This window comes from Rhipicephalus sanguineus, chromosome 7 (genome assembly GCF_013339695.2).
Source record: "Rhipicephalus sanguineus isolate Rsan-2018 chromosome 7, BIME_Rsan_1.4, whole genome shotgun sequence".
NCBI lineage: Eukaryota > Metazoa > Arthropoda > Arachnida > Ixodida > Ixodidae > Rhipicephalus > Rhipicephalus sanguineus.
In genome coordinates, this window is record NC_051182.1 from 78,633,327 (window position 1) to 78,705,415 (window position 72,089).

Sequence of the window (72,089 nt, forward strand, 5' to 3'; positions counted from 1 at the left end):
CATGCTATGCGTGTTTAATCATTGCGTGGTTCATTCGTGCGCGCGCACCACATGTGTTCATCAGGAGACCGCCAGTTTATTGTAGCCCATAACATATCGTTTCTCAGAGTGTTTTGATATCAAAGGATCCAGATTCCGTTTTCCATTCTTTGCACATAGCGGTCGATACCACATCAATAAATTATAGCGCATCATCAGACTCAAGCAAAATGTAAGTAAATTACGCGTGTTCACTGTCCATGCCTTGGAATCTATGCATATGTAGGTCCAGAATAATAGATCAGTTCCTACACTCTAAGAAAAAAGGGAGTCAAAAGAGGGTCATGGAACCGTGACTCTCTTCGGGTGTCCATCTGACCCCTTTTGGAAGGTACAGGCAGAGAAAAAGAGTTCGCACTTGGGAAGGAGTCGCTGGACCCTCCTGAAGCGCGTTTCGATTGGCTTCGGTATACGGAAGAGCCGCCGTATACGCCCTACATATCGCACGCTCGCCCTTTGGCGCCGTTGTGGCGCTTTGCTCTGCAACGTAGACGGGGTTGGCGCCGGGGTGGCGCGCCGCTCTCCTCTCAGTCGTCTGGGTCTGTCTCCTGGTCTACTAGAACAGGGTTGCCAGGTTTGGCTACGTTGCGCCAACTTGGCTACTTTTTTAGGCCAGTGGCGGGAGAAAAATTGTCTTGGCTACTTGGCTCCTTTTTGGCTACTTTCTTGTCCCCTTAGTTTGATAAAAATTATCAATATCTGGTGATGTCGCAGCCGCTCGTGTTCGAGTATATGGTGCCAAAACATGGCAGTCAGAGCGTACTTCCAGCTCCGAAAGTTGAATTTTGCCCTTTGATTGCGCAGATAATGAATTTTAATAAAAGGTATGGCGCAGTGGTCTAAGCGGGCAAAGGGTCAGTGGTGGCGATCATAGCATAAATATAACAAACTACACGTTTATAACCTGCCAGTCAAGCAGGCCTCTCGCGCACACACGAAAAAAATGCTTTTGGATACCTGGCTTGGACTCAGCGAGAACTGTTGCATGGAGCCACATTTTAAAGATCACCCATTGCTAAACGCGGCTTTTAACCACACTCGCAAATGAAAAGGAATCGAAAGCGCTCCACATTCAGGGCACTCTGTGGAATCTGATATCTGACATTTCAAGTGAGCACTGAGAAACCAGGACACAAGATTCAAAGGGGGCAACACAAGCGCTCACTAACAACAGTTGTTAGAGAGCGCTTGTGTTGCCGCCTCTGCCTCTTGTGTCTTTTTTTTTTAGTGCTCTCTTTAGAATGTCGTACCATCTCGCCCAAGAAACAATCCTTGTAGGATATCCGACGAACTGCTTGTATCATTTCCTAAGCTTGGGTAAGAACGGTGACTCTGTATTTGTCATCACGTATGAAATTTTTGCAAAAGTGGCTTCAGTTTATGCTTAATGGAGTAACTGAGATTTCGATCGCACTCATCATGCCGTAAACTTATTTTTATTGTCACAACTTCTAGTCACTCCAAGAAGAGTCATGCAAGACACATGGAGAGAGTCATTTTTCTAACAGCGCAAACACTACCTCATCATGCATTAAATGATTGCTGAAGTCAATAATTTACGCTGGAATCTCACAAATTATGATTTTGAATTGTTCATGCAGCACACATTTACATTTTCACTGAAAGGCTCTTGTGTTTAGTCATTTAAATAAAAACGTGGAAGCGGTTTTCACACATGCATGGCTACTTTTGGCTACTTTTACTGCCCTTGGTTCAAATTGGCTACATTTTGGCTAGTTTTTCCAATTTTCTGGCTATTTTTTGTCTTTTTGACCTGGCAACCCTGTACTAGAATGCGTTGCGTGGTTGCGTAGGTTGCGCGTCTTCGGTGGTGTTGACAGTGTTGACGCCGGCTCGAGCCGTGCACGAAGTGACGCTTGGAGGGCGAATATTCATGGAGCTGCGGACACCGACAACGGGCGCCAGTTAACGGCGAGTGTACTGCTTTCGTAGGTACTAATTATACAGCTTTAGCTGGGCGTCTGCAGCAGCTCTGCGGAACCTGCCAGCCATTTCCAACAGTAGCCTGTATCCGCGGGGCTGTTGCGGATGCCCAACTAAAGCTGTGAGTTAACGAGTTGCCACCGTTATGCGCGTTGCTGTACAAGCTCCCATAAAGTGAGCGATGGAAACAATATTCGAGGGTCATTTCTTGCTGATCGCACGTCGTGTCTGCACTACTGAAGGTGCAAGATGTCGTTTTGGGATGCACTTTAGTCTACTTCATAATAACATTTCCATCGACCTTGAGTGTGCAGCGTGCTTCCACGCGTGGGAACGTGAAAAAAAAAGCCTGTGTACAGAACGCTCAGACGCACTATATGTAATGGTTTTTGTTGGCTTAAAGACGGTAGTTTGAGGTGCAGATATAGTACGGTGGCTTCCAGAACGTACGCGGTAGTCATTCAAGTTGGACACGCCTCGCCGGTAAAGTCAAAAAGCTCTAGACTTTCGACGGCGCGCGTTGTTGCGGCCGCCGGCGTGCACTCTTTTCCCTCGTTTCTGTTTGCTGTTTTCGTGGCTTGCATACACTGCGATGACGTTGGGCGCTATAACAGAATCGAGTGAGTGTACGTGATTGTGGGAGTTATGTGCGCTAATTCTAGCATATGACATGTCTGATCTCGACGTAGACGGCGTACGCACGCGCTGGGTGTCGTTCGGGCCCTAGTACTCGCATCTGTTTATCTGAGTATTTAAGGATGGGTTACGTTTGTAAAACATGCGGTCAATAACCGCTCACGGCATGCCCCTGGCTGCCGGAGGATGTGCTTTGTTGTTTTGTTGTTAGCCTTTATCATGTCTGTGTGAACCACCCATTGTGTAGGTTTTGCAAACCTTTACTGCAATTTCATTTTCTCATCATAATATCACGTTCTGCTTTTCAGATACCGTTTTTCATGGTGCTCACGCTGGACAGGAGCGACAACCTAGCAAGCCACAAGTCTGATGCCTCAAGCCGTCACCACTTTTTGAATTATTCTTAATCACAAGGAATAAATATGGAAACATGATGGCGATTTCTGCTGTTCATTTAGCACCATATGACACTGTGTACATCACAGTCACACTTTTTAGTTGGCTATACTCATAGAAGCATGTAAATGAGGAATACCCAAACTTCTTAATTGGAAATCACAGACCATCTTTTCGCGCTTTCTATATATCTTTGCTGTAAAATATGTGTTGTTTTGACGAGTTTTATTAAAATAATGCTAAAACTGAACTATTCTTTTTTTACAGTCGCTGGGCAGAAAGGCAAGTATTATTGGACTTGCTTAAAATGAATACTCCACTATTTTCAAGAGTAGTCGCGCAAAAGTAGAGCAAGAATCAAATGAATAGCTTAAAATACTTGTGGAGTCGCTTGATGCTTCGGTGTGGGTCCCTAGCTTGACCCCCCTAGGAGCGTTACCGGCAAGAGTCGTCTGACTCCCTATAAGTGGTAACGTGATCCTTCGGACGAGAGTCTTTCCACTCTTCCTAGAGGGTCAGGGGACTCTCCTAGAGCGAGCCGACCCTGACCCATCAAGAGAGTCACCGTGACTATTTAAAGAGAGTCCTATACGTGGCAAGTCAGAACTCTCCGAAAAGAGTCACGCATACTCTTTTTTTTTCTTAGAGTATAGTTTGTCAGTGCCAATGCGTTAAGTGTGGTCGGAACGTGTGGTAGTGATGTAATAATATGAGTTTGTGCATTATGTAGATAACTCCCTCAAGGGCTGTAGAAAATGATGTCATTCTTTCCATTTTCTATATTACCGCTACTCTCTTGCGTTCATAGTAATCAGGGGCGGCACCACAGGGAGTCCGGGGGGGGGTAAAAATTTCTACCTGGCCCCCTCCCCCTTTTATCACCCCAAGAGCAAACGTTGTCAAAACACAACGCTAAATTTCTCCGCCTCCCTAAGACATCTTCCGCCCCCTCCCCACCGACTGCAGTGACTCTTGTCTTCCGTGCCCACCCACCCCCAAATAAAAACGTTCCGGTTCCACCCCTGACAGGTATACGCCATAACTATAACAGTGCTGACCGACTTATCCATTCCGTAAATGAATTATGTGTATATATATATATGTATATATATAGTATATTGCTTCAGTGCGGAACCAACAGATGGCACCAGCATCCCGGTGGCCCCTGAGATCGGAAACGTGGCGCTTTTCCGGCTTCGGACATACGCTACCCCGACAGCTCACATCATGAGGGAGGCTGAAGGCAAATATCAGTTTGAGCTAGATTAAAATATTGGGCTAAGCGCTTCACCATTTATGGCGACAACACAGCTATGGTGCATTCGAAAGCGAGAAAAGCACGAAATGGAGAAATTGGAGTGGTGTCCTCTGCCATGTTCCGCGGGTACCTCTATAAAGGACGTAGGACAATCTATTTTCATTACTCAACCGCTTAGAGATGAAAACTTAACTATACGTATTTTGACAAAAAATAAACGTCCACTGAGCCACACTTGTTCCTACATCTTACGGCTGTGGAGCTCTTGGACGCCCGTTGATTCACAGAAACCGGCAGCAGAGGTCCGTGACGCCAAGTCCTCTATTCACCGCGGGTGATTCAAACTCAGCAGTGCCACCAAGGACTTTCGGTGGCTGTTTTGGACGCAATAAAATTCGTTTATTGGCGCGCAGAAAGCGGTGGAATACTCGAACGCAGGTAAAAAATAAATCTAGTCTAACTTAATATTTTCCTTTTAGTGTCTGTTTCAGAGCATACGAGTGGCGAGACACCCACAGGCTTCACAGTCAGCCCATCTGCCAGAGAGTTGGTACAGACACTAGAAAAAAAAAATCCGTCAGATCCCACGCACCGTGGGAATCGATGTATTGCGAACAGTGCCTCCTCTATTTTTCAGTGCCTGGGCGAACGCTCTCCTCGGGCCGTCGAGCGCGCGCTGCGCGACCGCTCGCCGCTGCCGCGTGGCGGCGCTGTGCAAGTAGACTACCGCCTCATTTGTCGTCTTCCCGTGAGCGCCCAACGCCTCGCGTTGGGCGCTCACGGGAAGACGACAAATGAGGCGGTAAAGGGTGATATGGGATGGACAGGCTTTGAAGTGAGGGAAGCGCAGAGCAAAATGAGATTCGAAGAGAGGCTGAGGAAAATGAAGGAGAGTAGATGGGCAGAGAAGGTTTTCAGGTATTTGTATAGAAAAAGCGTTGACACGCAGTGGAGAAAAAGAACTAGGAGGCTCACCAGTAAATATACGGCTGGCAGTGCGGGCGATATGGCAACAAGGAGCATTAAGCGGAAGGTCAGAGAGGCGGAGAGGACTTATTGGATGACAGCGATGGAAAAGAAGCCGGCTCTGAGTAACTACCGAAAAGGAAAAAACGAAATAAGGAGGGAAAGGTTTTATGATAATTCAAGGGGAAGCGCTTTACTGTTTGAAGCAAGGTCGGGCTGCCTTAGAACGCGTAGTTATAAAGCGAGATTTAGTAACGAAGAAGAACAATGTACATGCTGCGGGGGAACTAAGGAAACGATGGAACATGTACTGATTGAATGTGGCGATATTCACCCAGGTATACGTGTGGGCACGAGTCTACATGAAGCCTTGGGTTTTAGGGACAACAATGGAAAGCTGAACACGTCCGCGATAGAAATAAGTAAGAGACGGTTAGAGTATTGGTGGCAGAAAAGTAGAGATAAAGAACAAAAATAAATAATGGGGGAAAAATAAGGTCATTCTGCCTTAAGAGGCAGAGAGATGGACCGTGAATTTATATTTTTTGGTATAATAACATAGATTTAATCAATGTAGATAAGGTATTAGGCCAACATGAAACAAGGAAGCTTTTTTTTTTTTTTTTTCTTCGAGCCTGGTGGCAGACATGTCACCGCCCCGTTTTAAAGGGGACGCTCATAGCATCCATCCATCCATCCACAGGAAGCTGGCGCTGAACGGCCGCGCGTATTACGAAGCTCACGTATTCGTGTTTGCATCCGAGTATAATTGCATTTGTGCTTCTTGCAGGCTTTCACAGGTACAGGAGGTGGAAAGAAACGCGAACATAGCGGCGCGCTGTTTTCATCACGCTCTAACCATGCTGGCACTAAAAAGATGCTTGATGGTCTTTTATTGTGTCAAAGACGACGTCGTGTCCTCATCAATCAACGAGACTATAACCACTTGAAAATAGATGCGAAACAGCAAAGAATGCAGATGCCGCATGTTCGCGTGTCTTTCCATCCCCGCTGTAAGTATTCCGCAGGCAGTCTGTCAGTCCGTGCTGCCGCTTCGATACTTACACTCGAGTTTGATAGTATTCGCGTTTTATTTTCTATTTCATGCTACTGCAACCGCCGCAATGCCTTAGTATGTCATACTGTTGTGTTCCTGTGATGCAGGTTCTTTTTCTGTTTGCGACAGCTCTCTAAGACCGAGCCTAGGAGAGCTTTATTGAGGACAAAGCCGTTGGTTTATCGAACAACACACAAAAAAAACTTTAATAAACCGTTAGAGAGGGGAAAAAATCTACAACACTCAACACTGAACAAAAGGTTCACTGCTCACGGTAGCACACTCCTAACAACAAACAAAACTCAGTTCAAAGACCTAAAGTAGACAGTCTGGTTCGGACGCAGCTGGGTGGCGAAGCGGGGAATAATAAGAGTTCGGTCTCACCACAACGCGGAGACTTGACAGGTGGAGTTGACGGGTCTAGCTGCTGCGACGTGGAAAAGTGACTACTTAGCGACCCCTTGAGATGCCCGGAGGAGCAGGCCCAGGCACTGGGGTGCACAGCTCGGGCCCGTAGCCCACCTGCTGCTGCTTGCCTGTCGGAACCCAACTCCGCAGGCCTTGAGGTAGTGTTCGAGTACCATGGTCAAGGTCTCGTCGCACAGGAGCGAGGCGGCAGGATGCTCCGGCCGGTTGAAGCCCTGGAGGCTCGGGTCCGCAACCCGACTGCCTGTCTTCAGCGCCCGGTCCGGTGACAACCTCCTCTTCGCCACGTATCCTCCAACTCCCCCCGGAACCCTGTGAGCCCAGGCTTTTTCTCGGCCTCGGCTCAACTTGTCCCGTCCAGATTGGCGATGCTGAAGTTTCGTGGTGCCCAATTATTGGCCCCTGAAATCTCCGTGGTGACTTCCTATTGGGCCACTTGTCCGTCGAACCCTTACGCCTCGCGCCCTCGTGAAGGTTTTCATCGCCGTCGTCTTCCTTTCGGCACTGTGCTCATCTACGCGCTCGCACGCCTTGTCGTCTTTCTCTTTATGATGCACACTTTTCAAAGGCGCACAATTCAAACGCGCACTCCACTCATCACAGTTCCACTCTGCAAATGGAACTGAAAGAAATCACAATTGTCTTTTTTTTATTTCCCTTTATTGATAAAGGAAAAAATCTCACAGGGTCCCTTATGCATTCATCTAAGACGACCGAAAGGCGAAAGCCATCTCCTTCTTTATCTCCTAGTCAATGTATTGAACATTCCCTGCCTCCCTCCGATATATTTCTGCGCCATAACGTGGTTTTCTTACAGCCTCTCAAGAATCGGAGGCAGTGCAAGCTTTCTGCACATCAGCGGAGGCATGCACTGCATCCGTGATCGGCCCATTTGACCAAGCGAAGATGTAATATGACGACGTCACGTTATGTGACGTCACGACGATGTCACAAAATTTTATGATCTGTGACGTCATATTATGGCGTCATCACCTAATTATTTTTTGCATCACTCGTGCTGACGCCGCCGACGGTCAATTTTCGCGTTTCATGAGGCATCTAAGGCTTTCGCCTTAATACACTGTTCGGCTGTCGTTCCATGAAATTAAAGCTGCCGCTGGTGTTCGGTAAAGGTGGCTTGCAGTAATTAGGCGGGATAATTGGTCTCCAAATACATCTTCAAACTACACTAGAATATGCAGCCGTCGTTAACGACGCGAAGATTTCATAGAATATAAGAAGCGGCGGCTTGCCAAGGATTCAGTAGCGTCACTCTTTGCAGACCACCCTTCACGTTTGCACGGTAACAACTGAATCAAGCATGGCAAGTATCCCTAAACGTGACCGTGTTGCGTCCGAACAGTCAACGAATGCATGTAGTACCAGTAGCAACGCTGCCTCGCGATCGCCGCCATGCGCATGCAGCGCTGACATTGGGTCCCTAAGCTGAAGAATCAGAACCCATGGACACTACACGCGCTAGCGGCGAAACAACCGACAATCATTATGTACATTGTCACTGGAAGCAGCTTAGTGATATTTCATGCATGAACTCATGGCTTGCGTATAGTGTGCTACACCAGTAGACGGTAGCACGCATCGGGGAACTTTAAGCGCCCAAGCTTTCAGTATTAGCTCTTGGCAAATGCTGCTTTCGAAAATCGACTTTCAGACAGTCAATAACCGACTCTCAGTCAAGCAAACGTAACGGTGACAAAACAATTTTCCGCGCATCACTGACATGCGCTCTCTGGAATCGGGCTCGCAGACGACGCGCGAGCGTCTCGATCAAATAACCGCGAAAGACACATGCCTTCGAAATGGGCTGGTTGCCCAGAACGACCAGTGCTTCATGATTCCAGTTTACAAGTTTTCATTATACTTTAAACAACGCGAATACAGCCGAAAACTGAACCATATAGCAGCTTCCAATTCAGCCACGGCATTCGTTTCCGCGAGCGACGACGCCACGGCTGGTCTACTACGGTGGCGGCGCCCGGTGGCTAAAAGCCGCACTAACACCGACGGTCGGTTCCCATTGCGCTCCGCCCCTTCGCCCAGGCACAGAAAAATAGAGGAGGCGCTGATTGCGAAGCAGCCAGCAGAGAGCTGCATACATCGCCTTGTTTCTCTCTGAGGAAAATGAAGCCATTCACCTTATGCCATCTAGTTCACTATATATCCCATGTGTGTCACGCATTCATGTATGTACAATCTTTTGCATAATGAAACGTATATTCTGGTATATACAATGCATGACCTGTCATTTATGTTCGTCGTACACTTACGCCACGTAATACCAGTTTGGTGTATATCAAGCCAGGGAAACGGCCGCGAGCGCACCATGAGCGTGGCATGTAAATCATGCTGTACATCATGGAGGAAGGAATACTAAGGAGAGGCCCTATCGTATTTCAATGCATTGCGAAAAGTGTGGCGGAAGTGACGTCAGATTTATGGGGCAAACAAACCGGTATGGGGCAAACAAAACAGCAGACGCCCGCGGCGTGCTCTCCGCGATGGTTAGCTTCTGCGCAGATTTGCAGTCCCGGCGTAAACTTAGCGCGTATTGTGCGGTTCGCACGCAGTAAAATGTTGCAAGCAGACGTTTACCAGGCCGTTCGTGCGTGGCAGGCCCGAGCGCTGCGTGCTGAAATTCTTCGTGGAGCGTTTTTGTGCAACACTACAGAATACCGGTAGGTGCCGTGATCAACAACGTTCAGCCCCTGCATCATCGCATTCGAACTCACCTAGCAGTGACTTACGCGTTCTGCTGGGCGTTAGGCATTCGCTTTCTCGTAGCCCAATTTCCCGATCTTTTGCCGAATTAGCGGTTCTTTGTTCGTGCATATGGAGTGAGCGCAGTAGCTATTCGGCGCAACGGACGTAACTTCACGTCGAAAAGAGGACACCGCTGTATTGTATACGCGATCGTGCACGTAAAGTTTGTAATTCCAGTACGCAGACAACAACAAGCACGCAGCGAGCGCACACCGCACAATACATACATCACGTAGTCCGATAACAACACCATAAGTTCATTGCCCTTTCGTTGAACGACACAGCCTCTAAAAACGTACGATGTCTTCGGCGCATGTTATATACGGCGCGTCAGACGCCAAAAACAAAGGTTCACGTGTGTTCTGAGTTGACACAATGAGTAAGAAGCAACAGAGCGCACATCTGAAAGCTTCGCATGCAAATACCATGCATTAGTGATCAGCAATGAAGCGAACGTGTACGTACACATGAAAAGTGACAGCCGGTACTTTCCGCAGTGCACGCGATTTGCACCGGGTATGCGCAACCATACGCAACAGCTGGGCATTGCGTAGCTTTCCTAAAGAACACACACAGGGAGCAGCATGCGTGAATAGACTGCGCCGCGGCCGCGGCGCCTTGCACGGCGGAAAAAAAAGGCTCGAATCGCGCATTCACTTGCAAACGACACGGCGGAAATCGCGAAATGTTTCGAGGCTCCTTCGCTAGGAGGCGATGGGGGTGTTTGCGATGTGGAGGCTTCACGAATGTGACGTCAGGGCCTCTCCTTATTTTTCCTTCCTCCATGCTGTACATGAAGTGCATGTCGTGATTGTCATGTCACCACTTGCCATTAGTGTTCATCATACAGTCGCGTCGCGCAATACCAATATTGGTGTAGCTCAAGCTAGCGAAAGGGCCGCGAGTGGACCATGAGCACGGCATGTAAATCATGCTGTACATGACACGCATGTCATGGTTTTCATATTACCACATGTGATGTCTGTTCTGCATGCAATGACGTCGTGGAATACGAAATTTGGTACATGTCACGCTAGCGCAACGGCCGCTAGCGCGCCATGAGCGTGGCTTGTAAATCAGGCTCTACATGAGATTCATGTCATGATTGTCATGTTACCACCTGTCATTTATGCTCATCATACAGTCAAGTCACGAAATACCAATTTTGGAGTATACCAAGCTAGCGAACCGGCCGCAAGGGCACCATGAGCGTGGCTTGTAGATCATGCTCTACATGGCATTCACGTCATGATTGTCATGTTACTATCTGTCATTTATGTTCGTAATACAGCCATGTCACGCAGTACCAACTTTTGTGTAGATCAAGCTAGCGAAACGGCTTCGAGTGGACCATGAGCATGGCATGTAAATCATGCTGTACATGACATGAATGTCATGGTTTTCATGTCCGCCTGTGATTTCTGTTCTTCATACAGTCACGTCATGGAAGACCAAATTTGGTACATGTCAAGATAGCGAAACCGCCGCAAGCGCACCACAAGCGGGGCAAGTATGTCATGAAGTAAATTACATACGTCATGATGTTCATGTTACCACATGTCATTTATGTTCGTCATACAGAAATGTCTCGTCGTATCAATTTTAGTATATATCCGTCTTATTAAACGGCCGCGAGCGCCCGGAGACCATGTCAAGTAAATCACGCTGTACATGACATGCGTGTCATGATTTTCATAATACGACCTGTCACTTATGTTTGTCATGCACTCTTGTCACGTCATACCAGTTTTCATATATCAAATTAACGAAACGACCGCAAGAGCACCAACACCGTGGCATGTAAATCACGCCACTCATGACATGCATGTAATTACTTTCATATTATGACCTGTCATTTATGTTCGCCATACAGTCATGTTATGACATACCAATTTTGGTTTAAATACCATTAACGAGACGGCCAGGAGGCCACAAAGTCGTAGGCGGATGGATAGATAGATAGATAGATAGATAGATAGATAGATAGATAGATAGATAGATAGATAGATAGATAGATAGATAGATAGATAGATAGATAGATAGATAGATAGATAGATAGCAGACAGTTTTCGCAACTGTCCGCCGAAAAGTGGGGACACTTTTCGCAACTGTATAGATAGATAGATAGATAGATAGATAGATAGATAGATAGATAGATAGATAGATAGATAGATAGATAGATAGATAGATAGATAGATAGATAGATAGATAGATAGATAGATAGATAGATAGATAGATAGATAGATAGATAGATAGATAGATACGCTCAAATTCGCAGAATTTTGCTGAGAAATGCTTCGCATTTAAAAGCTGGGCCGAAGGAGTGCCGACCACGCGGACACCGTCACTGCCCAACCATTGTGATCGTGTCCCGTGCAATTATTCACAGAACGGCTAAGATTCGCGCCATGCAAAGCTACTAATACTGATTGAAGGAAGGGTGTTTTCGAGGGCTCGTGTCTTTGTTTGACACAACCTTAATGAAAACCAGCAGATAAGAGAGAGAGAAAAATGTAATGCGGAAAGGCAGGGAGGTTAACCAGAAAACATATCTGGTTTGCTACCCTGCACTGGGGAAGGGGTAAGGGGAGACAGAAAAGTTAGAAAGAGAGGGATGGGATAGGGAGGGAGGGAAGCACAAACGCACACACACACACACACAGGAGTGTCACAATCGTTCAACGAGGCGGGTCGCTCGCAGAAACTTCATCAGCGCCTTCGTTGCTTTCTGGCGTGAAGCTCGATCGTTCCGACATTCCAAGATTGACTGCTCAGAGAGCGGCTGGTCGTCGAGGCGAGCAAACACTGCTGCGAGGGATTGTCTCTCAGAGCTGTATTGAGGGCACTGACATAAAATGTGTTCAATGGTTTCGTCATTGCCACAATATTCACATGCAGCGCTGTCTCTCATTCCGATGCGGCACGCAAAGGCGTTCGTAAAAGACACCCCAAGCCACATGCGGCAGAGAAGGGTCGTCTCGGATCGGGGCAGGCCAGATGGAATGCTGAGTCGTAGGCATGGATCCAGGCGGTGAAGACGGGTGTGGAGAAAACCGGGCGTGTTCCACATAGACCTTGCGACATCATGCGCAAGCGTATTAATCTTTGCTGCTGCGTCGCTTCTTGACAGTGGGATAGGTTCTATCACGCCATTTTCGTGAGCATCCTTAGCTGCATCGTCGGCATGCTCGTTACCGATGATGCCGCAGTGGCCTGGCAACCACTGAAAAGTTATAGCATGTCCTTCGTCTATTAGTTGATGGTACAGTTGTCGTATTTCCAGCACCAATAGGTCTTGAGCCCCACGACGTAGAGCAGTTCGAAGACATTGCAGAGCTGGTTTCGAATCAGTAAAAATGCCCCATTTTTGTGGCGCTTCTCGATAAATCCTGCGGAGTGCGCTGCGGAGTGCCGCAAGCTCCACGGCTGTCGATGTTGTCTTGTGTGACGTTCGAAACTGTATGTTTTCGGCTCTTGCTGGGAAGATCACAGCTCCTGCAGATCCTCCAACAGTTGTCGAGCCATCCGTGTAAAGTTTAACATGATCTTTGTAATCTTCGTGCAACATGAGTAGAGTCATCTGCTTCAAAGCTGGCGATGAGAGCTCCGCCTTCTTGCGAATCCCCGGCACTGTCAAGAGCAGTTTTGGTCGGTCCAAGCACCAAGGGGGTGTTAGAATCCGTTCCGGAGGCGTGTAGGCTGTTGGAAGGCACTCTCGGTAAGTCAATATTCTCTTACAGAAGGAGGTACTCGGTCGATCTTCTGGAAGCGAAGCAAGATGGTGGGCAGGGGCGCGAGCAAGGTGCCTAATGTGAGCTCTAAGCACCTCCAATGTAATGTGCACCGTGGCCGGATGATCTTTGGCAATTGCGATGGTTGCGGCTGTTGATGTGCAGCGTGGTAATCCAAGACAAACTCTGAGTGCCTGGCCTTGGGCGTTTTCGATCGTGCGTATACTGCTTTTGCAAGCGTTCGTCAGAACCGGCAAGCTATACCGCAGGTATCCCAGAAACAGCGTTTTGTATAGCTGCAGCATCGCGTGCACTGATGTGCCCCACGTTTTTCCTCCGAGGAACTTGAAAAGTTGTGCGATGGCCGTTAGGCGCTTCTTTAGAGTGGCCACATGGGGACTCCAGCAGAGGTTTCGATCGATCGTGACCCCCAAAAACCTGTGCGTCCTGGCGTAGCAAACATTGCGTCCATCGATGGCGATGGGATATGACGTCATTGCCTTCCGCGTGAACGCAACCAGCGCCGATTTCTCAGGAGAAATCTCGAGGCCTTGTTCTCTAAGGTACGCCGATACTGAATTCGCTGCTTTTTGGAGCCTCGCACGTACCTGAGGGCGTGTTACACCTGACGTCCAAGCACAAATATCATCTGCATAGAGAGATATCTGCACGGAATCTGGTATGCGTTCCACGAGACCGATCAGAACCAGGCTGAATAGTGTGGGGCTCAATACACCACCTTGAGGAACGCCACGGTGTGTGTAATGCTCAGAAGTCGGCCCATCATCAGTTTCCACAAACAGTGATCTCATATGTAGGTAGCAACAGATCCAGCGGTACACTCGTCCACCCAAACCAACCGACTCGAGGGCGTCAAGTATGCCTTCGTGAGAAACATTATCATATGCTCCTTTGACATCTAAAAATAGTGCGACAGATAGCCGTCTACTCATTTTCTGGTGTTGTACGTAGGTCACCAGGTCAATGACATTGTCAATGGAGCTACGAAGACGACGAGAACCGGCCATGGCGTCTGGATATACTCTGTAGCGTTCTAGGAACCACACGAGTCTGGCAAGGATCATTTTCTCCATCAGCTTCCCTACGCAGCTAGCCAGCGCTATTGGGCGGTATGACGTAAGCTCTAGAGGTGATTTTCCAGGTTTGAGAAGTGGAACCAAACGGCTTGTTTTCCATTCTCTGGGGACCGTTCCGTCTCTCCAGGACTCATTGAACACGTCCAGCAAAGCGCTTCGTGCTCGATCACCGAGATTGCGTAATAGGCGGTATGATATGCCATCCGGTCCAGGCGACGACGATCGATTGCATAAAGCAAGAGCCGCATCCAGCTCTTCCATGGAAAAAGGCAGGTCCATGTGCGGGTCAAGGGAATGTGGCGTGTCATCAGCAGTAAGGGCTCCTGTGCAAGTTGACGGGCCTGCAATCTTCCTACAAAAATCTTCCGCTACCTCGATATCCCTTCTACGTTGGAAAAGGGCCAAGGCTTTAAACGGAAAACGTTGTTCGGGAAAAATGCGTAGGCCTCGCACGGTTCGCCATATTTGAGAAAGTGGTTTGCGAGGGTCTAGAGACTCGCAAAACTTCGCCCACCGCTGAAACTCCAGTTTGTCCATACGACGCTGGATCTTCTTTTGCATGCGCCTAGCTATCCGCAGATCTTGAATGGATTTTGTGCGTCGATATCTGCGCTCCGCACGCCGACGAATCGCACGGAGTCGCTCTAACTCCACATCCGTTTCTGAGGGCCTTGTAGAACATGTCAGCGTACGCATCGCACTCTGCGCTGCTTCTTTAATCGCTTGCTCAATGCGAGAGGATAAGCCCTTTTCACAAGCGTGTTCAACGTTAGTTGTGAATGCTGACAGATCGATCCTCCGGACGGTTTTCGGCGGGTGGCCACTAGCAAAGCCTTTGATGGTGAGATAACTGGGGATGTGGCCGCTACCATGTGTCTCGATGTCTAAAAACCACCTAACGCTTGTGGCGAAGCGACGTGACACAAACGTCAAGTCCAAGCAGCTGCTGTACGTTGATCCTCGTAGAAATGTAGGACTCCCATCATTAAGTAGAGACAGTTCATGAGCCGACACAAATGATGCCAGTCTCCGGCCCGTGGCGTTGACTTTTGAACTTCCCCAGATTGGGTGGTGGGCGTTGAAGTCCCCTGTAATTATCCACGGATCCGGGATGTTCGCAAGTATGTCATCCAGTCTTTTTCGATCAAAACGGGCTGAGGGAGATAAGTAGACACCTACTAAAGTGAAGGTGAGGGTTTTCTGCTTCACAGTCAGGCAAACATATTGGTTCTCATCATGAGGCGACACAGGTTGAATGATGTATGTAAGCTCCCTACGAATATACACAATGACCTTGCTGCTTTCGTTGCTGGTTTGGGACGGGATTGACTCGTAGCCGGATAGCCTGATCGGGTTTGATAATTTCGGTTCACATATTACGATGATGGGGAAACGGTTGGAAAACACGTACTGACGAAAATCAGAAATCCGTGATCTAAGTCCTCTTGCGTTCCACTGGATGACTGATGCTTCTCTGACCTCTTTGCGGAACGATTGTTGATCTCCTGCCATGGCTCTACGCGAGGGAGGCGAGGACTGGGCTCAGCGCGTCCAACACCTGTAGCCCGCTTCGAGCGGTTGGAGTTCCCAGGCTTCTTAGTAGGTCTGCCATGACAGCAACGAGGGATCGCAGCATCGGGATGATCTGTCGATCGACCCTTGACACATCCTCAACAGGAGTAGACTCGGTGGAAGGTGTAGGGCGGGGAGGCCTCGGAGGAGGCTCCTTCGCAGGCTGCGTACGCGGAAGCGTAGGCCATTCATCCGCAGCTGCGAGCTTCTCCACCTCATTTCGCTTCGTGCTTACTCCTTTATTCGTGCTCGAAGGAAAAGGGTTATGCGCAACACCCTGTCTTACATGCCTCCGTCGGCGACTACGCCGACGCCGTACCCTTTCAGCAGCCTCTCTGTGGGTTGAATTGTCCCTAACCATTTGTTTGATAATTGCGATTTCCTTCTTAATCCGCGGGCATTCCTTAAAGGCAGCATCATGTGAACCATCACAGTTTCCTCACTTCAGACTTGTTGCCCGACATGCGTCTGCAGTGTGCGGCTCAGCGCATCGGGGGCATACTGTGGTGTTTGTACATACACCCTTGACGTGCCCAATTTTCATGCAGTTATGGCACTGAAGTGGTTTAGGGACAAATGGCCGAACAGGATGTCGGAAGTGTCCAACCTTGACATGCGACGGAATAGATTCTCCTTTGAACATTATCTTTACACCGCGGGTGTTTCCGAGGCGAAGTACATTCGCGATGACAAATCCCTCGTTCGCCGGCTTGATAAGAATTGGGAGGTCCGAGTTTGCTATGGCCAAATCAATGTCGTAGATTACTCCCGCCACGCAGGCACCGTCCATTGGAATGACAGGTCGAACTTTGATGTCTCCCAAATCAGATATTTTGCGAAGCTTGTCTAAGGCGCTGGCAGTCGTCGTGTCCACAGCTAGGATATTCTTCCGCGTGTTCACCCGGATATCCTTAATTTCGTTCGGTGCAACCCCCTCAAAGTACATAGAGAGAGCTTGCCTGTTTACTGCTCGAAGGCTGACGGTGGAGTCCTCGGGAATGAATAGGATGGTGTGCGGCCAGCGTTCTTCACTCGACTTAGACGTTACCGTCCTCGCTGGTGAAGACGGCTTGATGTTTCTTCTTTTTGCCTTCCTGCTTCTCACGGTCTCGAAGCTGTCATCCGACGAGTCGTCGCCATTGGCCGAGTACAGTTCCGTGTCCTCGCTGGTGCTCGAACAGGTGCTTCGTTTTCGCGACGAGCTTGCCAAAGGTGATCTCTGGCCGGACAGCGCCGCAGAAGGCTCCGCGTCTACAGCCATTAGGCAGTGACTCTCACCGTTGGCCTCATCGGTTCTGGGACAGGCCAAGTAACTGAGCGCCAAGTAACTGAGGATCAACCAACCAACCAACGGTTCTGGGCGCCAAGTAACTGAGGATCAACCAACCAACCAACCCAGGATCGGGTGCTGTGTCCGTCTCTGTACCTTACAATGGCGCAGCCTACGACGCGAATCGAACCTTGAAGCTGAAGGCACGTGTCCTCGAGAGTCATCGGCGGCGCGGGTCTATCCATCCAAGGAACGCCGTCCACGCTTCCTCGATCATGGACTCCACGACTCGACCTCTGCTGCCGCTACTTATCGAATCATGCGCGGACGGCGTCCATGCCTCTTCGGTGGTTCCAGCGTACGACCTTCCAGGAACCGTGCTACTATCTTCGTCTGAGAATGTGCACCGGCTCTGTCGTCTGGGAACGTCGCGTACGCGCCCCGTGACACGTATCCGGTGCCCAAGACTCTTTCAACGTGTGAGCATCCAAGGGACGCTGTTCAGGCTTCCTTGGACGTGCATGCTGCCGTCGGGAGTACTGCTACCACCGCATACTCCGTCGACGTTAATCCTCGCTCTTTGTGCGCCTCATCTGACAGCGCCGCGGAGCTGTTGCGTACCATCGCACACCTCCGCGTTGAGATAAACGCCTGGATATCGCGGTGCTCCGAGCTGTATCCCGACGCTATACCATCACTGTGCGCAATGAATGCCCTGTTTGCTGCAGCTGCCTCACAAGGCCTTGAGTCCAGTTCAGTCTAGAGCCGTAGAGAGCTCCGGTGTGCCCTGACGCAGCTCGCATCTCAACTGGGCTCCTTGTCGTCGGCATACTCCAGATTTTCGGCTGCCGCTCCACCATCGCCGGCTCTCCACGAATTACCGGAGTTCCACGGTTTCCAGAACGAAGCTGACGACTGGGTGGCGACCGCGAACGCAATCGGAGCTCGCGAGTGCTGGACGGATCAGCAGAAGTGGTGCGTGGCCATCGACCGCCTTCGAAACGGTGCCGCGGCGTGGCACGGGTACGAAGGCGTGAGGCAGCAATCCTGGGCCGAGTGGAGCACCAAGCTCAAAGCTGCCTTTGGACCGATGGACTACCACCTCGCTACCGCCACCCAGTCCAACCTCACTGCTACCGAGGATGGAGCTCTGAAGGGGCATCACCTCGAGGCGGGTACTGTGCAGTGCAGCTTACCACCACGACAAGTTGAGCCAACATTCTCTCCACAGCACTTGGTGACGCGTGCCCCAAACTCATCTTCCCTTGGTGACCTGGACGTGACGGCTACTCTCGGACTCGGCACGCTGTCAATCCAGAAGCCGGACGAATCCAAGACCATTACTAATGTGTCCGGAGAGCCATCTGAGCTAACTCATCCGCGACTTCAAGCGCATTCATTGCCTGAATGCGCAGATGGCCACCTTGCTTTGAATGAGACCAAGGATGTAGTGTCGACCATGTTTACCCGATGCACCGATCTGAAAGATTCCAGTACATGCCTGTGCGAAATGGTGAGAGCAGCCGCTCTGAAAGGAAAAGGCTCGCAGTACCTGACTACAGACCATCAACTGTTGGACGGGATGGAGTACAATGTGTCGAACACACAGGTGTTCAGCGAGAAGGTTTCCCGGGACGACTGTATGAAAGTTCCCCCGATAGGAGCCGAAGAGGGCCACCCACTAGAAGGTGCTGGAGAAGCCGACCAACTGCCCATTTCCAAGGCTTCGCTACAATTACCCCGGCCTCTGGCCACACGGCGAGTACTCAGGCGGCGCATTCTCTTGCGCTTAAGCAAATGAACACGACACGACGATGCAAGCAAGCAAATGGGTCACGACCATGCACGCGGCGACAGCAGACGATGATGCAATGCCGACAAACCGAGACCCCAAGGTGTTTCGCCCCTAAAACTTGGGCATGATCGGTGTGTAATTGCAGCTTCATTATCGTTATAATAAAAAAACAGGTGACCTTTCGAGAGAAATATTGTTATAAAGCGCATGAGCATTTTAGTTGTGATAGGCTTCTGTCATGCGCAGCGCTGTCATCCGTACTGTGTCACGCATGGCACATGCGCGCTCTTGGTTTTCTTTTCGAGTAGCTGTTTCATTATACTGTTGCTAGTCCAAGCGTGCGTGTTCGTAATGTTTTCTCCTCTTGTGTGCACGTACTTCAAGGCGGTGTTCGTCAATTTTTCAAGATTTAGTGGCGCGTTAGAAATCCCCAGGTGGTCAACATTTGCGGAGTTTGTCGCTATATTATGAACGTCAACCTTACTTTTGTGTTTCTTGAAAATGTGTGTTTCTTGCTGATGTTTATCACTTTGCCTTGTGTATTTCTATGTTAATGTAGCAAAAAGTGCAAATACTTGTCATGTTGCTGCTGTTATTGTACGGGGAAGTGGGACCAGTCAAGCTGCCTATATGCAGCTTTTATCCCACCATCATTGCTGTTTATACATGTACTGTAACCATGTGGCAATAAACTTCAACTTCAACTTCAACTATGGCGTGTGTCATAAAGATATCCTGGTTTTGCCACAAAAACTCCTGCATCAATGATTATTATTATTATTATTATTATTATTATTATTATTATTATTATTATTATTATTATTATTATTATTATATTATTATTATTATTATTATTATTATTATTATTATTATTATTAGTTATTATTATTATTATTATTAGTCCCGCACCATGGCTCCCAGTCGGGATGCATGCTTGCTATGCTCCTGCCCGTTTTTCGGTAAGCAGCAGTTTTTCCGCTGTGAAAGTTGCTCTAAACGCGTTCATGCGAAATGTGTAACCTGACCTGATGAAGAGCTGCAACTCCTGAAGTCTGGATCGCGCTCATTTTGCTGCAATTTATGTGATCTGAGCCGTGCTTCTGGTAAGCCTAGCGAAAGCAACTCGTCGGGGTGCAGCGGTGAGCATTGCAGTTCTCAAACCGGTTCCCTCTCCACGTGTACCCCTCCGGGTGACGAACTCGCCGGGCTGCGCCGCCTCCTCCTCGACGCATTGGAGGGAATCTCGTTCCTCAGCGACGAGGTATCCCAACTACGCGAAGACAACGAGCGGCTCCGTAAGGATCATTCCCGCGGTGTTGAACAACAAGCTCGCGTGGTCGCCTCCCTTCGTGCAGAGGTCCGCTTCCTGCGTGAGGAGCTGACGCGCCGCACGGCCGCCGTGGCAGTGAAGGCACCTGTGAAACCCCCAGCGCATGTGACCGTTGACCCGTCTGTGACCTCCAAGCAACCTGCGTTCTCCGAACAACCCCTCTCCAAAATTCTTTCATCTTCGACTTCGCCGCCAGCTGACGTAGACACGTCGGAGCGTGTCAGTGTGATGCCTGTGACAGCCTCTTCTGCAGCGGTGACTGAGGGTGAAAGAAAGAAGAAACCCGCCTCGTTTGGAGTTATGAAAACATCCACTATATCTGTAGCTCAACGGCCACAAAGGCCACAATGGCCAAAGGCCATTTTTGTTACGAAGCTGAGCCCGGACACCACTACTGCTGACATTAAGAAACATATTGCTTCATTGGATCTGTCTCCCATCTCCTGCCGGCGACTTCAAACAAAGTTCCAGTTATATTCTTCATTCTATATTGAAGTTGACGAGGAAACACTACAACGCCTGAATGACCCTTCGATGTGGCCCCTCGGATGCCTCTTCAAGCCATTTCGTGGGGAGCTGCGCGATGACATGCTTCATCCCTCTGAGATAGTGACTGGAATCCAAAGTGCCGTGTGACGTAGACATATTCTACCAAAATGCTCGGGGTCTGCGTACCAAGACACTCGAGTTTTTCTCTAATGTTCTTTCGTCTGCTTTTCCTATTATTGCTATCTCTGAAACCTGGCTCGGCACTGAAACTCCCTCATCGGACTTTTTTCCCCCGACCTACACCACCTTCCGCCGTGACCGAGATTTCAGTGAAACCAAACAGAAAGGCGGTGGCGTGCTGATTGCCATTGACAATTCACTGAAATCCGTTAGACGGAAAGACCTAGAAACTATCGAAGAATCGATCTGGCTAGAAATCAACCTTGAGCGCCGTGAAAAATTGTTGATTGGATGCTTCTATTTACCGCCCAGCATTTCCCCTGCCTCGTTTCACGATGTCATGTCTTCTATTGAACTTGTGATATCTTCTCATAGTGGGCACAGAATTATTGTTCTTGGGGATTTCAATGCACCTGGAATTGACTGGAGCACGCTTACCTTTTCTCATTACAATCATTTCACAGAGAAAAAGTGCAGCCTGCTCTTGGACTTTCTGGCGTTTAATTCCTAGTGCAACATAATTCAGTCGTCAATTCCAGTGGCAACGTCTTAGACCTGTGTGTGTCAAACGATCAACCCCTTGAAGTTTCCCGCTCCAACATCTCTCTTGTACGTCCGGACAAATTCCACCCACCACTTAACGTAAGATTATCTGCATCAGCCGAAACAACGAGCTACAGCAGTTACGTAAACAAATCTCCAAGATTTGCGTTCAAGCGAGGTGATTACACGGGCCTCTATCATCACTTGTCCACCGTTGACTGGTCACAGGTTACTGACAAACCGAATGTTGATGACCAGGTTGATCAGTTTGCGGAGCTTGTACTGAGCAGCATGCGTAATTTTATTCCCCAATACACACATAAACAACGTAAATATCCCCACTGGTTCTCATCTGAACTTATCAGTGCACTGAAGCATAAAGATCGCGCACACAGGAAATCTAAATGTTCTCCATCGAGCGAGTGGAAGGAAGAGTTCAGCTTTTTTCGAACTCTCGCTAAACGCCTATATAAACGGGATCATAGTTCGTATATTGAATTCTTAGAAAAAAGCGCTTCTGACAGGCCAGCTGAGTTTTGGAAGTATGTACGTAAACGGTCCAGCAAAAGCGGAGAGTCTTTCAGACTACTAGACTCAAATGGGGTAGAAGTGCATGCCGTCGCTGACTGTTTTGCCGCACATTTCTCATCCGTTTATAAGGCCTCAGACTCTAGCACTGATATCAGACAGCCTAAGGCAGTTCGCTCACCCAGTGCTTTGTCGCTGGATGAAAATCTTATCTGCGAATGCATTAAGTGCTTAAAACCATCCTTATCATGTGGCCCAGATGGCATCCCCTCCGCCATACTAAAAGCTTATAGTAGTATATTTGTCCCAGTACTGACTACGATATTTAATAACTGCCTGGACACTTCCACATTTCCTAGCATGTGGAAAACTGCTCGTGTTTTCCCAGTATTTAAGTCGGGCTCTAAAACAGATGTTTCTAATTATCGCCCGATTTCTCTACTATGTGCCACATCAAAGATCTTCGAGCTGGCTCTTCACAAAATATTGTCTTTTAGTGTTAAAAGCTCATTGATTCCTAATCAACATGGTTTTCTCGCTGGCCGCTCAACTACCACAAATCTTGCTAGTTTCATGACGCAGATCTCCACACCTATTTCTCAGAGAGGACAGGTTGACGTACTCTACTGTGACCTGAGCAAGGCTTTTGACGTAGTCAGCCACACACTGATTATGGTTAAACTTGCGCAATTTGATGTTGACTTGTCGGTTGTGAATCTCCTGCAGAGCTATCTGCTCAATAGATATTGTTATGTAGCGGTAAATGGCCAAACGTCTTCTTTGTATAAAATGACTAGTGGGGTCCCTCAAGGGTCAGTATTAGGCCCACTCCTATTTTTAATTTACGTTAATGATGTTTCTTTTGCCATTCGTAATTCTTCTTTCCTCTTGTATGCCGATGACATCAAGATTTTTAAGGAAATTCATTCAGTTAACGACTGTCGCTTTCTGCAGTCAGATTTGCGCTCTTTTTCCGAATGGTGCAACGCTAATAACCTTTCTCTGAATGCCTCGAAGACAAAATTCATGTCTATCACTCGCAAAACATCTAGCGTGTCATTTCAATACTCTGTCAATTCTGTGTCCTTATGCAAGGTTTATGAAATCAGTGATCTTGGTGTTGTTGTTGATAGCACGTTAAACTTTTCTGCTCACGCTAAGCGTGTTGCTTTGCGGGGTCTTCGCACCCTAGGCTGTGTTTGCAGATTGTCTAGAGAATTCCGTTCTCCTATGCCCTTCCGAAAATTGTACACCGCGCTATGTCTTCCTCAACTGGAGTATGCGTCCGTGATATGGAATGGCATTGCTCAATCCAGCGGTAACACCATTGAACGAGTCCAGAAAAAATTCCTTAGCATATATAACCATCGCTTTGCTAAAAAATCTCGTTCAAATACTGCTGAATTATTATCATTGCCATCACTTCACTGCCGACGAAATCGTTCTGATCTCTTGTTTCTTTACAAGCTAGTCCACGGTATCATATCCTGCCCTGTACTTCTCAATTGTGTTAATTTTCGAATTCCGCGTAAGTTAACCAGAGAGAACAGACCGTTTCATGTACCCGCCTGCTTCTTCCAACACTCTACCGTTCACAGAATACAAAGTCTCTATAATGTTAATTTTCTTGATCTTGACATTTTTCATAGTCCACAATCATTGTTTTTATCCGAGCTTTGTACTGTTTTGACATAGTATGGCACAATGTACAAAGTCTTCCCTTCTCCGCCTTTCCGCATAGTTGTATATATGCAATCTAATTTTTCATTCCCCTTCAATATTTCTCGTGTTGTCTTATTTTACTCCTCCCCTTTTGTGTTCATTTCTCTTTGTCTACGTGTATTTGCTCTTTTTATTTCTGAAGACTGTCTGTATTGTATAGTTTATTTTTATTGTTTTTTTTGCGTGCGCCTGCACAAAGACCTTACGGTTGTTCCTGGGCACGTTAAATAAATGATTGATTGATTGATTGATTGATTGATTGATTGATTGATTGATTGATTGATTGATTATTATTATTATTATTATTATTATTCATAGTGGGCACAGAATTATTGTTCTTGGGGATTTCAATGCACCTGGAATTGACTGGAGCACGCTTACTTTTTCTCATTACAGTCATTTCATAGAGAAAAAGTGCAGCCTGCTCTTGGACTTTCTGGCGTTTAATTCCCTACTGCAACATAACTCCGTCGTCAATTCCAGTGGCAACGTCTTAGACCTGTGTGTGACAAACGATCAACCCCTTGAAGTTTCCCGCTCCGACATCTCTCTTGTACGTCCGGACAAATTCCACCCACCACTTAACGTAAGATTATCCGCATCAGCCGAAACAACGAGCTTCAGCAGTTACGTAAACAAATCTCCGAGATTTGCCTTCAAGCGAGGTGATTACACGGGCCTCTATCATCACTTGTCTACCGTTGAGTGGTCACAGGTTACTGACAAACCAAATGTTGATGAACAGGTTGATCGGTTTACGGAGCTTGTACTGAGCAGCATGCGTAATTTTATTCCCCAATATACACCTAAACAACGTAAATATCCCCACTGGTTCTCATCTGAACTTATCAGTGCACTGAAGCACAAAGATCACGCACACAGGAAATCTAAATGTTCTCCATCCAGCGAGTGGAAGGAAGAGTTCAGCTTCCTTCGAACTCTCTCTAAACGCCTATATAAACGGGATCATAGTTCGTATATTGAATTCTTAGAAAAAAGCGCCTCTGACAGGCCGGCTGAGTTTTGGAAGTATGTACGTAAACGGTCCAGCAAAAGCGGAGAGTCCTTCAGACTACTGGACTCAAATGGGGTAGAAGTGCATGCCGTCGCTGACTGTTTTGCCACGCATTTCTCATCCGTTTATAAGGCCTCAGACTCTAGCACTGATATCAGACAACAGCCAAGGCGGTTAGCTCATCCAGTGCTTTGTCGCTGGATGAAAATCTTATCTGCTAATGCATTGAGCGCTTAAAACCATCCTTATCATGTGGGCCAGATGGCATCCCCTCCGCCATACTAAAAGCTTATGGTAGTATATTTGTCCCAGTACTAACTACGATATTTAATAACTGCCTGGACACTTCCACATTTTCAAGCATGTGGAAAACTGCTCGTGTTTTTCCAGTATTTAAGTCGGGCTCTAAAACAGATTATTTTTATTTATTTACAGCATACTGCGGTCGAAAGACCAAGCAGGGGGGCATAACAAAAAGTGATTCACAATGTAACTTCAATAAAAAGAAAGTTCAAGTAATAAAAAACATGTTAACGCAGTAGAACACAGGACAAAAATGGAACAAAGCAAAATGGGAGCAAAAAAATGCAAAACGCAACTAGAGAATGCAAATCAAATACAACGTCAGACAGTGAGTTTCACGGTTAAGAACAGAAAGATACATAGTTATCAAAGTCAGGATTTTGATTATCACAGAATGCTACAAAAGGTAACGCGTTCCAATCATTGATGGTCCGAGGAAAGAACGAGTTCATGAAAAGATTAGTACGTGCGAAGTAAGGTTCAAGAGTGTAACTATTTGTTTGTCGAGTTTGTCTTGAAATTCGATTTCTTACATAAGTTTCTGGACTAATGTTAAATTTACGAAAATAAAGTGAGTGTAGAAATTTCAGCCGGGCAACTGCTCTTCGGTGTTGTAAAGTAGGGATGTTGTTAATGGCCATGATCATTGTTGGCGAGTCATTTCTGTGGTAGGCATTAAAGATAAAACGAACCACCTTTCGCTGCACCATCTCAAGCTTCTTAATATCTTTCTTTAGATGTGGGTCCCAAACGACACTAGCATAGTCTAACTTTGGTCTTATAAAAGCATTGTAGGCCAACAGTTTGATTTCTGATGGTGCTGTTTTTAATTTATGCCTCAAAAAACCGAGCTTTCTAGAAGCAAATGAGCATGTTTTATTAACGTGACTTGACCATGTTAGGCGGCTGGTAATTGTGACGCCTAAATATTTATATTCGTCAACCTCAGTCAAAGGAGAATTGTTAAGATAATACATATAATTAAAACGGTGTTTCTTATTTGTTATATGCATGACAACTGATTTATCACTATTTAATTTCATTGACCAATCTTCACACCACTTAGAAATGGCACACAGGTTGGATTGCAGGCATTTCTGATCATTCGGAGCAGTAATTGTTTTAAAATTATGCAGTCATCTGCAAAAAGCTTTATGTGTACTTGTGACGTGTCTATTGATTTAACAATGTCATTTATATACACTAAAAAGAGAATAGGTTCCCAGAACACTGCCTTGAGGAACTCCGGAGGATACTGGTAGAATACCAGACATGCAGTCATTTACTTTACCATATTGCTTGCGATTTTGAAGGTAAGAACGGATCCAATCAATGAGGTTAACAGGTAGGCCTAGAATATGTAATTTAGAAATGAGTTTGCTGTGCGTGACAAGATCGAAGGCTTTACTGAAATCTAGAAAAATAGCATAAACTTGATTTCCCGTATCAAGCGACGACGCGAACTCATGGATTGTTGCCACTAGTTGCGTTGTGGTCGATAATTTTTTTCTAAATCCGTGCTGTGATGGCGATAGCAGGCCGTTTTATAATTATCGATGCTAAGATGCTTCTAATTATCGCCCGATTTCTCTACTATGTGCCACATCAAAGATCTTCGAGCTGGCTCTTCACGACATATTGTCTTTTAGTGTGAAAATCTCATTGATTCCTAATCAACATGGTTTTCTCGCTGGCCGCTCAACTACCACAAATCTTGCTAGTTTCATGACGCAGATCTCCACACCTATTTCTCAGAGAGGACAGGTTGACGTAATTTACTGTGACCTGAGCAAGGCTTTTGACGTAGTCAGCCACACGCTGATTATGGTTAAACTTGCGCACTTTGATGTTGACTTGTCAGTTGTGAATCTCCTGCAGAGCTATCTGCTCAATAGATATTGTTATGTTGCCGTAAATGGCCAAACGTCTTCTTTGTATAAAGTGACTAGTGGGGTCACTCAAGGGTCGGTATTAGGCCCACTCCTATTTTTAATTTATGTTAATGATGTTTCGTTTGCCATTCGTAATTCTTCTTTCCTCTTGTATGCCGATGACATCAAGATTTTTAAGGAAATTCATTCAGTTAACGACTGTCGCTTGCTGCAGTCAGACTTGCGCTATTTCCGAATGGTGCGACGGTAATAACCTTTCTCTGAATACCTCGAAGACAAAATTCATGTCTATCACTCGCAAAACATCTAGCGTGTCATTTCAATACTCTGTCAATTCTGTGCCGTTATGCAAGGTTTATGAAATCAGTGATCTTGGTGTTGTTGTTGACAGCGCGTTAAACTTTTCTTCTCACGTTAAGCGTGCTGCTATACGGGGCCTTCGTTCTCTCGGATGTGTTTGTAGAATATCTCGAAAATTCAGGTCTTCCATGGCCCTCCACAAATTGTACACGGCAATATGTCTTCCACAACTTGAGTATGCGTCCGTGATATGGAATGCCATTGCTCAATCCAGCGCTGACACCATTGAACGAGTCCAGGAAAAATTCCTCAACATATATAACCATCGCTTTGCTAAAAATGACTCTGGATGTCGTTCAAATACTGCTGAATTGTTATCACTGCCATCACTTCACTGCCGACGAAATCGTTCTGATCTCTTATTTCTTTACAAGCTAGTCCACGGTATCATAACCTGCCCTGTACTTCTCAATCGTGTTAACTTTCGAATTCCGCGTAAGTTAACCAGAGAGAACAGACCGTTTCATGTACCCGCCTGCTTCTTCCCACACTCTACCGTTCACAGAATACAAAGTCTCTATAATGTTAATTTTCTTGATCTTGATGTTTTTCATAGTCCACAATCATTGTTTTTATCCGAGCTTTGTACTGTTTTGACATAGTGTGGCACAATGTACAGTCTTCCCTTCTCAGTATTTCCGCATAGTTGTATATATGCAATTTAATTTTTTATTCCCCGTCAATATTTCTCGTGTTGTCTTATTTTACTCCTCTCCTTTTGTGTCCATTTCTCTTTGTCTACGTGGTTTTGCTCTTTTTACTTCTGAAAACTGTCTGTATTGTATTGTTTATTTTTATTGTTTTTTTTTGCGTGCGCCTGCACAGAGACCTTACGGTAGTTCCTGGGCACGTTAAATAAATGATTGATTGATTGATTGATTGATTGATTGATTGATTGATTGATTGATTGATTGATTGATTGATTGATTGATTGATTGATTGATTGATTGATTGATTGATTGATTGATTGATTGATTGATTATTTGTAGCATTGGACATATTAGCCGAAGGGCAATCACTACCTCTGAGCATCAAAAGGCTTGCCTCTGCTTTTCGTTTTCTTCCACGTAGCACGATTTGCTGCATTGCATAGATGAAGGTAGAGTGCCTTGAAACCTCTGTTTGCACCTTTGAAACACAGGCTTTTTAAGTGAGAATTTCCGCATCAAGGCATCAGTTGCCACAGCTGGATGGATGTTTACGCGACAAACTTAGGAAGGGCGCCTTTGTGTTCTACGGCGTAGAAGCGCACAAGCGAGACTGCATCACGGTGAACGCATCAGTTGACCCGGCTACGGAATCCACCTCTCTATACGTGATAATGACAATGAATACTAACTGCTCACATATGCATCTGGCTATTGTGTCGTTATGAGTAACTTACATGGTGTCATCGTGCTCATTTCTCTAGGTCCAAGGAAGCATTATCGCTTATCCCTGTTTCCTGTATTTATCGGTCATCACGCAAAATTGAAGCGTTTTGTGGGCGGCAGTCCGAGTGACCTTGAGGGAAAAAACCAGCGCCCTTGCCTGCGCACGTTATCCGGGTTCATACGATTGTTATCAGAATAAAACACGTTGGATATCGTACAAAATGTGCCCTTTAACTTTAGCGAATAGTGCACAAAAGCGCGATAGATGTGCAAGAATTTCTTTGGATCTATGGCACGCACACGCGGCACTATGATTAATTAATAAAATTAAACCGCCAGGATGGCTGCAGGAACAAGATTGCATGGCTTTAATACGGTGTCGTTGAAGGCGTTTGAACATTGCTAGCATAAAGAGATATAATTCGTACGTGTGGTAGTAGTGCTACAAAAACTTGGAGGACGCTAGAGTTTAGCAGAAGAACTTAGTAGAAGAACAAGAGTTTTACGCGATAGCTTGATAGGGCCCCGTGCGCATCCCCTTCTCAATAGCTAGCCTTGCTTCGGTTCTCGGTGCATGCCTCAACCGCACCGTAGGGAAACGAAGGACTGTGGCGTAAGATTGGCCGTTTCAGACAATCCTAGAATACCTACTGCAAGTACAGTTGTTAAGTGCCCGCTACGCCATAATTCTTCTTTAAGTGCCCACTACGGGTCCCTAAGGCAACACGGGAACATATACGCAGCTACTCGCTTTCTTGATGGTTTTGCAGCTAGTGATGACTAAATATGTCTCAGCGCATTGTAGCAGTTGTGCCTTTAAAACAACCTCTATTGGCGCAATTCCCATTTTTTGACGCCTCGTGTAATTCTATGGTTTTGCCAAGCAATATTACATGCGTCAAGGAGACTCCTCCCACTACGTGATTTTCATATAGTGTTTTTTTTTTCGAAGCAATTTCACGCAACAGCCTGTCGCTGTGGTAGGACACCTGCTTGCCTCGCAGACGGCCTGGTTTAGATTCTCACTCGGACCTAATATATTTATATTTGTGTTATTTGCATCTTTCTCGATTTTTCGGTGACTGACAAAATGATGGTTTTTCGCTCACGACAAGCGACACCGACACCTAAACTTCTACGAAGCGAGCTCTTCAGCGCCGTCACGTTAAAGGGGTCATGAACCACTTTTCCAAGTAATGATCTAATGGCCTCAGTATCGGAATGTACTGCCTCCCGAATCGATTGCCGCAAAAATTTCTCGAATCCGTCAAGAATCAGCGGAGTTACGGGGGTTTGGCGCACGCTCCCAGCGCTTTCTCTCTTTTCTCGTGCCGACGAGCGCACTGGAAGCTAGACAGGGAGGGATGGCATGGGGGAAAGAAGTTACGCCAGCGCGCGGCATGAAACGCGATCGCTCTCCCGCTGTGATTCGCTTGCGCGAGTGCGGCTACCGTGTACTGAGGAGTGCGGCGCCGGCAAGTGGCGGCGCCCCGCGGCAAGAAGCGCATCTGATCCGAACGCCGCTCTCGATTTACGTCGGCTATCGGCCAATAAGCATGCTATGTCTCTTGCGACGTACAGCGGACAGACGCCCCGCCCACCGACGAGAGTGAGAACCGGCCTCTGTTTGAAAAGAGGGTGCCTGGGGAAACGGCAACTTCGCGCTCCGCTTGTGGCCATTACGCGGCGCGCACGACTGTAATATTTGGCAGAGCAGTTCATAGCCGTGTCAGCTTTCCGCAGGATGTGTTTTTTCAATCAGCCCAAGGCGTGCTTCATGACCCCTTTAAAAGTAATGAGAAAAATCAGCGGTGGCCATGGCTATTTGCTGCTGCTACTTCTGTAACGCGTCGTGTGACCTAATGAGAAGTCTTCCGTCATAATGCCGAGACGGCTAGCGTCCGAACCATCAGATTCGACTACTGTATTGCCTTGAGTATATCTGCCCCATCTTTTCGCCAGTCTTTGTTCGCGTTTCAAGCTTGGGTTTCTTAGCATGAATCACTCGAGCGCTCTTATCAAGGGCTATATCAGTTTATGGGCACAATGAAAATGAACGAATTGCCTGTTCTCCAAAAAGTACCGCCGAACAGGATAAAATGCGGTTTGCGAATAATATATCACCGAGTTTTTATAACTTAATGTATATGGTGATACTTTTCTTGCTTGCAAACTAGAAACAAGAAATATGTGAGTTATGGGCACTGAAACGGCACACTAAAAATATTGTGACAGACACTGACAAGGCCATTTTCCCGCGCTTTGGTAAATTCCCAATAGTTGCAATTTGAATGCCAGTCGGCAATAAAATTCCTTTTCGAAGAGAGACGTTATGGGCGCTGTTTATTTGGAAGCTAAGACTTTCACGCTGATCTCTCACGAAATCTTAGCGACTTCACCAAAACTAGTTTTATGGATTAGCAAAAATACAGATATTCGATCACGGAATTATAAAATTTGAAAAATACGCTTTCGGCCAACAGGCAATTGTTTTGCTAAAGCCGTTTACAACCGTTCCTAAATTATTGTTGACTATGTGACGTAGAGTAGATTTGATTACCATTGGTGTGCAGTCCTCCTTGATACGTACACAAAAAGCTGTAAGTCTAGGGAACGGACGAGGAAGCAAACAGGACCTGGCTGTGTGGCTATATACAAGGAGTGGAACCAACTGAACGAGCCAACGCCCGTAGCAGTTGCTCCTGCCCCAAGCCCCTTCGTTCTCTTTTATTTGCAACACACTCCCGCCGCCGGCAAAGTTGCGTATGCTCCGAGAAAGGAAGCTATCTTGATGCAGAGCTCTTATGCTGTTTGGCCCTTCTCTAGCCAGCGGTGACAACATCAGAGAGAAGACGTTGTCGTGCACCACGACGTCGTCGCCGACTTGAAGTCGTGGCGGTCTCTTGCGTGCCTTTTGGGGGTCAAACGCAGAAGTTACAAGTAGAACTTGCGCCAGTGCTTCCACGGATGATCTGTTAGCGCTTGTTGATGTAGCACTCGACGTCGCATATAGACGCCTGTTGAATGAGGAACTCCGGCACACAAATCGTCTTGCAAGCACGTTGCGCATTTGCCAAGCAGGAAGTGTGAATACATAGGTGGGCTTGGATTCTCGTAGTCGGCAGATAGATAATTCAACGGGCCGCTGTCGGAGCTGTTGATGGGACTGCTGCTGGATCAGGCTTTCCTGATGTATCTGCTGCTGCTGCTGTTGAAGTTGCTGGAGACGCTGCATCGTTATTTTCTGTTAATGTTGCTGGTTCCGAACTTGCTGGCAGTAGTTTTCGTATATTCGTATGGTTTCCTGATAATTGCCGTACTCCTTTGGGGTGATGTTTATCAGCTGCTGCTGGTGTTACATCTGAAGCTTCTGTAGGTGCTGCGCGATGATTTCCCGCTTGACCACTTCGGGTGTCAGGTGGTCCTTGGCGTGTGCTTGGTTCGCAGGGCATCAAAGCAGGATGAAGACTCTGAGGTCGACGATGATTATTCTTCTTCCTCACTCGATGAGGACGACGAAGATGCCAAACCATCTTGGTTGCGTAGCGCAACGACCTCGCCAAGGACGTGCAATTCCACCGATTTCGCAGGCATAGGACACTAGCGTTGACAGTCCCTTGGTAATGACTTTTCGGACGAAGCGTCGCTCTGTGTGGAGTTGATCCATTGTTGAAAGTCGCGGACTAGGCTCCAGGGTGGGTTTCAGAAGTACACGAAGAGCTGTAAGCTAATTACGTGTGTAAAAGCGTCCGAAATCAGCAATATGAATTTGCAGTAAGCAGGAAGCTCGCTGAAAAATGCAAGACCTGTATTGTAGAAATAATTGCGTGGGTAAGTGGGTAATATTAGCCATCGCATGCCTGTCCGAATTGTTTTGCGTAGCCTAGCCACTGTAAGGGTCATTCAATAAAACAAGATGTGGAAGTTTTCGGCCAGATTGCTCGAAGGTATCTTACTTCGTCATAGAAGCGCTGGTTCACAATTTGGCGACGGCAAAAAGAGTGTGCGTGCGACAACATGGAGCCGTGGCCGTCTTACGTGCTTCCATGGATTCTTGCTTTTTAATGTAGCACTGTATGCAAAGGTTCCACATTCAGGAACACTCCTGGATGCATGCGCGAGCAGAGAAATACATATAGGACAGAAACAAGCACATCCACAAACACTCATAACCGGGGCCAATTGGCTAAGTTCGAAACAATGCCTTGCAAGGCAGGACGGGACCTCACGCAACACTCCCAGGCATTTCTACCCCTGTGACAACCGGGCGTCGGGTCGGGGGATACCTGTACCCATGTTTCTGAAACCGCTGGGTGTCGGCGGTGGGTTTCGAACCAGCCACCTCCCGTAGCCGAGGCGGACGCCCAATCCACTAGGCCACGGCTACGGTGGAAGCAAGCGCGGTTATCACAGCTATCTGTGGTGATACATCGGGGTAGTCTGTCTTCGCCCCTGCCTGCTATCTATCGCTACTTGATGAAGAAATACAGCTAGTTGGAAATATCTCGTATTAAAAAACTGGTTACGTGAAATCGTATCCGATATTCACTATGGCGGTAGGTTTCGTGATTCTCTAGTGTCTCTGTTGTCGTCTCGCGCCGTTTAATCTTGTGGATTGTTGGTAATATAAATAATTGCTTTAAACAGCAAAAAAAAAGTGTTTTCAAGGGTTGTTTAGGTGTAAAATGATAGGTTAGTAAAAGAGCAATTAAGGCAGATGCATTGAACTCACACGCAATAAATGTACTTGCATGCCCTATTTTTTTTTGATGACCGTACAATAATTTGCAATAATTGACCAAAGCTACTGAAGCCAGTCACAAAGATTTTATATCTCCTATGAATATATCAGTTTTTCATTGCGCTGCGGTAACTTCAGCGGCCTCAGGCCATTTTCTTAACGATTTCCGCGAACCTCAATTATGAAACTGTTGCTTTTCTCTCTCTACTATATCTATTACAGGTTTCGAAATGTTCTAATACAATATTTCTCTCACATTTTGTGAAGCAACTTGTGAAATGTTATGCCCTAAAAGTAATGTGAATTAGCCTTTAAGTTATCCATCAGATCGGTTCCGCCGAATAAAGAGTTTCAAAATATGCTCCCCCTGGTCGATAGATGACTTTCGGATGGATTTCCAGGTATTGATGACATCCTACAATATATTAATATCTGGAATTTAACACCCCGAAACCACGATATGATTATGAGAGACGCCGTTGTGGAGGGCTCCGGCAATTTCGACCACCTGTAGTTCCTAACGTGCACCTAAATGTAAGTACAGGAGCCTCCAACATTTCGCCTCCACCGAAAATGCAGCCGCCGCGGCCGGCATTCAATCCCGAGACCTTCGGGTCAGCAGTCGAGCGCCATAACCACTAGACCACCGTCGTGGGGCGGAGGCATCCTACAAGGCCTCCTGCGGAATTTCTTTGAGAGCATTTGTGGAAGCCTCCTTCGCTTTTTGAACCCTCTCGAAATGATTTCCTTTCGTGGGAGGCTTGAAGATTCGACAAACAGTTATCAAGAAAAGGTGCGATTATGGTAAGAAAAGCTTGCAATGGGGATTTGCCGAGATTCACCCAAAATTTGGTGGCAGTCTCGTGCTTAAATTCCAACAATCGCTGAATTAGCACTTGCACTGCAAATGAAACAGTTCTTAAAGGGGTCATGAAGCACCCTTCGGGTGTGTTGAAAAACCACATCCTGTAGAAAACTGACACGGCTATGAACCGCTCAGCCAAATATTGCAGTCGTGCGCGCCGCGTAAAGCCTGCAAGCGGAGCGTGAAGTTGCTGTTTTCTGAGGCGCCCTCTTTTCAAACAAAGGTCGGTTCTCACTCCCGTCGGTGGGCGGTGCGTCTGTCAGTTGACGTCGCGTATCTGCTTCTCCGCGTCGCAAAAGACGTAGCCAGTGATGGAAGCGACATTTTGCTTTTTGGAGCAGATTCTGAAACAGAAAAAATGCTCATTTGGAGCAGCTATTGGTGTTTTCGGAGCAGGTGGCAAAATATTCTAAACTACTCCTAGAGTATAAAGTACCATTAATGCGTTCCATAAATATCAATTATTTGGTATTAAACTCAGAAGAACAGACTGTTGGGCGAGTCGCTTGTGCGCTTGTGTCGTTCGTTTCTCCCTTTGTCCACGTTTTCCCGCAGTTTTTACAGAATGGTAATAAACATTGCAAATACAATAATCATTGCATATTGCAAGGAACAAATAATTACGCAGATGGATGGCCATTGAAGACCAAGTAAGATGAGCTATGTAGTTAAAATACCAGCGTTTGCGGCATAAGTGATATAAAAGCGATAAATTTGAGCACCAAATTATAAACGTAACCACATTCACATATAACTGCCGCCAAAGCAGCAGTTTACAATCAGTACAAGGTCAAAGCAATCTATCATTTTCAGATTTCACCAAAATAGCCTGCATTGAAATTAAGAAAAAAAAGCGGAATGAGCTATACACTTCGAATGCCAGTTCTTATGGCATAAATGAGGCTTATCTGATACTTAAAGCGATAAATGCAAACAGTCACACATGACAGTTGTCACAGCAGCAGTTCGTAATCAGTATGATATCGAACTAACCTGACACACTTGTCAGGTACAAACATAAAGCTAAATCAGATATATATCGTGCCAGAGTACTTGTGGCATTGTCAATATGATAGTATGCAGCTAGTGTACAACCAGCGCATTATCATACTAGAATGATAGTATACAGCTTGTTTTTGCTTTCGTTTAGGCTCGCTGGATGGTCACGTGGTTAAAGTTCATTGTTTCCAGTTTCCCAGCACCATTTCAGAGCAGGTTCGGAGCAGCTCCTAACAAAAATTACAGTTTGGAGCAGCATGGAGCAGCATTTCTCTTTTGGAGCAGTTTGGAGCAATTGGAGCAGCACTTCCATCACTGCGTAGCATCCTCACTGGCCGATAGCCGACATAAATCAAGAGCGGTGTTCGGATCAGATGCGCTTCTAGCCACGGGGTGCTGCCACTTGCCGGCGTTGAACTCTTCAGTCTGCTGACTTTACACTGAACCCACACTTGAGCATGCGAATGACAGTGGGAGAGCGATCGCGTTTCATGACGCGCGCTGACGTAACTTGTTTGCGCTGTGCCATACCTCCCTGTGTAGCTTCCAGTGCGCTCGTCGGGACGAGAAAAGAGACAAAGCGCTTAGCGCGTGCGCCACACCCCCATAACTTCCCTCGTTCTTGATGGATTCGAGAAATTTTTGCGCCAATCCATTCGGGAGGCAGTAAACTCCAATACGAAGGCCATTAGATCGTTACTTGGAAAAGTGGTTCATGACCCTTTTAACTGTGCCTCTAACGAGTGCGTACACGAAGAAAAGCCAGCCACCAGCCACCGCTTCGAGCCAGCCACCGTCCATTGCCGACGCGTACGCCCAACCTCTAGGTCACTTCTTCGGCGAAAAACACGCAGTCATCATAGTTATCTCAACTGATACATCGGTACAGTCTGGCTTCTCGCTTGCCGTCATAATTATGCTGCTTGAGAACAAAAAGGTGTCTTTCAACGTCGCATCTATGTTAGAAATTAGCAGTTCTGAATCTGGCTTATGTATAGCACGTGTTCTCTATGGAGACACGGTTGTTGTCCTTATATATTGGTATCTCTATATCGTGTCACGCTGTTTCATTGTGCCCGTTTTTCGGTATTCAGGAATGTTTAAACAGACAATAAAAGCAAACATTGGATGTGTGATTCATACCAAAAATGATGTCTCAGTACCACGATAATTAATTAATGTTTCGTGAATGTATTGCAGTCCTCTCCTACGCGATATCTGTGCTCATATGTCAATTTTTTTCTTGGTGGCTGTACAATACTTAGTAATAATTGACAATACTTTATAATAATAGTAATAATTGCCCCCTTGCTGGTGGTATAGCTGCCACCTTGCAGGAGGAAGCTTTACCAGCGGCTAGGGGGAAGAATATCTGAGTGAATGAACCAATTTTTTACCAGGAAGCATACAAAGCTGCATCCACTTCGTCGCGTTTTAGATGCGAAGTATCTCTTGCTCGGGGGTATGTAACGCGGCGTGGTAATCCGCACGCGGCGTAGTAGTCCGCACTCACACTATGCATGCGCGACTCTCCTGCTTCTCTCTCTCCAACAGCTGCGCGTTACTCTCTCCGCATATCTACCAGCGCCTGCTTGCGCTTCTCCTGCGTTCTCGCTTCTGCTCTCACGGCGCATACGCTACTCTCCTTCTCTAGTGTCCTCTTCTTCAAGTGGTAGAGCGCTGCGGGCGTTCAGTCCAGCGGTTGCCTCGGTTGGCTCCTCTGAAATGCGGTTCGACACGCCGAAATTGCCTCCTGCGCAGCGCCGCGATGAGGGCCAGCGCATGCGCGTCCCCTCCCCCTCTCTCTCCTCTCCTACGCTGCATCTCTCTCGCGCGCTTGTCGACAACGTTCTCCGCACGCCCTGTGAGAATTAACGGCCAGGCTAGAGGGAAGACACGACGCGCGTAGTGTTCCTCTTCGCGTTCCACGAAGCGAGGTCGGTAGCATGTCCAACGAACGCCAACGGAACGTGATCGTGCAAGTGCTCCGGCTTCGCATCGCCTCATGGTCCCCTTTAGCGGGAGATAGTGTAATTTTTCCCTGCTTTCCCAAATCCTCTATGATTATTTTCTCTTTGCAGCAGCCTTTGCTGGCTAGCGTAAGTGTGCTACGGGTCCGTCATACAATGAGGTGGCCATCAGAATTAATTCTGCCGACACCAAATAGCAGTTGGCAGTCACAATACTCGCTGCATTGTTAGCCTGTGCATCTTGCAGAAGCAGCAGCTGAAAATCATGACGAGCGCGAAATTATGGGTCGTTCGGTAATATTGAATGGAAGGGCAGTTGAGGTAGGGACCACCGAAATAGATGGCGGATCCTGTGCTAAATTGCCCACATCTGTGAATGCCTTGTGAATGGCTCGTTAACTCTCGCGAACTGTCGTGCTATGAGCAGAAAAAGAAAACCTGCATGCGCGCAGATATTTCGGGTGCAGTTGGAGGAGCAACACTGAATCTATCAACTGGCATGTTGAAGCGCTGAAGCACATTCACAGAAAAGGAAAAAAAAAATGTCCTTCAGCGCTGGATAAGTCAGTAAACACTTACTTGCCCTGCCACGCGTTGTTGTTGTGAAAAGTTCGGCTCAAAGAATAGATCACTGAGTCGAAAGCCTCAGATGCCTCATGAAACGCGGGAACTTACCGGCGTTCCGCGTGAGCGTCTCCCGTCAGCGTCCACACGAGCGATGCAGAAAATGCACGTGATGACATCAGCATATGACGTCACCATTACGTCAGAGCTCCCCAAAATTGGGGCCGTCATTATGACGTCATAGTGACGTGACGTCATATGATGACGCCATCACATGCATCTCAGCTTGGTCAACGGTGGGCCCATCGTGAAGGCAGTGCGAGAGCAGGTTGGATGCCTCCGATCCTGGAAGCAATGCAAATCCTTTTTAGGTGCAGAAAGCTTTCGGAGGGTGGCGGGGCAGGAACAATGCATTGACTGAGAAGCAGAAGAAAATGGCTTTCGTCTCCCAGTCATCTCAGGTGTGTGCATAAGGGGCACTGTGAGTTTTTTTGAAGGTCTTCACTCCTAGTACAATTCCTGTGTCAGTAAGTGATGTTTTCTTTCTGCGTTACGCGTAAATTACTTCCCGGCGTAAATTATGAATTCTGTAGTATCAAAAAACGGACAGTCCAAACCACGTGACACAAATGCAAAGACAGGATCAGAAAAGGCATACAACACCGTTGCGAGCGAAACTATATCTTGAAAATGGAATCATTCTAAAAAGACAGGGCGTGCAAACACGGACACAAGAAAGAAGTCAGGACAGCACAAACGCCGACTAACAACTGAAGAGACGCAACTGAATGGAACTACCCAAGCCAAATTTCGATACGGCACGTGCGTTAGCATGATTACACTGAAAGGCGCCATTTTTTTTCGAGGAGTGTCATCCAGTTGGGAAGGGTGAAGGCAGATTACTCCGATGTATCACAGCAGAGCTGCGATAAATAACGTGGCTTTCACCGTAGCCGTGGCCAAGTGGATTGGGGGTCGGCCTCGGCCGCGGGAGGTGGCTGGTTCAAAACCCACCGCCGACGCCCAGCGGTTTAAGCACGGGTACAGGCATCCCCTTACCCGACGCCCGGTTGTCACAAGGGTAGTAGTGCCTGGGAGTGTTGCGTTGCGACCCGTCGTGCCTATTACGGCATTGTTTCGAACACACAGTATGGGCGAATTGACGACGGTGAAGTGGTTGGGCATAAAATTAAGGAAATGTATATAGGGGTTGATTAATATATACCATTAACATAGTTATATATTTCATCTATAGTCTATAAATGTAGTGTATACGTGCATATATCTCCACATGTTTCATACTGTGGCATGTTCATGAGCACAGGATCAGTGGCAGCATGTCGGTTGGGTACTGCGCCATGTCGTTCAACGCACACTCTTTTTCACTTCACGGTGCCGAAACCGAGAGGACATCACTACTTCAAGTAACATTGCTGCAATTGTGCCGAAGAATACTACCTTTTCATTTATCTGAGCAGTTGTTACTAAGTTAAGCTCCAGTGGGAACTGAAGGAAAAGGTGCGGTATACTTTGTAATTTTACCGTCATTTGGACGTGACCGACCTTACGCCGTGCTTCCTGTACAAAACGTTGCTCTCCGAGACATTGGTAAATTTCATATGCCATCTTTAGGAGCATTACTTATGTAATTTCCATACAGGTTTGAACGTGTAAATGAGTGCTATCCACTCAGTCATGATAACCATTTTTACTATCACAGTTAGCGAGTTAGGATTGAGGCATGTTACACAGGTAAATAACAAATAGTTCCCAGCTGGCCCGAGTTGGAATGATTTTGAGCGATTTTAACACGAAAGTGTTTTATGCCGGGGTCCACGAAGACTTCAGTGACGTATTTCCGTCGCGGAAATGACGCCGAAAAATTTACACGATCACGTTGCAAAGAAAAAAGTTCTGTCAACGGGCATCGAACCGACGACCGCTCGGTCCAGAACATCAGATGCCGGGCACGCTATCCATTGCGCCACGCTCACAGACTCTAGAGGCTTTACAAACGCGCCTTTGATATCTTGCGCTCTCCCGGTCGGAGGGGCGGTGTTGCCCTCTGGGAGCGGCAAAGTAAAGTAATTCGTCATTACTGTGGCCTCCGCGATTAGCACCTGCAACGCGTTACACGTCCGACCTATTTGGCGCGTTTTCAATAGAAGTTCAATTTTGTCAATGCCTTAACACACCGCGAGGTGGCGATCTCAGCCCAAGCGTCGTAAAAGCGCCGGCCTCGCTAATGCCATCACGCTAATCCAGACGAAAAATAGCTCTGCGATGCGCGCCTTCCTCACCTGGCTGTTACACCGCGTTCCCCGCTCACGCGCTCGCCCCGAGAAAAATCGCGGCCTGGGGGCGGCATGACGCGACTTGTTTTTGCCTCTAGTCCGGCCGTGGTGCTCAATCACATTTTAACATGCCGCTGGATGGCGACCAAGTTCTGCGTCGAATATGCGACGCTCTTCTGTCTATCACACTTCATTCTCTGATTAGGCTTTCACCGTTAACTACTACAGCTATCACAAGGTTTTCCGTAATCATTTAACATGGACGTTAGTCGTCGGGATGGAGATGTACCACCAATCATCAATGTGGGTGCATCCACGTTAAACGATGATATAGCTACAAAACATCAATATACATTCTGCAGTCTCTCTTGTATCAATGTACAGTAAACCTTCAGTTACTTCTGTAAGGGCACGCTTTACTTTCGTGTTATTCCAATTCCTATCACGGAAGGATCAACCATATTCTTTTTCTGCTGCATGATGGAATATATACACGTTCGCTTTTGCTTACGGCCTTTCATCTTGTTCTAGTGGCCGAAGTGGTGTGTATGAGTTCTGCCACTCCTCGCGTGGGGCGGGAACGCCAAGGCCGTCAGTTTAAGAATGGAATGACTTTTTCATGGTTTTCTAAAAATTGAGTTTGCCCAGTTGAAGTTCAACTTTTGTGCGGCTTTCTGCAACCATCCACCGGACATGCCAGGAGGATATGTGCCATATTGACCGCGGAATCATGGCGTCAAGTGAGATTTTACCAGGAATGCCTCAAAGTCCGTTACTCGACTTCGCGTGATGATCGCCGCCAGAAGCAGATGTATGCCGACTGGATGAGGGTAGCTAACCAGCATGCGGAATTCGTATGGAGGGTAAAATTTCGAGAACTTCAACCATGTAAGAGGAAGATTATTTCTACTGTTTTACCGCAAAATAACTTGCTAGTCCTTGGAGGAGCTGCCTTAGATGATAGTCACTGCAAAACCCTAGCCTTAGGTCCTTAATACTGTTTTAAGCCGAACCTGAAACCAATAGACGTTTTAGGTTTGCCGCGTACAATCACTAGACTTGTTCCTGAAGAAGAGCGTTCCCACTGCATTTCAGACAGCGTTGCTAGCATCAAGGGTTCTAATATGCATCTCAAGTGTTCTGATCCTATCCGGCCTTTGCTTAATTACTGCGTCGAGAAGAAACTCAGGCCAGTAGTTTCAGATAAGGAAGGGTATTTTGTAATTATGCCGGACAGTTTGTTCTTAGAAAAAGCATTAACAGCCATAGAAAAGAATTTTAGGACGGTAAAACTTAAGCCATCCGTAGTTAGGCGACGTGCTGTCGACCTTTTGTTAAGACATAATCTTAAGAGAATAGCTTGTAATGTCAAGAAGGCCAAATCACTTACATTAGAATTGTTTTTTTCAGCCAAAACACATAAGAACGAGATTCCGTTTCGAGCAATCGTTTCAGAGCAAGGCACCTGGCAAGTCGCTGTATCTAGTTATTTGCAGAACTGCTTAACCTCTTTGAGTTTTTCAGACCCTTTTCGTATGCGTAATTCTCAGGCGCTAGTTCAGTTCCTCTCAGAGGAGAACCCCGGCTGTTGTAAGGCCTTTAGTATGGATATTGAAGACCTGTATTATTCTTTGCCGGATGATTACTTGTTAAAATGTGTTAAAGAATGTATTAACGAACAAGAGCACCAGACGGTTTTCACCGAAAAATGTGGTGTTTCTACCGGTGCATTTCTAGAAATCCTTTCCATGTATTTAAAGTCGACGCTGGTAGGTTGGAAGGGAGGCGTTAATGTGCAGAAATCAGGGATATGTATTGGTTGTAAAGTTGCTCCGATTCTTAGTGATTTATACCTTAGCAAGATTGACAATCTTTTGGAAGGCGCCTTAGGCAATTCGGTTATTAAGGTTTTTCGTTATGTGGACGATTACTTGATTTTTTGTAGTGGTGAGGACTTTGAAAAGGTGGTAACTTCCGTGAGAAAAAAATTTGAAATAAATGGAGGAGGGCTAAGCTTTACTAAAGAGGTGCCTTTCAGAATAATGGAATACCATTTCTAGACATTTTCTTAACGTTCCAGAAGAACCACGTGTGTTGGCAGTATTCTCCTAGATCTTCAAAACCGCTGTTAAATTTTTCGTCAAAGCACTCGAAAGTTGTAAAAAACGGCATCGCCATGTCTTGCCTTAAGTCAGCCCTCACCAAGTCGTGTGAGCACAAAATGAGTGATAGCTTTAACGCACAGGTTACACGTCTTTTAGATGTAGGGTATCCTCGTGATGCAGTGGCCACGGTCGCTGAACGTTTAAAGAAGTCTATTGTGTTAAGTCCAAGCATGGTTGCAGAAAGCGATAGGAAGAAACGTGTCGTAGGTATACCGTACATTCATCGCGTATCTCACAGGCTAAAGAGAGTAGGAACTAGATACGGCGTTAATGTTGTTTTCACGGCTGCCAATAAGCTAGGTAAGATTTCTGCCGCTGTGCAGAGGAAGAATGAGGGAGTAAAAGACAAGAAGCGGACCGATATTTGTTTCGTAAAACACACCAACAAATTCACTGATTGCCGTACGAGTGTGGTGTATAAGATTCCTTTCAGCTGCGGCCGCTTCTACGTAGGACAGACGGGCCGATGCATCGACCAGAGATTGTTGGAACATAAGAGATCGCTATCAGGAGGCTCACCATCTAATATATCTTTACATTGTCGAGATTGTAAGTGCACCCCAAAATTTGATGAATGCGCAGTGTTGTACCGGCATAGAAATGAAGAAACGCGCCTGATGATTGAAGCATGGCATATCGAGAATAGTGGTAGTGCATGCGTGAGCCAACCGTCGATTAACTTGCATAAAGATGAAATCAAATGCCTTAACAGTTATCTTCCACGTAGACCGCCACGCGTGCCGGATTGATAGGTTCGCCTGTTGCATGGGCATGCGCAGATAAGTTTTCGTGCCTTCTTTCTTTTCAGCCGTTGTGCGTCTCTTCAGTTGTTTAGTCGGCGTTTGTGGTGTCCTGACTTCTTTCTTGTGTCCGTGTTTGCACGCCCTGTCTTTTTAGAATGAATACTTACTAACTAGCTCAGCTCTCTGTTATTATACGGTCAATTATAGCAAATTATTGTACGGTCATCAAAAAAAATAGGGCATGCAAGTACAATTATTGCGTGTGAGTTCAATGCATCAGCCTTAATTGCTCTTTTACTAACCCATCATTTTACACCTAACCTACCCTTGAAAACACTCTTTTTTTGCTGTTTAAAGCAATTTTTTATATTCCCAACAATCCACAGGATTAAACGGCGCGAGACGACAACAGAGGCACTAGAGCATCACGAAACTGCAGCCATAGTGAATATCGGATACGATTTCACGTAACAAGTTTTTTAATGCGACATATTTCCAACCGCTGTGTATTTCTTTATCAAGTAGCGATAGATAGCAGGCAGGGGCGAAGACAGACTACGCCGATGTATCACCACAGATAGCTGTGATAAGTGCGCTTGCTTCCACCGTAGCCGTGGCTTAGTGGATTGGACGTCCGCCTCGTGTACGGGAGGTGACTGGTTCGAAACCCACCGCCGACACCTAGCGGTTTCAGAAACATGCGTACAGGTAACCCCAACCCGACGCCCGGTTGTCGCAGAGGTAGTAATGCCTGGGAGTGTTGCGTGAGGTCCCGTCCTGCCTTGTAAGGCATTGTTTCGAACTTAGCCAATTGGCCCCGGTTATGAGTGTTTGTGGATGTCCTTCTGTCGGTCCTATATGTATTTCCCTGCTCGCGAATGCATCCAGGAGTGTTCCTGAATCTGCGCCCTTTGCATACAGTGCTACATTAAAAAGCAAGAATCCATCGAAGCACGTAAGACGGGCACGGCTCCATGTTGTCGCACGCACACTCTTTTTGTCGTAGCCAAATTATGAACCAGTGCTTCTATGACGAAGTAAGGTACCTCCGAGCAATCTGGCCGAAAACTTCCACATTTTGTTTTATTGAATGACCCTTACAATGGCTACGCTACGGCAAAACAATTCCGAAAAGCATGCGATGGCTAATTTTACCCACTTTCTACGCAATTATTTCTACAGTACAGGTCTTCCATATCTCAGCGAGCTTCCTGCTTACTTCATATTCATATTCAAATTCATATTGCCTCTTTCGGAAGCTTTTACACACGTGATTAGCTTACAGCTCTTCGTGTACTTCTGAAACCCACCCTGGAGCCTGGTCCGCGACTTTCAACAATGGATCAACTCCACACAGAGCGACGCTTCGTCCGAAAAGTCATTACCAAGGGACTCTCAACGCTCGTGTCCAATGTCTGCGAAAGCGGTGGAAATGCACGTCCTTGGCGAGGTCGTTGCGCTACGCAACGAGGATGTTTTCGCATCTTCGTCGTCCTCATCGAGTGAGGAAGAAGAATAATCCTCGTCGACTTCAGAGTCTTCATCCTGCTTTGATGCTCTACGAACCAAGCACACGCCAAGGACCACCTGACACCCGAAGAGGTCAAGCGGGAAATCATCGCGCAGCACCTACAGAAGCTTCAGATGTAACACCAGCAGCAGCTGATAAACATCACCCCCAAGGAGTACGCCAATCACCCCAAGGAGTACGTCAGGAAACCATACGAATATACGAAAACTACTGCCAGCAGGTTCGGAACCAGCAACATTAACAGAAAATAACGATGCCGCGTCTCCAGCAACTTCCACAGGAGCAGCAGCAGATACATCAGGAAAGCCTGATCCAGCAGCAGTCCCATCAGCAGCTCCGACAGCCGCCCGTTGAATTAGCTATCTGTCGACTACGAGAATCCAAGCCCACCTATGTATTCGCAGTTCCTGCTTGACAAATGCGCGACATGCTTGCAAGACGATTTCGGTGCCGCAGTTCCTCGTTCAAAAGGCGTCGATCTGCGACATCGAATGCTACATCAACATGTCCTAACAGATCATCCGTGGAAGCGCTGGCGCAAGTTCTACTTGTAACTTCTGTGTTCGATCCACAAAAGGCACGCAAGAGACCGCCACGACTTCAAGTCGGCGACGTCGTCGTGGTGCACGACAACGTCTTCTCCCTAATTCTGTCACCGCTGCCTAGAGAAGGACCAAACTGCATAAGAGCTCTGCATCAAGATAGCTTCCTTTCTCGGTGCATACGCAACTTTGCCGGCGGCGGGAGTGTATTGCAAATAAAAGAGAACGAAGGGGCCTGGGGCACGAGCAACTGCCACGGGCGTTGGCTCGTTCAGTTCGTTCCAATCCTTGTAGATAGCCACACAGCCGGGTACTTTGCTTAGCAATGTAGATGCGCTGAGTGAAACACAAACGAGAAACGTAACAAGGGACAGGTCTAGTGGTGCGCTAACAGATCACGATGTTGTTAGATGTTAGATGTTGTTAGATTAACACTCTGAACGGGTAGAGGGACCCATTCCCGGTGGCTGTTATTTCTCAGCCACTGGGTGATCGCTACTCGCGATTGGACCACAACGTAGAGCCCGATTACAAATGACGTGGGCGCATCGTCGTCGTCTTCTGGTGCACTTGGAAGGCCCTCAGGCCTCCTTGAAGACATCGAATTGTCATGATCTTTAGGTCGTGGCGGCCCAATCCAACATCCATGAGCGCAGCCACAGATTCACTTGCCCAGGTTGCTCGGTATGAAAGCGTCACTGCTGCTACGACAGCAGAGGAGTTCGGGTTGACTTGCTTCAAGAGGTCGGGGATGAGGTACTTGCTCCTCTTCACATGGTACGCTTCTGACAGTGCGACCCGTGTCCCCACCACCTGTTCGTCAAGCACAACACTCTGGTTGTCGTGGTGCATAGCTATATCCGGGATCCTTGTACACAGTGATGTTCTATAATGAGGCTCCTGTTTTACCTGCCACCCTTTTTCTTTAAGCCGGGTTGCAAGGTAACGGACGATGCCGTCATGTCTCTGAATACTTTGGTGAATGGCATTGCTACATTACATGGCCTAGTGACTCCCTAGAGTCACATCCAGCTCTGCATGCCACCGGGACATCCTTGCGCACCACTAGTCCTGTCCCTTGTTACGTTTCTCGTTTGTGCTTCACTCAGCGCATCTACATTGCTATGCCGTACCAACTAGCCCAAATTGAAGCTTTGCTCCTGTTTGCTTCCTCGTCCGTTCCCTAGACTTACAGCTTTTCGTGTACTTATCAAGGAGGGCTGCACACCAATGGTAAACAAATCTACTCTACGTCACAAAGTCAACAATAATTTAGGAACGGTTTTTAACGGCTTTAGAAAAACAGTTGCCTGTGGGCCGAAAGCGTATTTTTCAAATTTTCTAATTCCATGATCGAATATCTGTGTTTTTGCTAATCCATAAAACTGGTTTTGGTGAAGTCGCTAAGATTTCGTGAGAGATCAGCGTGAAAGTCTTATCTTCGAAATAAACAGCCCCCATAGCGTCTCTCATCGAAAAGGAATTTTATTGCCGACTGGCATTCAAATTGCAAGTATTGGGAATTTACCAAAGCGCGGAAAAATGGCCTTGTCAGTGTCTGTCAAAATAATTTTAGTGTGGCGTTTCAGTGCCCACAACTCAAATAATTTTTGTTTCTAGGTTGCAAGAACAAAAAGTTTCATCATATTTTTTGAAGTTATAAAACCTCGCTGATATATTATTCGCAAGCCGCATTTTACCCTGTTCGGCGATACTTTTGGGAGAACAAGGCAATTCGTTGATTTTCAGTGTTCCCATCAGCTGATATAGCCCTTGCTAAGGCTGCTCGAGTGATTCATGCTAAGAAACTCAAGCTTGAAACGTGAACAAAGACTGGCGCAAAGATAGGGCAGATATACTCAAGGCAATGTAGTAGTCGATCTGACCGTTCGGACGCTGGCCGTCTCGGCATTATGACGGAAAACTCATGAGGTCAAACGACGCCTTACAGAAGTAGCAGCAGCAAATAGCCATGGCCACCGTTGATTTTTCTTATTACTTTTAACGTGACGGCGCGGAAGAGCTCGCTTCGTAGAAGTTTAGGTGTCGGTGTCGGTGTCGCTTGTCGTGAGCGAAAAACCATCATTTTGTCAGTCACCGAAAAATCGAGAAAGATGCAAAAACACAAATATAAATATATTAGGTCCGAGTGAGAATCGAAACCAGGCCGGCTGCGAGGCAAGCAGGTGTCCTACCACAGCGACAGGCTGTTGCTTGAAATTACTTCGGAAAAAAACGCTATGTGAAAATCGTGTAGCGGAAGGAGGCTCCTTAATGCATGTAATATTGCTTGGCAAAAGCGTAGAATGACGCCAGGCGTCAAAACATAGGAATTGCGCCAAGAGTAGTTGTTTTAAAGGCACAACTGCAACATTACGCTCAGACATATTTAGTCATCACTAGCTGCAAAACCATCAACAAAGTGAGTAGCTGCGTATATGATCACGTGTTGCCTTAGGGACTCGTAGTGGGCACTTAAAGAAGAATTATGGCGTAGTCGGCACTAAACAACTGTACTTGCAGTAGGTATCCCCTTCAGACACGCATTATGATTCACTGTCTGCAAATGCGTCAAATTCGCATGGCATGATTCGAAGGCACTCAGTATTACATTCCACGAAAGAAAGCGAACAAATGTGTTGCTTTATCTGAGTTGGAGTAATTGATGTTAATTCGCGTGTAACTAATCACCTTGTCAAGACGTTTATTAGCAGGCACTCGGCGACGGCGACAGTCAAAAGCGGGGCCGACTCTCTGCACGAGGAGCGTGCTCTCCGAGAAGAGAACGACCCACTGGAAGGCGCTCGAGAGGACGACCCATTACTCAGTAGGAACGCTTCGCTACAATTACCCCGGCTACGAAAAGGGAGCCGCCTGGCGACCTAGCAACTTGTCACTATGAGCGGGTCATGGTAGGGCTTCAGGCGCGCCACGTTGACAATGTCGCGCCCTCGACGGCGCATGTTCGAAGATGGGTCGATGGGTTCGATCAGGTAGTTCACCGGGGATGTGCGTTCGACGACACGGTAGGGGCCGTGTCGGGCAGTAGTTTGGAAGAGAGGCCAGGTGCAGTGGTAGGGACCGAGAGCCACACGAGCGCTCCAGGAAGGAACGTGGGCGCAGAACTGGTGGTGTCACCGCGAATGCTTTTCTGCCGCTCTTGGCTATGCGTAGTAAAGGTCTTGGAGAGCTCGCGACACTCCTCAGCAAGTCTGGCTGTGGCAGAAATAGGCGCACATTCACATCGGTCCGGCTTGTAGGGAAGGATGGTGTCGATGGTGTGCGACGGGTGCCTGTGATACAATAAGAAAAATGGTGAGAAACCAGTGGTGCTCTGAGGAGCGGTTGTAGGCGTACGTGACGAAGGGCAGAATGACATCCCAATTCGTGTGGTCGGCGGCGACGTACATCGAGAGCATGTCGCCTAGCGTGCGGTTGAAGCGTTCGGTGAGGCCATTTGTCTGCGGGTGGTAAGCAGTAGTTTTGCCGTGAACAACGTTGCACTCTTTGAGAATGGCTTCGACGACTTCCGACAAGAAGACACGGCCTCGATCACTAAGCAGCTCCTGGGGTGGACCGTGACGCAGCATGAATCGGTGGAGCAGGAAGGAGGCCACATCGCTCGCTGTAGCCGCAGGAAGGGCAGCAGTTTCAGCGTATCGCGTGAGGTGGTCTACAGCGACGATGGCCCAGCGGTTACCAGCGGACGTCAGGGGAAGTGGCCCATATAAATCGATGCCAACGCGCCCAAACGGTCGGTCAGGGCAAGGTAGAGGTTGCAGACCTGCTGGCGACAGGTGCGTTGAAGTTTTGCGGCGCTGACAATCGATGCAGGAGCGAACGAACTTCTCCACGTAGCGGTACATCCCTCGCCAAAAGTAACGTTGGCGAATGCGGTGGTAGGTTTTCGATACCCCAGAGTGTGCACACTGCGGATCAGAGTGGAACGACTCGCATATGTCATGACGCAGACTGCGGGGTATTACTAGTAGCCACTGGCGGCCGTCGCTGTTGTAATTGCGTCGGTGGAGCAGGTCGTCGCGAACGGCGAAATGGTGGGCTTGACGACGCAACAAGCGAGTGGATGGTGTGGCCGATGGATCAGTCAGCAAGTCTATCAGTGAGGCAATCCATTTATCCTTGCGCTGCTCGGTAGCGATGGTGTGAATATCGATGGAAGAAACGACAAAGTGAGACGCTGAGTTGTGGGTATTGTCGTCAGGCAAGGGAGAGCGCGACAGGGCGTCGGCGTTAGCATGCTGACGTCCGTTGCGGTACAGCACGCGGATGTCGTAGTCTTGCAGGCGAAGTGCCCAACGGGCAAGACGGCCTGAGGGATCCTTCAATGACGACAACCAGCACAGTGCATGATGGTCGGTGACGACATCAAATGGGCGACCATACCAATAAGGTCGGAACTTTGTAAGTGCCCAAATGATTGCCAGGCATTCTTTCTCGGTGACGGTGTAGTTGGTCTCGGCTTTAGTAAGCGTACGACTTGCATATGCGACGACATATTCCGGGAACCCAGGTTTGCGCTGCGCAAGGACAGCACCGAGGCCAACACCGCCGGCGTCCGTGTCTACCTCTGTAGGGGCCGTAGGGTCGTAGTGGCGTAGAATGGGAGGAGACGTCAACAAACGACGGAGCTTTGCGAAAGCATCGTCGCACTCTGACGACCACGAATTGAGGGGCCCGTTACTTCCAAGGAGCTTCGTCAGCGGTGATATGATAGTCGCGAAGTTTCGGATGAAGCGCCGAAAGTAGGAGCATAGTCCTACGAAACTGCGCAGTTCTTTGACGGACGTGGGTTTGGGGAACTCTGTCACGGCCCGAAGCTTGGCTGGATCTGGGAGGATGCCGTCCTTGGACACCACGTATCGTAGTATCGTCAGCTGCCGTGCTGCAAATCGGCACTTCTTGAGATTCATTTGTAGCCCGGCGTCGCTCAAGCGCGTCAAAACTTGCCGCAGGCGTTGAAGGTGTGTTGAGAAATCCGGGGCGAAAACGACGACGTCGTCGAGGTAGCATAGGCACGTGTGCCATTTCAAGTTGCGCAGAACGGTATCCATCATGCGCTCAAAGGTTGCGGGCGCATTGCACAGCCCAAACGGCATGACGTTGAATTCGTACAAGCCGTCGGGTGTGACAAACGCTGTCTTCGGTCGAGCGTCATCAGCCATGGGGACTTGCCAGTACCCCGAGCGCAAATCGAGCGAGGAAAAGAACTCTGCTCCTTGCAGGCTGTCAATGGCATCGTCTATTCGAGGTAGGGGATAAACGTCCTTACGGGTGATCTTATTGAGTCGTCGGTAGTCCACACAGAACCGCACAGAGCCGTCCTTCTTCGCAACGAGAACGACGGGAGACGCCCACGGGCTGTTTGAGGGTCGAATAACATCGCGGCGAAGCATGTCTTCGGCTTGCTCGGTAATTACACGACGCTCTGTTGGCGACACGCGATATGGACGTTGCCGCAGTGGTGCTTGGGCGCCAGTGTCGATGCGATGTGTGACAGCAGACGTGCGGCCTAGAGAAGTTTGCGCTACATCGAACGAAGAACGAAATTCTTCCAACAGGCATAGAAGCTGGGAACGCTCGACCGACGTAAGGTGTTCAGCAATCGAGGAACCAAATAAATCAGCGGGTGACGAATCAGATGTGGAAACAGCACTGAGCGAATGGGAGCTGGCGCAGTGCGTGTCACCCGGTGCGTCCATAACTTGTGCGTCTTCGAGGGCTTCAGCTCTGGCGAGACATTCCCCTCGCACCAACCTAACAATGTACGGGGACGGGTTCGTAACAAAAATATCGGTGTCGCCCTGAATGACTTGCACGGTCGCAAATGGCACCAACAAGCCTTTTCTAGTGAAGACGCGGTCAGATGGAGAGAGGAGTGCAACGGCGTCGGCGAAACCGGTGCAGCAGACTGACACAGCCGTTGACGAGTTTGCAGGAAGTGTGGTGTCGTCTTTGACGAGTACCTTGGTCGCAGCCGGTGGACTGTCCGCCGGCGTCAAATCTGAGAATGGTGAGAGCTCTATTTCGGCTGGTGCGCAACGAATTACGGCGGCGTGACGGGCGAGAAAATCCCATCCCAGGATGACGTCGTGAGAGCATGAGGAAATTATGATGAATTCGACGGCGTACAGAGCGTCCTGAATCATGACACGGGCTGTGCACACCACTGTCGGGTGAATACTGTGAGCGCTGGCTGTACGGAGGGAGAGCCCGGAAAGTGGCGTCGTCACTTTTCGTAGTAGTCGGCTAAATTTAGCGTCCATAACGGAAACGGCAGCTCCAGTGTCTACAAGGGCCGATGTGCGCACACCATCTACAAACACGTCTACTACGTTTGATGGGCTTTGCTGAGGGCTTTGGCTGTTCGATAGCGTCGCAGCCCTTGCCTCTTGGACTGCGACGACTAGTTTTCCTGGTCTCGTGCGACCGGACGATGCCGCATCGGTGACAGTGAGCGGCGTCGTGGGGATGGTGAACGACAGGTAGACGGACCTGGGCGTGACGTCGGTGACATAGGCGGCAGCGGGTCATAATACGGGCGGCTGGACTGGTTGGTGACGGCTGATCCGACTCGAGGCGGCTGCACGCGGTTGCAATAGCGGGCGACGTGACCGGCGCAACCGCACGCAAAGCAGATCGGGCGGTTGTCGGAAGTGCGCCATCGGTTTGCCGGGCTAGGTCCCATCCACGTGGCAGGACGCGAGGGACGGGGCGGCTGCTGATATGACGACTGCATGGTGGGCTGCAGTCGAGGCGTGTGAATGACGTCGGCGTACGCAGCCGGCACACTCGCTTCGAAGGCCTGAGGCCTGGCGACGGCTGCGGCGTAAGTTAGCGGGGGCACCACAGGGAGCGCTGGGGGCGGCCTGGCTACAACTTGCGCGTAGCTGAGAGGCGCAGGCGCTGGAGGGGGCTGGTGGTATTCCGGCATGACCTCCGCGATTTCCTGCTCGATTGCCCGGCGTAGGGGAGGCAGCAGTGTAGTCGACGGCTGCTCAACATGCTGCGGGTGAGCGAAGGCCAGTAGGGAAAACTGGCGGGCAATTTCCTCGCGCACGAAGGACTTGATCTCGGCGAGTAAGACGGAGTGGTCCGACGTGGCCGACAAGCCAGCGAGATCGGCATCGCGTGATGGAGGTCGACGCGTCATCAGCCGCTGCCGGCGCAGCTCCTCGTAGCTTTGGCACAGTGTGATGACCTCTGCCACAGTGCGAGGGTTTTTTGCGAGCAGCATGGTGAAGGCATCGTCGTCGATGCCTTTCATAACGTTCCGGATCTTGTCGGACTCAGACGTTGTCGCATTGGCTTTCTTGCACAAGTCGAGCACGTCTTCAATGTAGCTCGTGAAAGACTCGCCGGCCTGCTGGGCTCTTTCACGTAAACGCTGTTCGGCTTGCAGCTTGCGAACGGCAGGGCGGCCAAACACGTCGATGATGGCGGTCTTGAAAGCCGACCACGTAGCGAAATCGGATGCGTGGTTGTTGTACCATAGGCCGGCAACACCCGCGAGGTAGAAAACGAGGTTGCTCAGTTTGCCTGCCTCGTCCCATTTATTGGGGACGCTCACACGCTCGTAGATCGCGAGCCAGTCCTCGACGTCGGTGCCATCCGCGCCGGTGAAGACAGGAGGGTCGCGGATGCGGGGGACACCTGGACATGGCGTCGGTGCAAGAGGAGGCGTTTGCTGGGCGGCGTCTTGAGTCATGGTAGCAGGCACGGTACGGGATCGAAGCTCCAAGGGCATCGAATGCGGACCGTGTTGTTGAAAGGGCACAGCACTCTCCTCCAAATTGTCAAGACGTTTATTAGCAGGCACTCGGCGACGGCGACAGTCAAAAGCGGGAGCCGACCCTCTGCACGAGGAGCGTGCTCTCCGAGAAGAGAACAACCCACTGGAAGGCGCTCGAGAGGACGACCCATTACTCAGTAGGAACGCTTCGCTACAACCTAATTATTCTGCCATCAGTAAGCTTCAATACTTGCATAAAAAGAATCAACTATTAGGCCCGAAAAGCGTGCACACCTTCTTTTTTGGTTCTATTCGTTTGGAGCGGAGAACAAATATACTCTTGACATCGGTCCTGGATCGCAGCACGTCGAACGATCTCTAACATGGTAATGTCTCCAGCAAAGTGATCCTCTGCAGCAATACGCAGGACAATGAAGTTAAATGACCGCTAGTTATCTAATCAGGAAGCGTGCACGAATGTGCACACTGAGTTTCAGGACATTTGAAGAAACACGCGGCGTGGGACGCGCCTTTGAAATTCGTGTCCCCAAACGAGGACGCCGTGTCGTATAGGGGTATTCTAGGATTGTATGAAAAGGCCAATGTTAGGCGCACAGTCGTTCGTTTCCTTACGGTGCGGTTGAGGCATCCACCGAGAACCGAAGCGAGGCTAGCACTTGACAAGGCGATGCGCACGGGGCCCGATCACGCTATCGCGTTCTACTCTTGCTCTTCTATTAAGTTGTTCTACTAAGTTCGAGCATCCTACAAGTTTTTTAGCACTACTACCACACGTACGAATTATATCTTTATGACCGATAACTATAGACGGTTTCGCTATTTACAAACACAGACCCTGGACGGCTTCCGCTTTCGTGCACTGACGTAGCATTGGCGGGGAACAAAAGTCTTGGCGGGTAGCCCGCATATTTTCAACACTTCTCACCCTGAGCCTAGCCAAATATTTCAAATAAATATGCTGCTAATCTATACACAACATTATAAGAGTTGGTCCTTAAGTTATGCGCCTTCCTTTTTTCGGAAGGCATAAAAAGCGTCTTTCCTTACCCTGACTTGTCTTAAAAACACGCTTTCCGCTTCGGTGTTGAAATGAAGAACCGGAAGTTTATTGGGGTACAACACGTGCTGCTACTACCGCAGCCTTGAAACCGTCTATAGGACACAGGGACAAGCGAAAATGTTTCCTTGGACCTAGAGAAACGAGCACGATGACGCCATGTAAGTTACTCATCACGACACAATAACCAACTGCATGTGAGTAGTTGGTATTCGTTGTCATTGTCACGGAATGAGAGGTGGATTCCGTAGCAGGGGTCAACTGATGCGCTCACCATGATGCAGTCTCGCTTGTGTGCTTCTACGCCGTAGAACACAAAGGCGCCCCTCCTAAGGTTGTCGTGCAAACATCCACCCAATGGTGGCAAGTGAATCCGTGACGCGGAAATTCTCACTTAACAAGCGTGTGCTTCTAAGGTGCAAACAGTGGTTACAAGGCACTCTACCTTCACCAATGCAATGCAGCAAATCGTGCTACGCTGAAGAAAAAGAAAAGCAGATGCAAGCCTTTTGATGCTCGGAGGTCGTGATTGCTCTTCGGTTAATATGTCCATTGCTACAAATAATAATAATATTTAAATAATAATAATGATAATAATAATAATAATAATAATAATAGTAATAATAATTGATGCAGGAGTTTTACGTGGCAAAACCAGGATATCTTTATGACGCACGCCGTAGCGACGAGCTCCGCAAATGTTGACCACCTGGGGATTTCTAACGCGCAACTAAATCTTGAAAAATCGACGAACGCCGCCTTGAAGTACGTGTACACAAGAGAAGAAAACTTTACGAACACGCACGCTTGGACTAGCAACAGTTTAATGAAACAGCCACTCGAAAAGAAAACCAAGAGCGCGCATGTGCCATGCGCGATACAGTACGGATGACAGCGCTGCGCATGACAGAAACCTATCACAACAAAAATTCTCATGCGCTTTATAACAATATTTCTACGGAAAGGTCACCTTCTTTTTTAATATAACGATAGTGAAACTGAACTTACACACCGATCATACCTATGTTTTAGGGGCGAAACACCTTGGGGTCTCGGCTTGTCGGCATTGCATCATCGTCTGCTGTCGCCGCGTGCATCGTCGTGACCCATTTGCTTGCTTGCATCGTCGTGTCGTGTTCATTTGCTTGAGCGCAAGAGAGGGCGCCGCCTCAGTACTCGCCGAGTGGCGAGAGATAGCGAACCGCCCGTGTTGACTATGGAAACGCTCTTTCTATGATGAGCGCGGAACTATCAACTCGCGAGGAACGAGAACGCGCCCTCGCCCGCGAGAGACAACGCCGACGCAGGCAGCGTCTGCTAGAGAGTTTCTTGAAAAAACGGACGGCTCGCGCTGCACAACCGTTCACCGGCCCCCCCGTATACCGCCGGCTTTAACCGCACGCTCGGCGAAATGTTCTCCATGTACGTCGCCGCCGACCACACAAATTGGGATGATATTCTGCCCTTCGTCACCTACGCCTACAATACCGCCCTCAGAGTACTACTCGCTTTTCCACCTTTTTCTTATTGTGTGGCAGGCTCCCTCGCACACAATCGACACAATCCTTCTATACCACCCGGATCAATCTCAGTGTGCGCCTATTCCTCCCACAGCCAGACTTGCTGAAGAATGTCGCGAACTTGCCAAGACGTTCACTACACATGGCCACGAGCGGCAGAGGAGCATTCGCGGTGACAGAACCACTTCTGAGCCCACATTCCCCCCAGGAGCACTCGCATGGCTATCGATCCCTACCACTGCAACTGGCCTCTCTTCAAAACTACGGCCCAAATACGAAGGCCCCTACCATGTCGTCGAACGCACATCCCCTGTAAACTACCTGATCGAAACCATCGAACCATCTTCGGACATGCGCCGTCGAGGGCGCGACATTGTCAACGTGGAGCGTCTCAAGCCCTACCATGACCCACTCATTGTGACAAGTTGTTAGGTCGCTAGGCTTCTCCGTTTTCGTACCCGGGGAAATTGTAGCGAGGCCTTGTAAATGGGCAGTTGGTCGCCTTCTCCAGCACCTTCTATTGGGTCGCCCTCTTCGGCTCCTTTCGGAGAGAACGCAGCTCGTGCAGTGCGTCGGCCCCCGCCTTGAGTGTCGCTGTCGTGCATCGTCACCTAGTGCCCGCCAATAAACCTCTTTACAGTTTATATATAGTATATATATGGGCAGGGAAGCGATAATAACTTAAACTGTACTCCCCCGAAGATAACAAAAACAAAAGAAACAAGCAGCAACATTAACATAGATACATGATGATGATGATGCAAAGCTTATTTTTAGTTGGCTACAAGGTTTCTGTGCTAGTGGGTGGCGTCCTCAGTCCAGGGCTCCACTGACCGTTGCGGCTCGCTGGGCTTGGTCGAGAAGAGCCAGCTGGCTCTCCCGATCCTTGCTAGAAAGCCAGGTCTCCCAGTGACTTGGTCGAGATGTCCCCAAAAGGGGGCAGTTGATGTTCTGGGACCGCGATTTGCATTCCCACGTAATGTGGGCAAGAGTTGGCCCTTCAGGGGCGTAGCCAAGGGGGGGGTTGGGGGGTTCAACCCCCCCCCGAAATTTTTCAGTTTTGCTTGCGTATATAGGCACGCACACATACAAACGCACGCACGAACATACATAAAGTATGGTTGAACCCCCCCCCGAAAAAAATTTCTGGCTACGCCCCAGTGGCCCTTCGCCACACCACGGACAGCTGCACGCATATACTGTGGGATTTATGTGATGTTTTCTTTCTAAGAGAGGGTACGTGTTTATTTGTACTCGACGCCAATCTCGTGGCTGTTCTCCGGTAAGATACGGATGGGAATAACTATTTTTGCAGTTCTCCTCTTTGGTTTTCGACGATGTCGCGTGGCATGTATGTCAATATTGCTGTGCATGTGTGTGTGTTTTTTTTATTCCAGTGGAATAATACTTCAGTGGAACACCTAAGTACCGCACAGGAGCAGAAGTCCATGAAATACCAGCAAAGAAGTCAGGAGTCACAGGCCATTCACCGTGCCAGTAACCACGCACTTGCTGCAGTTGACCAGACTTCCACTCGTATTGCAACAAAGCTTCACGATTTCAGCGGTTTCAGTGATGCTTTCGTAATCTTTACAAAACACAGCTATATCATCAGCGTAAGCCAGTAATCGTATTTCAGCTTCTTGTACTTTGTACCCTTTTATAGTACTACTTTCCATGACTTTCCGGCAAAACCACTCTATATAAATTGAAAATAGACGAGAAGACAAAGGGCAGCCTTGCCGCACAGAACCTTCAACATTGATTTGTTTGCCGATAACTTTGTTGATGATGAGCCGCGTTTTACATCCATTATACGCCATTCGGGCTCCATTGCGAATCACGCTTCCAATATTAACATAGTCTAACAAGAGAAGTAGAATGCCATGGGGTACTCGGTCAAACGCTTTTTCTAAATCAATCTGGACCATTGCAGTGCGGTCACTGGTGGAATCACACCATTCCAGTACACTTCGTGCCTTATGAATCTTTGTAAATATAGTACGCCCTTTAATTCCGCATGTTTGGTGGTCGCCTTTCTGAAGTCTCCTTGCTAAGACCTTCATCAAAATCTTGTACTCAATATTCGATAGGCGGATTGGCCTGTACGGCTTTACTTCACGTAATTAACTGCGTCTTCATTGTTCAGAATTAATATTGTTACGGGTAGCTCAGTAACTATTTATTAAATCGTTAAAACAGCGCAGGGTGGACAAGATGGCGTCAGTCCAGCAAGAACCAGAGAAGCGACGTCGTCTTCCTCGTCTTTCATGCAGCCACGCTGCGGCGGATGTATGGTATCATAACCCCCCGGCGGTAGAAGCACCGTCTCGGTGCTTAATCTACACAGATGTGGTCGAGGGAGGGTAATAAGGCTTGAGCCTAGACACGTGAACGACGTCGCTCGTAGCTGCTGATGGCGTTGTTGGATCGGCTGGGACGATCTCATACGTAACGTCAGTGATTTGGCGAACGACACGGTATGGTCCAGTGTACCGTGACAGGAGTTTCTCAGAAAGCCCCACACGCCGAGTGGGAGACCAGAGGAGCACAAGAGAACCCGGAGAAAAGTGCACATCTCTATGACGACAATCATAGAGCTGTCTTTGGTGCTCCTGCGAGGCCTCGAGGCGATTACGGGCGAGTTGGCGCGCGTGGTCGGCGCGGGCGATGGCTTCTGCGGCATATTCGGTGGCGGAGGGCAGCAAGGTGTCCAAGGGTAGTGCGGGTTCTCGTCCGTATAGGAGATAGAATGGTGAATAGCCGGCAGTGTCGTGACGCGAGGAATTGTAGGCGAACGTCACATATGGCAAATGAATGTCCCAGTCCTGGTGATCAGCCGCAACGTATTTTGCGAGCATGTCGGTTATGGTCCTGTTGAGGCGCTCCGTGAGGCCGTTCGTCTGTGGATGGTACGAAGTCGTAAACTTGTGTTTGGTATTGCAAGACCGCAGGATTTCGTCAACGACAGCTGAGAGAAAGGTGCGGCCACGATCAGTGAGAAGTTGGCGAGGGGCTCCGTGCACTAAAATTATGTCGTACAACAGAAAGTCCGCAACGTCGGTAGCGCAACTCGTCGGAAGCGCTCGTGTGATAGCGTACCGCGTCGCGTAGTCTGTGGCGACAGCAATCCATTTATTTCCGGAGCTGGAGAGTGGGAAAGGACCAAGCAGGTCAAGACCAACTCGAAAAAAAGGTTCAGCGGGAACGTCGATCGGCTGAAGGCATCCAGCTGGAAGGGCAGACGGCCTTTTGCGGCGCTGGCAGGGCTCACAAGCGGCGACATAGCGTCGAACAGAACGGGCAAGTCCAGGCCAAAAAAAACGACGACGTACACGGTCGTATGTGCGGGAAACGCCCAAGTGGCCCGCCAAGGGAGCGTCATGAAGTTGGTGAAGGACAGTCGAACGCAGGTGGGCTGGTATGACGAGGAGTAAGTCGGAGCCGAGTGGATCGAGGTTGCGGCGGTATAGGATCCCGTCTTTGACGAGATACATTCGTACAGGCGCGTCGCGAGGCGTGGACTCAAGTTGGTCAATAATGGCTCGTAAAGAAGAATCCTTGCGTTGCTCTTCGCCAATATTGAGCAGCTGCGACACAGAAAAAGCGTCTGCGATGGTGTCAGTATCGGTTGCTTCCTCCACAGGGTAGCGGGATAAACAATCCGCATCCTGATGCAATCGCCCTGTTTTATACGTTACAGAGAACGTGTATTCTTGCAGGCGTAGAGCCCAGCGAGCGAGTCGTCCTGTGGGATCCTTGAGTGAGGCTAGCCAGCAGAGCGCGTGATGGTCGGTGACGACACAGAATGGGCGCCCGTATAAGTATGGACGAAACTTGGCGACTGCCCACACAAGAGCGAGGCACTCGCGCTCCGTGATTGAATAGTTGCGCTCGGCGGGAGAGAGCAGTCGGCTTGCATAGGCTATAACACGGGCGTGTCCACGTTGGTGTTGCAATAACATTGCTCCTATGCCATGCCCACTGGCGTCAGTGCGGACCTCTGTTGAAGCTGATGGGTCGAAGTGGGCCAAGACTGGCGGCGTGGTAAGCAGGGTCGTAAGTTGGGAAAAAGATGAGGCTTGATCAGGGCCCCAGTAAAACGGGGCGTCTTTCTTCAAGAGGTCTGTGAGGGGGCGTGCAATGGTCGCAAAGTCCTTAACAAAGCGCCGGAAATAGGAGCACAGCCCCACAAAGCTGCGAACATCCTTTGGGGACTTCGGAACAGGAAAGTTTATAACGGCGCGAATTTTCTCTGGATCTGGGCGCACGCCTGTGGCATCGACGAGGTGGCCAAGCACGGTGATTTGACGACGAGCAAAGTGGCACTTGGAGGAGTTCAGTTGAAGTCCGGCTCTACGGAAAACGTCAAGAATTGCCTCTAAACGACTGAGATGTGAGTCGAATGTGGGCGAAAAAACAATAACGTCGTCGAGATAACACAAGCAGGTGGACCATTTGAACCCTTGGAGCAATGAGTCCATCATTCTTTCGAAGGTGGCCGGCGCATTACAGAGACCGAAGGGCATCACCTTGAACTGATAAAGACCATCAGGAGTGACAAATGCGGTCTTCTCGCGATCCATGTCATCGACGGCTATCTGCCAGTAGCCAGACCGAAGGTCGATAGTTGAAAAATAAGTAGCACCATACAGGCAGTCTAGGGCGTCGTCGATGCGGGGCAAAGGGTAAACATCTTTTTTGGTAATCTTGTTGAGGTGCCGATAATCTACACAAAAGCGCCATGTTCCATCCTTCTTTTTGACAAGGACGACAGGAGAAGCCCAGGGGCTGCACGAGGGTTCGATAATGTCTTTCGCGAGCATCTTCTCGACTTCCTGTTGTATTGCTGTACGCTCCGACGCGGAAACACGATATGGACGCCTGTGAATAGGATTCGCATCGCCAGTATTGATGCGATGCGTAACGACGGTCGTTTGGCTTAAGGATGTACTGGCAAAATCAAAGATATCGCGATAGCGCTCCAGAACTTGGCAAAGAGCTGCAGCTTGATCAGACGTGAGGTCCGATGAAACCATCCGTTCAATGTCGACGCCCGAGGATGGTGATGAAGTTGAACCTTGGGCTGAGCTGCAGCAATCGTCCACTCTGAAGGGCTCGACATGGTGGTCCTGAAGAGCGGTAATTTGGGCGAGGGAGATACCCTGTGGAAGAACTTGTGCAGTCAATGCGAAATTGACAAGAGGAAGGCAGGTGCGGTTTCCAGTAATTGTCAGAATCGTGTGCGGAACAGCGACGCCACGCGTAAGCATCACGGCAGGAATCGGTGCAACCATGTAATCGCCGTCAGGTACAGGTGGCGTGGAGGATAAGTCGACGTGTATAACGGAATTAGGCGGGAGGCGTATGAAATCCATGCAGCTCAGACGACTTTGAGGTGGGTCGGTCGGATCGGAAAGGAGAGGCAAATCAAGGTGAAGAGAGCCGGCTGAACAGTCTATGAGGGCAGAGTGAGTGGCTAGGAAATCCATACCGAGAATGAGTTCATGAGGGCAATGTTCGATAACAGCAAAAAGAACGACAGCGCTTCTATCTTCAATAGTAACTCGGGCAGAGCACATGCCAAGGATAGCGGCAGTTCCCCCGTCGGCGACTCGTACGGCTCGGTTTAGGGCGGGCGTGACAACCTTCTTAAGTCGGCGGCGAAGAGCAGCACTCATAATGGACACATGCGCCCCAGTGTCTATTAACGCGCTCACAGGAACATCGTCCACAGTAACGTCTAAAAGATTCCGGTTGGTCGTTAACGTCAAAAGAGGATTTCTTGCTGAGGTCGTCGATGCAGCTCCACCTCCAGAAGCTGCACTGCCTAGTTTTCCGGTCGGAGGCGCTGCGAATAGGTCGGAGAGGCAGCACGGCGAGATTGTGGGGGCGAGCGAGATTGACGGCGAGCAGGGGATGGTGAGCGGTCGTAGCGAGGTCTGGTCAGAGGTGCGGCTGGAGCAGAGAATGTGGTCGGCATAGAAGATGCAAGTGTTGAGGACGACTGGGTGACAGAGCTGGCCTGGTTTGGAGACCCATAGTGTGCCGTTGGAGCCCAGTGGTTGCGGCAATGGCGAGCGATATGACCAACGCGTCGGCAGTTGAAACATATGGGCTTGTCGTCAAAGGTACGCCATTCGGACAGGTTGCGTTGTCGAGAATAGTTGGACGCAAGTCGAGGAGTTGACGGCCGACGATAAAAAGGCTCAGCAGAATATACAGGTGGAACAGGATGTAGGCCGACGTTCGATAATTCTTGACGGACGACGGCCTGGATCAAGGAAAGCGTGGTCGGGGAAGGCTCAGGCGTTGTGAATGGAGTCACTACCGGTTGCGCTGCCTCGACTTCTCGACGAATGATGCGGGTGAGGTTGTCACATGGAGGGGTCTGGCGGAAGACGTCATCACAAGACGAAGTAGGCGCTGTGTTCGGAAGGCGCGTGATGCTTTGAGGTACGCGGCGGGCTTTAGCCTGTTCGAGACGGCGGCATTCTTTAAGGATCGTGTCGATGCTCGCGACGTTGTTGAAAACCAGCAGATTGAAGGCGTCGTCGGCAATACCTTTTAGTACGTGGTTAACTTTCTCGTCCTCCGACATGCGCTGGTCGGCCTTGCTACAAAGAGCCAAGACGTCAAGGATGTAGGAAACGTATGATTCCGTAGAAGTCTGGGCGCGTGTGGCGAGAGCCTTCTTTGCAGCGAGCTGACGACCAGAGGAATCGCCGAAAAGGTCGCGGATCTTCTCTTTGAAGAGATCCCAGCTCGTTATTTCGTCTTCGTGGGTTTCAAACCATGTCCGCGGAGTGCCGTCGAGGTAAAAAAGAACGTTAGCGAGCATGAGTGTGCGATCCCAGCGGTGCGTAGCACTGACGCGCTCGTACCGGTGCAGCCAGGCGTCAACGTCGGTAGAACCATCTCCGGAGAACGTGCCTGGATCTCGGGGGGGCGAGAACGTGACGTAGGTTGTAGCTGGGGCGGAAGGGGTCGGCGGTGATGAAGCTCCGGCAGGCGAAGTCGGTGAGGGCTCGCCGGTGTTGCGACCGCTGCGCGTCTCCATGGAGGTACGGGAATCGTCCACCTCCACCAATAATGTTACGGGTAGCTCAGTAACTATTTATTAAATCGTTAAAACAGCGCAGGGTGGACAAGATGGCGTCAGTCCAGCAACAACCAGAGAAGCGACGTCGTCTTCCTCGTCTTTCATGCAGCCACGCTGCGGCGGATGTATGGTATCAATATAGTATGAGATAACAGAAATGATGGCGGTACTACTTTTATATCTAATGCTTCGTTAAATACCGCTGCTAGACATGGGGCTATTTCGTGTTTCAAATGTTTATAAAAGGCAGCTGTTAATCCGTCAGGACCTGAGGACTATCCCAAATGAAAGTCAGCGATTGGTTTTGCCACTTGTGCTTCAGAAAAGGGGAGTTCTAAGTTATCTTTCTCACAGTCTTCAACCTTCGGCATTAACTTTAGGAATTCTTTATTAAAACCGTCTACATGGCTATAATACTCATGAAAAGCATCTTCTATACATTTCTTTTCACTTGTAATATTACATATGTATTGAATCTGATGTATAGCATTCCGCTGAGCATTTCGTTTTTCAAGACCCGACATTCTTTTGGTCGGCTTTTCACCTGCGGTCATCTTCTCTGCCCGTGCCCTCATCCGCGCACGACGATATTTTAGGGGCGAAGCTCCTTAAGGCGGCACCCGTTCGTCCCTCGTCGTGCTCGTAGTAGTGAGTAACAAGTCTTACACTTTGACCTCCAAGGTGGTGCCGGTGGGAGATTTCTCCTGTGCGTTGTTGAACAATAAAAAATTCGCAGCGTGCGCGTTAACTAAAAGCCGAATTCTTCTGTCTCTGTAGAAGTGTAAGTGTTAGCTAAAAGCCGACTTCTTCTGTCTCTCATTCCCATTAGCAGCCATTGTTTACCTCCAAGGTAGTGCCTGGTGAGATTTCTCCTGTGCGTGATTAAACAATAAAAATTTTGTTCAAAACGCCGTTGATTGATGAAATAAACCAACGAAAGACGCCAGATGTTTTGTAAAAACAAAACGAAAGAACGCCAGATGTCTCTAAAGCAAAACGAAAAAGACGCCAGCTGCTTAACGAAAGACGCAAGGTGTTTTCTAAAGCAATGGTTTTCTAAACAATGAAAATTCACAGCGTACATGTAAAATTAAAGTGAGCTGCAAGTCGTCATAACTCATCGAACCTTTAGTATAAACGCGCCCGATCTCACGTCGGTGATGATGTACTGGGCAGAATTCACGGAAGATTCACGGTTTACCGATGAACCTCCGCAGCTTTGCCCACTCATCATCATTCACTCCGTGGATATGCTGTGATTTTTTTCCTCTTCTATTTGCTCCACTTTCGACTTTACTGATCTTACATCGTTCATAAATGCCCCTGGTGCTTTACTTTCCTCTGCTAGCAGCTCTTTCAAGTTTGAGCGTAGGGTACTTTCTTCTGTACACTTCGCGTGCTTTATTGTACTTGAGCGCTCCAGCCCTCTCAGCTTAATATTTTGTTTCAATTGTTCCCATTTCACTCCGTATTTCTGGTCTCCGCTGTCTATGTTTAACAAAGCCTCTCGAGCATTGTCTATAAATATCTCATCCTCCAAGCAATTAGAATTAAGTTTCCACATGTCCCAGCTAAATACATGTCTACTTCTATTTTTTCTGGCTATTACAAACGAAGCAGTGATCAGTAAACGAAATGGGGTGGACATTGTACTCACTGACAATCGGAACTAATTCTAGTGACACATAGGCCCTATCTGAGCGCGCATGACTGGAGCCTTGAAAATGCGTATACAGCGTCGGTCCTTTGCCAATACACTCTGCCACATCGTCGAGACTAAAGTCAGTGATTAAGTTTTTTAATGCTGCTGTGCTTGAGTCGTTAAAAGCGGTTGTACTTGTTTTATCACTGGCACGGCAGGCACAGTTAAAATCTCCCATTAGAATAACTAAGCGATCACAATCACAATAAGCACGAACTTGAAAAAACATTGCGCAGCGTTTATCAGCTTTAACAGGTGCATATAGACAACTAACTCGCCAATTAAATGAAAAGAAACGTAAATCGCAAACAACAAACCTTCCAGATGAATCAGATGTGACATTTTCGACAGTGAAACTTAAACTATTCCGCACAAAAATCGCATACCCTGCCGACCTACCAAATGCATGACTGACGCTGGCGCTGTATCGTCCGGTGAAACGCTATACAACAGACTCTCGGTGCCGTCCTCACTCTCCACTTTCGTCTCTAAATAATTGCTGGGGTGTAACGTCCCAAAACCACGATACGATTATGAGAGACGCCGTATTGATGGGCTTCGGAAATTTCGACCACCTGGGGCTCTTTACCGTGCACCTAAAGCTAAGTACACGGGCCTCAAACATTTTCGCCTCCATCGGAAATGCAGCCGCCGCGGCTGGGATTCGATCCCGCGACCTTCGGGTCAGCAGTCGAGCGCCATAACCACTAGACCACCGTGGCGGGGCCACTTTCGTCTCTTGGACTGCAATAATGTCCAGCTCATGGTCAATGACAAGCCTATAGAGTTGGGTCTGCTTCTTTCTAGAAGCCAGCCCTCGTACGTTGAGCGTCGCTACTTTCACGGACCCGCTCAGCGACGAAATCGGTGAGCGGGTCCCGGCCGAGAGCCCTGCACTTTCACTTGTTGGCCTCTTGTCGTCCAGTGTGGATCCATGGTGTTCACCTCTAGTTTGCGCGGCCGTCATCGCGTTTGAGCGACGACGACCGTTGTCGGGCAGCGGTTGGTTTCTCTCCGCCACTGACTATCTTTCAGTGTACTTCAGACTTCACTTGTGCTTCATCCTCTTGAGCACCGTCATCCGAATCGTGCCGACGTTTTGAAGACGCCACCTCTAAATCCATACTTAAAGTATTCAGATTTCCAAACAAACCTTGCATTTCCTCTGTTTCTAACCCTAAAGGATGCTGTGAAGCCCATTTCACTGATGTCACAGTGGGCTTGTGGTGTAACGCCGAGATTTCTAGGCGCTTTACTTCCAGCGGCGCGGCGTCTGCAGCTGGCGCAGGGCGCGTCTGTCCGCTCATTGTTGAAGTACACACCGTGGCTACCGCAGTTTCTTTCCTTTGCTGGGCGTTCGTATCGAGCTTTGTAGAAAGTTCCTTACTGTTGTTCAGCACCGCCGCGTCATCCGATGACGTTAGCTTCTGTGGTGTCGCAGGCATCGACGCTTGTTCCGATTCTTCTTCATCCATGATGAGTTCACTCTGTTGAGTCTCAGATTGTCGCCCTGCAGCTCGAGCGTACGAGCGGGTGTACTCATCTCGCTGATGTCCGAAAGAGTGGCAGTCGGTGCACCTTGGAACTTTACAATCGCGTCGCATGTGCCCCGTACTTCGGCAACGCAAGCACAAAGGAGCTCTCCTTGGCACTACGGTGCCATTCTGCCTCCAATACGCATTTGACGCGGCAGTTCATCCACAGAAACACCTTGTCCAAGCTCCAAACGTGTCATACATGTTGTTGATTCTACTCCTTCAAAATCCACAGCCCTCCATCGGTCATCGCTCACCTCCGTGACCTCGCCGTACTCATAGAAGGCACGCCGGATAGCTTCCCTTGTAACGTCAAACGCCAGCCAGTACAACTTCATCTTAAATTCTTGACGCGTCGGGTCGCTGACAAGGCACAGCTGGTTTTTAACTTTGAGGACGCCTGCTTCCGTTAGCGCTTTCGTCGCTGCATCGGTCTTCATGTTCAATAACCACACGTGCGACATCTGATATGCCCCGATGCCACTCGCTGTATGATAGCCAAGTCTTTGAGGGGTTTCCTGAAGTCGTCGATGCGATATGGTCGACCACTGACGTCGCAGTGTAGTGCAAGTGCTCGTCTCATCGCTTCTCCTGATGGCAACGCAGGCCGAATAATCCTGTAGTCTTTTGGAACGACAGGAGACGATATTCCGCGGCTGGCGTCGACCGCTGTCGCTGCTCGAGACGAGCTATCCATCCTGCGTTCGCACCGATCGGCGTCCAGAAGCAGATCAGCGTCCGCCCAACACATTCTGAAGGAAACATGAGCGCGCCTTTTTTATCTTTCACATTTCCTCTCACAGTGCTCTCGGATGGATAGATACTATGAGCGTCCCCTTTATAACGGGGCGGTGACATCTGTGCCACCAGGCTCGAAAAAAAAAGAAACGCGCCGTTGCTACGACCATCTCATGCAGCCCATTTCCAATTCAAGTTGTATGGTTTTGCGGCTGCATCTAGCCCGGAACCCTCCAGAGATGAGGCCGAGACCCGAAGAAACACGTCATTACTGGTGTAAGCCTCGGCCGCAACTGCCAGCTGCCAGCAGCTGCCGCGTGACACGAGCGCACACGGGATCGTCGTCGTCTTCTACGCGCTCACAGCCGCCGAGCGCCCCCATACTGCCTCCTCCCCTCGGAAAAAAAAAGGCCATCGAGAAGTACGCGGGCAACTTCACAAGGGTAGCGCGCGCAAGTGTCTTGTCCTGGCTATCCTTAGCCACGGCGGACTGCACGTGGCACACACGACCACATGCCGGCGCTGTCCGCCCACAACTCTCTGCGGGACCTCATGGGCTGCCGGTCACGGGAACTGCTGACGTGCGCAGCAGAGGCAACTCTGCTGCCGCCCGAAGATGGATGCGCACCGGACTCGCTCAGGTTGACGACCACGGTCGTCAGCATGACCACGGTCGAGAGCATGATGGAACTCCGATGCTCCTTGTGCAGCACCGGTCCCAGTGAGTCATAAGCCGTTGTCGTTGTCGTATGTCGTTGCCGTTGTAGCCCTCCAGACCATTCACGTGCGGGTGGCGGCCACTCCTCCAGGTAGTAGTCGGTGAACGCCAGTGACCTTGGCAGCCACGGCAGCGCGACGTCCCCAACGAAGCCCCGACTGCATATGCCTCCGGCGCGCACGCCTCCCTGCGCGCTTTGACCGCCAGTGCGCGCTTTGACCGCCAGGGCGGCACGGAAACTCCAGCGCTTGTTCCCAATAGAACCCGGTCGTACATGATAACTAGCTTCTTTTGTCAGATATGAATTTTTTCGCCTATTGCCCATTCAGTTACGGCACGCTACCGCTGTCATCGACCAGAGATGGCGCTACGTGCACATGTTCCCAAATCCTGGTCATGCCCTTACCACACTTATGTTAGCCAGCAAAGGCTGCTGCATAGAGAACATAATTAGACAGGATATGGGAAAGCGGGAAGAAACGCAACGAAGTGGATGCTCCTTGGTATACTTCGTGGCAAATAATTGGTTCACTCACTCAGATATTCTGACCCCTAGCCGATGGTGAAGCTTCCTCCTGCAAGGTGACAGCTATACCACCCGCAAGGGGGCAATTATTACTATTATTATTAAGTATTGACAGTTATTACAAAGTAGTGTACGGTCACCAAGAAAAGTTGACGCGTGAGCACTGTTCTCGTGTATGAGAGGAATGCAATACGTTCACGGAACATAAATTAATTGCTGTGGTGCTAAGGCAACACTTTTGTTATGTATCATACATCCAATGATTACTTTTATTGTGTGTTTACACCATCCTGAATACCGAAAAACAGGCACGAAGAAACAGCGTGACACGATAGAGAGATACCAAGATATAAGGACAGCAACAGTGTCTCCATAGTGAGTCTCCACAGTGAGCACGTGCTATACATAAGCCAGATTCAGAGCGGCTAATTTCTAACTGAGATGCGACGTTGAAAGACACCCTTTTTTTCTCAAGCAGCATAATTCTGTGGGCAAGCGCGAAGGCAGACTATACCGATGTATGAATGGAGGTAGCTATGATAACTGCGTGTTTCTCACCGAAGTAGTGACCCAGAGGATGGGCGTCCGCTTCGGCAATCGGCGGTGGCTGGCTGCAAGCGGTGGCTGGTGGCTGACTTTTCTTCGTCTACGCACTCAATAGAGACACCGTTAAAAAGGTCATGAACCACTAGTATTAGAGTTTACTGCCTCCCGAATCAATTGCCGCAAAAATTTCTGGAATCCGTCAAGAAAGAGTGCTGATACGGGGGTATGGCGCACGCTCTCAGCGCTTCCTCTATTTTCTCGTCCCAACGAGCGCACTGGAAGCTACACAGGGAGGGATGGCACTGATGGCACTGCGGAAACAAGTTACGTCAGCGCGCGTCGTGAAACACGATCGCTCTCCCGCTGTGATTCGCATGCACGAGTGTGGCAACTGTGTAAAGTTAGCAGACTGAGGAGGAAGGTGCCGGCAAGTGGCGGCACCCAGTGGCAAAAAGCGCGTCTGATCCGAACGCCGCTCTCGATTTATGTTTGCTATCGGCCAAACAGGATGCTATGTCTTTTACGACGCGGAGAAACAGATACGGGACGTCCTATGACAGGCGCCCCGCCCACCGACGAGAGTGAGAACCGGCCTCTGTTTGAAAAGAGGACGCCTGAGAAAACAGCAACTTGGCGCTCCGCTTGTAGCCTTTACGCGGTGCGCACGACTGCAATATTTGGCTGAGCAGTTCAGCCCTGTCAGCTTTCCATAGACTGTGTTTTTTCAACAAGCCCGACGGGTGCTTCATGACCCCTTTAAGAACCGTTTCATTTCCAGTGCAAGTGCTAATTCAGCGCTTGTTGCAATTCAAGCACAATGACTGCCACCAATTTTTGGGTGAATCTCGGCAAATCCCCCCATTGCAAGCTTTGCGGGAGGGTTGAAAAAATGAAGGAGGCTTCCACAAATGCTGTCAAGGAAACTCTACAGGAGGCCTGTAGGATGCCTTCGCCCCGCCACGGTGGTCTAGTTGTTATGTTCCTTGACTACTGACCCGAAGGTCGCGAGATCGAGTGTCGGCCGCGGCGGCTGCATTTTATTTAGATGGAGGCGAAAATGTTTGCGGCTCGTGCACTTAGATTTTGGTGCACGTTAAAAAAACCACAGGTGGTCGAAATTTCTGGAACCCTCCACTATACGGCGTCTCTGAATCATATCGTGGTTTTTGGGACGTTAAGCTACAGATATTACTATATTGTAGGATGTCTTCGATGCCTGGAAATCCATCCGAAAGTCATCTATCGACGCAGCGGGCGCACATTCAAATACTCTTTCTCCTGCTGCACCGATCTGACCGATTACTTAAACGCTGATCGACATTACTTTTAGGGCATAACCTTTCACAAGTAGCTTCGCGAAATGTGAGGGAAATTTCATAGTATAACACTTCAAAACTCGTAATAGCTATATTAGAGAGAGGAAAGCAACAATTCTATAATTGGGGTTTGCGAAAATCGTTAACAAAATCGCCTTAGGCCGCTGAAGTTACCGCAGATAAATAAAAAACAGATATCTTCCTACGAGACCACAGATTTTTGTGACTGGCTTCAGTATCGTTGGTCAAATATTGCAAATTATTGTACGGTCATCAAGAAAAATAGAGCATGCCAGTACAATTATTTCGCGTGCGTTCAATGCATCAGCCTTAATTGCTCTTTTACTAACCCATCATTTTATACCTAAACTAGCCTCGAAAACACTTTTTTTTTGCTGTGTAAGGCTTTTTTTTTGTATTCCCAAGAATGCACAAGATCAAACGGCGCGATACAACTACAGAGACACTAAAGCATCACGAAACTAGCGCCACAGTGAATATCGGACACGATTTCACGTAACCAGTTTTTTAATGCGACATATTTCCAACTTATCTCTATTTCTTCATCGAGAAGCGATAGATAGCAGGCAGGGGCGAAGACCGACTATCCCGATGTATCACCACAGATAGCTGTGATAGCTGCTCTCGCTTCAACCGTAGCCGTGGCCTAGTGGATTGGGCGTCCGCCTCGGCTACGGGAGGTGGCTGGTTCGAAACCCACCGCCGACACCCAGCGGTTTCACAAACATGGGTACAGGTATCCCCCTACCCGACGCCCGGTTGTCACAGGGGTAGTAAAGCCTGGGGAGTGCTGCGTAAAGTCCCGTCCTGCCTTGCACGGCATTGTTTCGAAACTCAGTCGATAGGGCCCCGGTATAAGTGTTTGTGGTTGTCCTTGTGTCTGTCCTATATGTGTTTCCCAGCGCATACATCCAGGAGTGTTCCTGAATCTCTGCGCCCGTTACATACAGTGCTACTTTAGAAAGCACAGTATCCATGGAAGCACGTACGACGGGCACGGCTCCATGTTGTCGCACGCACACTCTTTTTGTTGTCGCCAAATTATGAACCAACGCATCTATCACGAAGTAACATGCGTTCGAGCAATCTGGCCGAAAACTTCCACATTTTGTGTTTTATTGAATGACTCTTACAATGGCTACGCTACGGGAAAACAATCCCGAAAGGCATGCGATGGCTAGTAATATTACCCAGTTTCTACGCAATTATTTCTACAATAGGGGTCTTGCATATCTCAGCGAGCTTCCTGCTTACTGCAAATTCATATTGCTGATTTCGGACGCTTTTACACACGTAATTAGCTTACAGCTCTTCGTGTACTTCCGGAACCCACCCTGGAGCTTGGTTTGCGACTTTCAACAATGGATCGACTCCACACCAAGCGACGCTTCGTCAGAAAAGTCATTACCAAAGGGACTGTCAACACTCGTGTCCCATGCCTGCGAAAGCGGTGGAAATGCACGTCCTTGGCGAGGTCGTTCGGCAGGATACTTCGGCATCTTCGTCGTCCTCGTCGAGTGAGGATGAAGAATAATCATCGTCGACCTCAGAGTCTTCATCCTGCTTTGATGCCCTGCGAACCAAGCACACGCCAAGGACCACCGACACCCCAAGTGGTCAAGCGGGAAATTATCGCGCAGCACCTACAGAAGCTTCAGATGTAACACCAGCAGCAGCTGATAAACATCACTCCCAAGGAGTACGCCAATTATCAGGAAACCATACCAATACAGGAAAACTACTGCCAGCAAGTTCGGAACCAGCAACATTAACAGAAAATAACGATGCAGCGTCTCCAGCTACTTCAACAGCGGCAGCAGCAGATACATCATGGAAAGCCTGATCCAGCAGCAGTCCCATCAACAGCTCCGACAGCCGCCGTTCAATTATCTATCTGCCGACTACGAGAATCCAAGCCCACCTATATATTCGCACTTCCTGCTTGGCAAATGCGCAACGTGCTTGCAAGAAGATTTCGGTGCCTCGGTTCCTCATTCAACAGGCGTCGATCTGCGACGTCGAGTGTTATATCAACAAGCGCTAACAGATCATCCGTGGAAGCGCTGGCGCAAGTTCTACTTGTAACTTCTGCGTTCGACCCTCAAAAGGGACGCAAGAGACCGCCACGACTTCAAGTCGGCGACGTCATCGTGGTGCACGACAACGTCTGCTCCTTAATTTTGTCACCGCTGGCTAGAGAAGGACCAAACTGCCTAAGAGCTCTGCATCAAGATAGCTTCCTTTCTCGGAGCGTACGCAACTTGCCGGCGGCGGGAGTGTGTTGCAAATAAAAGAGAACGAAGGGGCTTGGGGCAGGAGCAACTGCCACGGGCGTTGGCTCGTTCAGTTGGTTCCGATCCTTGTAGATAGCCACAGAGCCGGGTCCTGTTTGCTTCCTCGTCCGTTCCCTACACTTACAG